The 72,089-nt window shown below is 42.6% G+C and overlaps 1 protein-coding gene across 1 annotated transcript; it reads left to right on the plus strand.

Moving 5' to 3' along the window:
- Positions 1–10,445: 10,445 nt before the first annotated feature.
- Positions 10,446–52,077, plus strand: LOC147708591 (uncharacterized). Its single transcript, XM_086927268.1, has 4 exons — positions 10,446–10,647; positions 28,487–28,585; positions 28,858–28,959; positions 50,866–52,077. The coding sequence occupies exons 2-4, from the start codon at positions 28,570–28,572 to the stop codon at positions 51,459–51,461; spliced, it is 714 nt and encodes a 237-aa protein (XP_086783394.1). The 5' UTR covers positions 10,446–10,647; positions 28,487–28,569; the 3' UTR covers positions 51,462–52,077.
- The last annotated feature ends 20,012 nt before the right edge of the window (positions 52,078–72,089 follow it).

The raw sequence follows: 72,089 nt of genomic DNA on the forward strand, positions 1-72,089 counted from the left end.
AGATAGGTCACATGCAGGTAGAGGTCTGGAAGGAGTAGCGCTGTTGTTGGTAGGGATAAGGTGGGTGGTAGAGGAGGGTGTGGTATGAGTGGTCAGTAGGGGATTAGACACTTGCTCTTTAATGAGTGGGAAGATGTTGTCTAAGAGGCTTAGATTACGATCTGTAGATTGCATGAGGATGGTTCCATTATTATAGATGGTGACCGTTGCAGTCGCTTGGAAGACTTGGGAGGGGGCGATGTTGATAACTAGACCATGTGGGATTTTTCTGGTGGTGGATCGTGTAAATAGAGTTAGAAAAGCATTTCTACATTGCGCTCTTTATTTGGTATGGAAAATAATATCATTAGTTGTGTGACCATTGTGAATTGAGAGATAGGGGTCCGCAATGGGTGTTTCAGGATGAAGTTTTATAAGATTGTGTTTGAAGCGTTTGGCTGCGTTCTTGGAGAGTTTGGAGGGGTAGTTGATGGTGTAGGTGTGTGTGTGCCTGTGAGCTCCATCATAAGCACTGAATAGATGGTGGAGAAGTGTGTGTGTGGGTTTCTGTTAGCAGTCTGTGTAATAATGTGTAGGGATGGGCTGGGGGAGGTGGAGTCAGGTAAAGGGAGGAGGGTGGAGAGAAGGGATGGTGTAAACTAGATTAGAAGCTGGTGCTAATCTGGGAAAGGGGGTGTAATAGTGGAATAATAGATGGAATATAAGATCTGTTGGTTAAATAAGAGCTAACAGTCCATGCGGGACTCAGAATCAAGTAGGCAATAGGATCAGCAGACAGACAGAATGGGTGGTGGATAGAAAGGTCAATAGGTGAAACGTTGGTAAAAGGCGTTGCGTGGACAATCTGACCTGTTTTAGCAGGGTAGTAGATTCGGCTGACATAAGGTGCGTGTTAAAACCTTGTGGTGGTGCTCTTCTAAGATGACCGCCTCATTCGTGCAGGCTTCCTCATCGGCAGTATAGTCCTATTTCTTTTTCCATAGATCAGGTCTGATGTTTGTAGTCCTCCTTTAGTCTCTAAGCCTTTGTCCTACTTCAGTTGTTGTGCTTGGTGCTTGATCGACCAGGGAAGGTATCGGTCTGAGACCGGATTGATCCGGGGTGGGTGGGTGGGGGGGGGGGGGGGATGGGGTCACTCACCCATGTAGTTGGGCTGTAACAGCCATTTTGTCCGTCTTTTGCCTCAAATCTCGAAGTCAGACATTTTGAAGAACCAAATGTCTCAGGAAAGAGGAGCAAGAGATTTGGATAATTCCATGTCCTCAAAGGGCACAAAGAAATTGTGCACACTGTGTGCAAAACTGTGTCCATAACGCTGTCATCACTGCTTGATTGAAAGGGTGATATTGGGCTGTGGGCTCCATAAGGGATCCATTCTTTCTAAATCATGGTGTTGTGCCGGTTCGTTGCATCTCAGTTTGGAATCCCGCAGCTCGATATCCGATCAGGGCGGGGGGGCGGGGCTAACCGTCTGCAAACACTCACGCACGGTAATGCAAGTACAATTGTCCGCCTGACTCCGCTCCAATGTGTATTCGATGGTCGCTTCCCTCGCAGCTCCTACGGGACTGCTCATATGCGAAAGCGCATGCAGCGCCCTAGGCTGTCCAGACACGAGCAGTAGGCTCGTCAAAGCAGATGTGTGTAGTGCTCGAGGCATGGGCGGCCCCGCGTACTTTGCCACTGCCGGTCTCGCTCACCCTTAAAAGTGCAGCTGCGAGGGGAAGATACAGGTCCTGCCGCATCCGTTCAATTGGCGACCTCTTCAGCCCACATCGGGTGCCAGCGCGGCTCTAACAACGCTCCGCTCTCCTTACCGATCGTCCTACCTGACAGGTGACATTCATCACCGTACTCACTTTGGTGACGGGTCAGGGTTAACATTGGATCATGTGACAGTTTCAGACCGCACTTATTATTTTTTTGACAGGGTATATCAGTACTGTTTCCGCTTTTCGATGACTGACAGTGACTCGCCTAGCAGTTTGACACTTACGAAGCTCTTTGTAAACACGGCAGGTGAGCCGAGTCTTGTTCAGCAGGTTTTTTCTTATCCAGCACTTAGTTCTATCCAGATTGTTACATCTCTGATATTTATTTCAAATTTTCTATTCAGATTCACATAAGTATTGTTGGAATACTAGCATATGAGCCTCAACCTAGAGTGACAAGGTACTTTTCTGTTCCACCTTCGTTTTTGTTGTAATACCAGGCACGTTCTCACTGCTAATCAGCATGTTGTAACTTCCTTCGTACTAATGCACTGAAAGCTCCATTGACTTCACGAGAGGGATAATAAGGTTGTTTACAACAGAAGTAGTGGAACGTGTCACATGTCACGTGGGGGCACTTGGCAGCTATTAATAATGTTTTTAGGACAATAGAGAGTTTCGCTTTAATCCACCCCTTTTCCCAGATGTCCCTTCTAATATGGACGGGACCACTGACTGCAGGGAAGGAATTAAAATTACGTGGGGGAGTCTAAAGTTTGGAAAGCAGCCCTGATCGCCAGTGGAACGATTAATAGTTGCGCAAAAAGCAAGGCACCCTTGGCCTGTGCTGGGTGGCACGTGTGTCTTATCTGTGAAAGTTCCTGCACATTTAAAAGTATCCGAGGTGTGGCAAAGTAACTATTCAGAACCCAAGGCCAAGAAACCCTACTCAGAAAATTTGCAATGTCCCTAATTGGTGAGCAGCAAATAATTTTTTTTTAAGTCTCCCGCTCGTCAAGGGCATAAGAGATTGGGGGAGCCAGTGTCAAGCAGGAGAGTAATGGACTCTACCATACCCTGACTCTGGAATGAGGTATATCTGTTTGAGCAGTACATAAACAATTAGCTCTGCATATACATTATTTTGGGCAACATCAATTTCTATCAATCTCTTCAGTTGATATCTTTGTAGGTATGTGTATTTATATAGGGCAAGCCTAAATGTGGATCAACAGAGCACTCTGCAGTATGGTGGTATTGGAATACGAAACAAGTTTGTGTGCATCAAGTAAAGATTTAAAACAATTACACATTTCAAAATATTTTAAGTCTTTTTCTTCCTTCTCCAAATAGGCAAATTCTCAAATACCTCCTGACCCTCAGGCCCCAAACAATGCGTCAGAAGGGAGGTTTTCCTCTCCGGTGTTAAGTATGAACCACAAACCTTGGCATAGTCACCAAATATATTTACCTCACTTTGCCCATTTATAGGAGGTTCTCCTGGTGAAGTTAGAAAAAATGGTGGGGCTACTGTGGTCTGCATATTAAGTGTTGAAAAGGAAAATAATGATTAAACGCAAAACAAAACTAGAAAAGATTGGAAATATGAGTTGTTTATGTAAAAATGTAGTTACAGAAATGATTTGATTAACTGTTCAAATGTTTCATAGTTCCACGTAAATAATCAATGAGGAAATTGGTGAAAGAATCCTGATTTCTGCAGTAATAGATGAGAAACAGGATCTGTCTGACTGCCAGTAACCTTAGCTGAAGGAAAAACAGTTGCTGATCTAGGGCCTCATTTATGAGGCCGTGTGCCACTTTTACGCCGCCGGTGCATCACTTTTTGTGACGCACCAGCGGCGTAAAAAATGCGCCTTTTTGCGCCATATTTACAAAGTGATGCATCTAGGTAGATGTGTCACTTTGTAAACCCCTGCGCCACATTATACCTGCACCAGGTATAATGTATGCAGGGGGGGGCGTTTTGACGCAAGAAAGGGTCATGGAAGTGACGCAGTGAAATCTATAAGATTTCACCTCGCCACTTCTAGGACTCAAATGTGTCAAAATCTTACGCCTGCCTCACAGCAGGTGTAAGACTGACGCAGGCCCTTTCACATGGGGCTTGCCCATGTGGAAGGACTCATTGTTGGAGTTGCGTCACTTTTGTGACGCACTCCACCAATGCGTCACTTTTGCGCCTACAGATACTTCAGAAATACTGACATATCTGTAACTCCTTGCGACATGATGCGTCATACTGTAAATATGACGCATCATTGGTGTCGCAAGGAAGGCGCAATGAAAAGTGACGCATCGCTGTTTTCACGCAGCGATGCGTCACTTTTCATAAATGAGGCCCCTAGTGTTTTCCTTTACATTGCTGATCACTTGATGACTCACTAGACATTGAGGGTAGCAAAAACAAGCTGCGGTACAATTCATGCATCCAGGCAGTGAACGGGTAGCAAAGGTAGAGCGTTGTTTCAAATATACACTTGAGTTTCCAGATTGCAGGAGCAGGACTTTAAAAACCCCAATACAAAGTGTCAAATGCTTGCGAACATGAGAATGAGTAAACATGAGATTGAGCAGACATGATGGTGGTGCTAGCTGTGTCTCATAAGTACTGTTGTTGTACCGTGATGTGTGACAGTAGCTCTAACTGGATGTAGCGTTGAGGTGGCAAATGCTTAGGCGACTGCATGAGCCGTGTCCCAATGCATGATGTTGGCAGGAACTGTGTCTAGTTTGTTTAGCTGACATAGCACACAGTAAGAGTATAACAGGAGTTGGGTGTTATGTTGAGGTGGCAAATGCATGGCAACCTCTATAGGTTTGAGCCATGTTTTGCACATGTAGCTGGGGTTTGTGTTTAATGAGTGCTCTTTGTATGTCCTAGATGTTCTGCTCCTTAAAATGGTGCAGATGTAGGGTTTATCTGTGGGAGAGATGCACAAGGGGAGGCAGTGCTAGTCCAAGGCTCACAAGAACAAACAACAGTCATCTGTCTAAGCTTTGGACATCAAACAAGTAAGCATCCTGTCACCGTCTGCCCTCCAACCTAAATTTTGGTGCAGTGAAAACAAGGAAACCCATGTGGGGAACCAACCTGCCCAACAGAGGTGCCTGAACCTCCTACCCTCTGGAACTGCAGTTTCTATGTCCGCCATGGCCGCAGTGAGCATCCGGGTGAGCTTTGCGGGTGGACGGCTGATATGAAAATCCATATGTATGACGTATAGGGACTTGGATCAAGTGTCTCTCTATGACCCAGACTGGCCCACACAACTTGCAAAGGGTTTCTCCACCACTAATAAAATGGGGTGACGCGTTTGCTAATATAACTCATTGAACTCGAAAAGTGGCAGCGCACTTACTTTTCCCAGCTACCTTCGTGAGTATCTGTTAATAGCTGCACTCCTGAGACCTCCTTTAGGGTGACCAACCGTCCGTAAATTTCACGGACCGTCCGTAATATGGACCTCACGTCTGTTGTCCGTGAGGATCCTTTTTACGGATGTCTTTTGTCCGTAATTTTGGGTATTGCAGGGAACAGCACTGTTCCCTGTATGAAGCCTCAGCCCCTGATGGGGCCGCCTCGCACTCCTCTTTGGAGCACAAGTAGCCCCCACATGCCCATTGTCATTCTGTATGCGGCTGATTGCCACATACAGAATGACAATTGGCCAGTTTGGAGTGTTACTTACTGCATGAGGTGGCCTCCTCCTGCCATGGGCTGGGGGAGATGGAAGGAATATGCAAACACACCAATGCTGCTACTATTCCAGTTCATGAAAAAAAGCTAGTGAAACAAGTTGAAAAGAAGGGGCTAGAGTTCTTTCAGTCTCATCACTTTAGAAATGTGCAATTTCAATATTATATTCAACGAAGCCATGGTTGCTGCATTTTTATTTTATGCAACTAACAACCATTGACAAAGTCAATAGTTCTGGCTTGTTGTAGGTGTAACGTTACTTGTGTTATATATCTGGATACATTGACAGAAGAGGCAAAATACCAGTCGGGCGGTACGCTGTGCTAAGCAGAGATTTTTTGCTACATCAAACACCCCCATTTGAGAGCCCTCCCCTTTCATCCTGCTTAAGGCCCTGGAAACAACACCATGTCACAGTCACCTCATCGCATGGCACTGTGCATCATGCATGACTCATGCCTTCTACTTTTTCGGATTGCCTATGTGCAGGGGTGTAGTGAATCCCCCCCCACCCCACTCTTTGCTTTATGAACTAACACAAGGGTGAAATTCTTGATGAGCCTCTTCTGTCTGCAACTCTGCAGCCAAAGGCTCAGCTCATAATTAATATAAAACGTTGGGCGAGCGAGTAAGTGAAGGGATGGGTGGATGGCTGGATGGATTAGTGAATGGGTAAATGGATGAATGAAAGGGTGAATAGATGGATAATGAGCGAACGGATGGATTGATGAGTGAAAGGGTGGATGATTGGTGAGTGAATGGGTTGATGGATGAGAGAAAAGGTAAAAGGGTGCATGGATAGGTGAAAAGATGATAGATGAGTGAAAGAGTGGATGATGGGCGAGTGAATGGGTGGATGTGAGAGAAAAAGGTAAATAGATGGATGTTTGGGTGGAAGGGTACAAGGATGGGTAAAAGGGTGGATGGATGAGTGAAAGGATGGATAGATGAGTTAAAGGGTGGATGATGGGTGAGTGAATGGGTGGATGGATGAGTGAAATGATGGATGAGTGATAGGGGCAATGGTTGGATTCATGAGTGGATGAGTAGAAGGATGGATGGATGGATGGAAGGAAGGATGGCTAAGTGAAAGGGTCAATGGAGAGAGAAAGGGAGGATGGATGGATGACTGAAAAGGTGAATTGGTGGAAGGATGAATGACTGGGTGGATGGATGAGTAAGTGAAAGGATGGGTGAAAGGGTAAATGGCTGTATGGATGAGTGGATAAGTGGCTGGATGGATGAGTGGATGATTGGGTGGAAGAGTGAATGGATGAGTATATGGATGTATAGGGTGAAAGGGTGGATGGATGAGTGAAATGATGGACGGAAGGATACATGATGGATAGGTTTGCAAATGGATGAATATGTTTGGATGTAGATGGGATTACTTATATACTATTACGCAACCTCCTTGTGTCTGTGAAACATACCTTTTGTACTGAAGTTTTGTCCTGAATATTGACCTCCTGTCCTGAATTTTTGTCCTGAATTTTGACCCTTTGTCCTGAATTTTTACTCTCACTGTCCTGAATTTGCACCCATGCCAGTTGGTCACCCTAACCTCCTTAATGAGACCCATCAACACCAGAATTTAGTTGACGTTTCTTGCTTGGCATTCTAGGTGTTTAGACTCCTGAATTTGCATTAGAAATGGTTGAATGGATATTTTATTTACAGGTTAAACTTCTATATAAATGCATTTGTGGTAAAGAAGGATGAAGACCATGCCGAGCAGGTAAGGAACACTTTCTTTATGTGACGGAGAAGCATGCAAAACAGACACTTCCCAGCTGGTCGAAGGATCAACTGACCATACAAGGAATGTTCCGGTTTGATGGCCGGGTGGCTGGCGCAAGTTTGTAAGTATCACAGACAGTGCCAGACTCCTCGTTTTCTAGTTTTGACCTTGTCACTGATGCTAGTGTTAGCGGACAGCTGTGACTTCGAAGTGTGTACCTCATCTGCCTGTCAAGCTGTCTTGCCCACCTTCAGTGCCGGGTACATGCTGTTTACTGCATGTAGTTTGCATAGACGATCGGGACTAGTTCACACTGAGCTTGTCCTTTTCACCACAGCAATGACTGCATTGCAGGAGGCGGACACAGTGTTGAACGCGCCAGAGAGAGCCCTGTGATTGCTCTGCTGTGTCTCTCACGGCGGCCTCCAGAAACGGAATCACCAGCCAGAGCCAGTTAACTCACTCTCTGTAGTAAGTTGTGGTTCGGAGGTGAGTGCTCTGTGGCAGCTATATAAATATTCCATTGCCACCAGTTGAACCCGTAATACTCCGGTCCTAATGGAAGCAGCCCCTTTGAAAGTCAGCAGTACAGTATTATATTTATATAGCTCTCCCTACCAAGTGTACCTCCCTGAACCCGCAGCGCCGGTATATAGTAGTGCAGCTGACTTGCTGTGGCTGCTATTAATAAATACAATGAATGCTTTCATCGTTCTGAGCTGCCTGTGCCTCTGCCTTTAGTTTCCTGTGTCGCTGAGCTGTGCGGCCGCTGTCTGGCTCCGTTCTGCTCAGTTTTCAGTTGCATGCCATTAATGTACTTTAGTTCGGTGACTTTGTACGTTTATAGTTGCTCAAATGGATGTAATCTTATGTTTCCCTTGCCTTCATTACGTGACTTTGCTCTCATAATGACACTTAAATTCAGGGGCGGCTGGTGACATTTGAAAGTGGTGGGGCGTAAACTAATTTGCATATTGCACCGCAGCGAGCGAGCGAGCCCGAACCACCTTGCAGCCATCCATACATCATTCATGCATCCACCCATCCATCCACCCACCCATCCTGCATCCATACATCATTCATTCATGCATCCACCCATCCATCCTGCATCCATCATTCATTCATGCATCCACCCACCCATCCATCCATCCATCCACCAATTCTGCATCCATCCTGCATCCATGCATCCACCCATCCATCCACCCATCCATCCTGCATTCATCATTCATGTACCCACCCATCCATCCATCCATCCTGCATCCATCATTCATGCATCCACCCACCCATCCATCTTGCATCCATCATTCATTCATGCACCCATCCATCCATCCACCCATCCATCCTGCATCCATCCTGCACCCATCATGCATTCATGCGTCCACCCATCCATTCACCCATCCATCCACCCATCCATCATCCATCCTGCATCCATCCATCCATCCATCCTGCATCCATCATTCATTCATGCATCCACCCATCCATCCATCCTGCATCCATCATTCATTCATGCACCCATCCATCCACCCATCCATCCTGCATCCATCCTGCACCCATCATGCATTCATGCGTCCATCCATCCACCCATCCATCATCCATCCTGCATCCATTCATCCATCCTGCATCCATCATTCATTCATGCATCCACCCATCCATCCACCCACCCATCCATCCTGCATCCATCATTCATTCATGCATCCACCCATCTATCCTGCATCCATCCTGCATCCATCATTCATCATTCATTCATGCATCCACCCATCCACCCATCATTCATCCTGCATCCATCATTCATTCATGCATCCACCCATCATTCATCCTGCATCCATTCATGCATCCACCCATCCATCATCCATCCTGCATCCATCCATCATTCATGTATTTTTATGACCATATAACTTGCACACAGCTTGTCAGTGCTCAATACCAGTCTCGAACCTTGTACTCCAGCACCAATGATACATGATTAATAATAATTGTTTTTAAAACATGTACTTATTCGACACCAATTTCACACCTTAGTCGGAACATCCCCGGGGGCTTTAACTTAACAATATTACTTCCACTTGTGAAACGGACAAACACAATGTCAAAGGCACTATGGAAATAATGCTGCAAATGCCACCAGCAGATGGGTGATTCGTATGGGATTCTTCGACTTTGCGGCACATGGCTAGGAGGTCAGGTCAAGCAGCTGAGTCTGTGAGCTTCATACTGCCAACCGAATGTTCCTGACATCTATCTGTGGCTCATCCCACAAGCAGCTTCCCTTTACACATGGAGACTAATCACGGACACATCCGCAATCTGTGCCTCGTGTAACGTGCAGTATCCCTGCCCTTTAGAGACGGGTATTAAACTCTTACTGAGTTTTCCCTCAGATAGTGGCATTTACCATTAAAATGTGTGTTGTCCTCAAAAGTAGGCAAAACAAAGCAAATTAGTCGCGGCCGGTGGAACGACTCCAGTCACGGCCGGCATGAATCAGGGGGCTGGGGGGAAGGGGGTAACCACGCGGGGAGGGTGGGTTAATGCAATTAATTAAACTTACCAGGCATGAGGCATCTTCTTCGGTCCCGCGTCGCCCCACGTCTCCTTTGCAACGCTCAACACGAAATACTAACGGCGCCAAATCAGGAGACCGAATGCGACGGGGGGGGGGGGGGCGGCGGACCCTTGTTTCCTCGTATCCTGGCATTTGATAGGGCATGGGGCGACTTTGCGCAAAACGCATCACCGCCCTGGCAGGAACCTATCTACAGACGCATGCACTACACTGGGCATGCGCAGCATCCTAATGGTGTGTGAATGTGAGTGAGGGGCAACGCTCCTCACTCACATGCGCAGTCAGACCATCTTCTGGACGCCTGCTCTCGCCTGCGTGCGCAGGCGAGAGCAGGAGGCATGCGCACTTTAACCCCTGAAGCACAGGCCGGCCCGGAAATGTAAACAGACGAATTGTGAAGGTTGTCAATTCGTCTGCTTACATTGCTGTTGCCCAAACTGCAGTGAGCAGTTTCTTTCGTGCGGCGCTGCCCTGGCGCCCCTATGGACCAGCCGCCCCATGTCACGCACAGCAACTTGAAACCCTGGCAGCTGTGGTAACGCTGCTCAAGCAGGAGTAGTGTTCGCCGCTGGATCTTGAAAGCGCATGCGAGCACTAAACATGCATGCACAAGCATGCGCACTAAACGGCCAGGACAGTAGGGAGCTTAAAAATACACGCAGCCAAGACATGGGCTTTCCACGCATGCGCATAAATTTACGTATGCGTGGAAACGCGGGGGGTGTAAAGACAGATGGAGTGGGTCTATTGATACTACACCGGAGCTCCATTGAGAAGTATTCCTGGGGCGTAAGCCGTGCTTGCGTCCGACCTCCTTTGCTCTGTGTCTGCGAGTCTCCTGGGATCTGCTCGGGCCGTGCACGTATTATTTAATTGTATTCACCAGGAGGAAGCTGCGTGTTACAGGAAAGTTATTTCATTCTCTGTCTAACTGCGCTCAGACACCGAACGCTATGGTGGTCAGTCAATCTTTGAAAAGGGTGTTCAACTGCACGGCAAAACATGTTGTGGTTTTTCTTTAGTGACTTTTTAATCCATTTCAGCTAGATGCAATTTTTTTGGGGTAAAAACTGCAGAATATTCAATAGGTGATGGATTATGTGGCAAATATTGTAAATCTATAATTATGTGGAAAGCACAGCAGCTGCAGAATGACTTAATTGCCCTTTTCCGTAAACAGGACTAAAAGAGAGTCGGAGAAACATAGCTAATGTGAGACTGAGTTTTTTGCTTTGCATACATGGATGCCACTTCATCTTTCCCTCATGTCATGGGATAGTGAGTAGTATCCTGTGGATATGATTCTGGAAAGTCTTACTGTAAATTTGTACATATGACAGTTGGTTTCACTGGGTGGGACTAGTTCATTATGGATGATGCGTAGAAGAAGTCTGAAGGTAATATTGGCACAAATGGGGGGGGCAGTATAGTTATTTTAAGATAAGGTAATGGGGATTTCTTAGTGAGCTCTGGCAACGAGTATTTCAGAGGCGTGCATGCATGGCACTTTAAAGATGCTTATTGTTGATTTAGGGCATATTGTTACTAGGCTGAATGAAACTTTAGCCATGATATGTGCAGTCATATTGAATACTGTGAGAGATAATGTCCATAACTCTTGGAGAAGGATAGTTAAACTCGTTTACAGTTTAGTTCACAGGATTGGACACGTTTAGGGTGCTTAGATGAACTGCAAGGATTTGGTGTGGTCCATGAACAGATCGTTGGCAGGTCTGTTGTGTTTTCTTTGATTGCTTATGTTCTTAGGGGTTGTGTGTGTGTGTATGTGGGTACATGTGGGTGTGTCAATCTACATGAGTGTCTGACTCATGCTGTAGGAGGGGGTGAGACCTTACAAGTGACTAAAGGCCCCAGAAGTGTCATCTGTAGCATCCTCCCCAGCCCAGGAGCATGCAAATGAATATGCCACACACGGAGCTCTGTAACAGATGTCTTTATTCCTCAGAATACAATCACAAACTGCTCTCTCAGTATGTCATAACCTTTCACCACCACATCTCCCAGCACGTTACGTAATTCGTCTGTCGGTCCACCCAGAACCACAAGTGTCCTAGCGTGCAGTCTGACGACACTACATCCCCCGTTAAGTAAAAAGTACAAACAACAGCCACATTACATTTCCTCAATAAGTCATCGAGGCGCTCGTCCTAATCGGCCAGATCGAGTGGTATGAGACTGTTGAGATACGCTCTCATTGTGCACCGATAGCACAGGTTCTGGTGCTTGATCTGTACTGTTAGGTGGGATCGACTCCTTCATGATTGCAGGAGCTGACGAACGTCGAGGTAAGCGCTCAAAGTGTGACAAGTCCGTGTGATGGATTTCGGGGATGATATACCATCACCATGCATCCTTTGCATCTCATAACCCTCAGACGATCGACTGTAAATGGAGTGTCTGTTTTCCGCTTTAGTTTCTTCTCGACCAGGACCCAGTCACCTTCAACAAAGACTGTTTCCGGAGCTCGACAACACAGATTGACATATGTTTCATCTTGCACTTTTGAGAAGTGTCTGTGACACAAACCTTTGCAGCACTCCAGGATCAGTCTACTGTCCTTTGTTGTAGTTTCGTTCCAATGGCTTTCTCAAATAGCACTGTGGCAGAACTCTCATCAGTTGTGGAGTGAGGAGTTGAAGGATAAGCTCAGAGGGTTCGACACAGGACCTGGTTTAATTCGATCCCCTCCATCGATGCTCACTAAATTACCCTTTTGAGTGTACCCATGACTCATTCCACAGCACCTTTGGTTGGGGACACAGAGGTGTGCTCTTTTGATGCTTGAAATGTAGTCTGACTAGCAACTCCTTGAATTCTTTGCTATTGAACGGTGGACCATTGTCAGATTTGAGACTGGTGCGGATACCCCACGCTGCAAAGATGTAATCCAGCCGCTTGATAACCTTGATATGGGTTTTTGATGATAACTCCTCTACTAAAGGCAAGCGTGAATACTCATCAGTTACTGTCATGAGATGATGTCCGTTTCTTAAGGGCTTAAGGAAATCAACTGCAACTCTTCTCCAAACGTGCAGGAAAGTCAGACATTGTCAATGGATGCTGCATCACTGTGAGGGAAAGCAGTTGCAAAGATGGCACTCTTAGTTCCCTCTCCAACCACTCATCTAGGCATGGGAACCACACTTGGTCTCTTAGGGCTCTCTTGTGTGATACAATGCTACACTGTTCTTCATGGGCTAGTTCAATGACTTGTATGATGATTCTGAAGCCTCTCAATACAACACCGTCCTTGGTAACAGACAGTTCATCCTGTTCATTTTTTAATTTTTTGAAATTCGACATCGTCAGCAAAAGGTTGAGCATTCTTCTTCCATGCTTGAGTTGAAATGATGTATTTGAGGATAAGCTTGTTCTTATCGGCATTAACAGCAGCAATAATCTGTTCATTGGATAGGGCTGATGCATGCTGGACCTCATAATAAAGTTAATGTACTCCTCAGCCATTTTGGATGTCGAACTGTGACAATGTAGCGGTACTCATGAAAAGTAATCAGCAGGGTTGCGATCTTTACCCGACTTGTCTACAATTGCATATTCTTACTCTTGCAGTCGCAACCCCCACCTCTCCATGCGAGGGGACATTTTGGCTTTCAGGTTTCCAAAAATAGTGAGCAGCGCTTGGTGGCCTGTAGTGATAGTGAAATGTTTCCCGTATTGAAACACATGAAAATGTTTGCAGGCCCACACTACAGCCAGACTCCTTCTCCAGCTGAGAATAGGCATGTTCTGTGTCACAGGCTTCGACTAGCATATGCCACAATGTTTCTCTGAGCATTCGAATGACCATTATGTTGAGCAAGGATTGCCTCCAGCCTCACCGGGCTCTTATCTACTGTGATCTTAGTATTTAACTTGGGGTCAAAATAAGCCATCTTGGTTGCATTCTCAATCGCGTGTGTTATTCTTCTAAAGGATTGATCACATTCAGCAGACCACTGGAAAGTGACATTTCTATTTGTCAAGTCTCTTAATGGGCCACACACATTAGCAAAGTGGCATATGTACCTTGAGAAATAACTGGTTATGCCTAAGAAGGATCACAGCATGGTGACATCTTGTGGAGGGCAAGTAGCTGAAAGTGCTTGCAATTTATCTGGATCAGGAGTCATTTTCCCATCAGAGAATATATGCCTAAAGAACTTAACATTGGTCTTGTGAAACTCGCACTTTGCTGCATACAGAGTGAGACCTTCATCAGCAAGTAACTGGCATACTTGTGTCAGAGCCTTGCCATGCTCCGTTTGCGTTGCCCAAAATACAAGTATGTCATTACTGTAATTAAAAGCATGCTTGACAGGTTGAATTATTTGACGTGGAACATCCTGACATTTTTCTGCAGCTAACAACACTCCAAAACCCAACCTTTTATATCTCGACAAACCAACATAAGTCAAAAAGTAGTGACGTACCCACAGTTCTCTCCCAACTCAAGTTGATGGTATTTCCTGTTCAGGTCAAGATGGGAGAAGATTTGGGCACCATTCAGTTGCATGATCATATCCTCTATGTGTGGACCAGGATGTCTTTCTTTTCCGATTTCTTTGTTTGCTTGGCGCATATCAACACAAATGCGCACTGCACCTCCACCACTGTCTTTTTTTTGGCACCACCACTATAGACGAGACCCATGACATAGGACCGGTGGAGTGCTCAATGATGTCATGCTTCAACAATGTTTCTAGTTCTTCTCAGTGGCTTCTTACAAGTGAAAAGCGATTCTGCAGTGCCCCTGGGCAACAGCGCAAATGCCCTCATTAATATGAAGTTGCCCTTTTACTATCTTAAGCCTTCCTAGGCCATAAAACAGCAGGAACTGACTCACACTTTCAGAATGAATGTGGAGGTTGTAATTGAGAGGTATGAGCCCTGTGTCAGCAGCCGTAGCAAAGCTGAGTAGGCATGCCCTGGATAGAGTTCCTTGAAGAACGTGGATTGGCTCTTGCACTGATACTGTACTGTGTTGCATTGACACTGTAAATGACCTTTGACTCTGTGAAACTTTAGAAGCAGCCCATATGTATACCTTGTGTTTGACAGGTTAAGGCATGGCACTGGAGACAGGCTATTAGACTTTTAGACTGGCTAGAAGCAGCCCATATGTATACCTTGTGTTTGACTGGTTAAGGCATGGCACAGGAGACAGGCTATTAGACTTTTAGACTGGCTTGATGTTAATTGACGCTCCACTGTCTATGATAAAGGTTATGGTGCAATAGTTGAATTTTATTGTAGTCTTGAGACAGTGTCCAAATTAATTTAGTTGTTTTGTTCGGTGGTTTGCCTTTGTCTTTTGCTCTTCCTTGCAAGCAGCCAAACCTACATGTGTGTGCCTGTCGTTCCTGGGTCAATACCATAATCGCATATCCATCTTCTTCACTGTCCCTTGCTGATGACGTGGAAGAGCCTTTGTAGGATGAACGTGGCGAACATCAGTTTTGTCTGGTTTCTACTTGTCATAACTGATGTTGCTGTTTGGCCTTGTGGGTGTGGCGAGAATGCTTCTGGAACCTGGCACCATTTTGTTTCTCCTCGCTGTGACGCATTTGGTTTCTCTTTCGCTTTGCAAACCATTACATAGTGGGGGGTTTCCCCGCAGCCTTTGCACGTCAGTCCCATGGCTGGACACTTACCTTTATGAGAAATAAAAACCCACATTAAAAACATAACATTTTCTTCTCTGTAGATGTCGACTTGCGTACATTAGCCTTGTGCCTCCTTTTCATAATTTCACTGATTCACCTTGCGCTATTCAAACTTCCATATCAGCAGCCTGTCGTTCTGCATGTTCTTCTGCCCTCATGACCATTACCTCTTTCTCTAAACTGAGTGTCTCTCTCAATATGTGTCTTCTGAAAGACAATCATCAATGACTCTAAGGCGCAAGGCTTCTTCATCATTGAATTCACTGAACTTGCAGTGTTTGATAAGAACGTCATCTCTCTCAACAAACTCATTCATCGTTTCACCAGCTTGTTGTCATGCTTGATTAAAAATGTACCTTTCATAGTCGACATTCGTCATCAGATTCAACTTGGCTTCCTTGTGATATTTTCTTTACCACTTCTTTCACTCCATCACCAGCAAGGTTCATTAAGTACTTATGATTTATTGATTGCCTGTTTCTTCTAGTACGTCCTTTAAATCATCAAACGCCTCGATCCATAAAGTCGATGTAACCCCAATATTGTGCGTCTTGGTGGTGTTCAATTGCTGTGGTGGTTTTAGGAATGCGGCTCCCGTGTATTTTGTGTTTCTTTCTGCTGCCATGGAGAGCATGTGCTGTTCTAACAGTTTTTGCAGTGCACCTTAATTTGCACCTTTTTCAAGCACCGACCATGTGCTTGGGCTGCATGCTTGCTTGGAGGTCGGCAAAGGCACCATCTTCTTTCTTGACGGTGAGTAACTGTTTTGTCTTTCGCACTTAGGCATCGCTTCCTTTAGCTTTTTTAGCTTTTTGCATTGTACCTGTTTGTGGCTGTCCTTAACGTTTCTTTAGGTCTCGGTCTGATGTGAGCAGCGCATGCCCTGTTCTCTTCATATGAGGGCTTCTTGAAATCAATTCGATTCTAGAAGTCGCGTCTCGGCTTCGCCCCTAATTTCTATTGGCGTGTGTCATTTACCGTCATAGCTTATGTTAAACTGAGACTTCTAATTGTAAGTGAGCTATTTAGTCCCTCCTGGTTGCCACCCTGTCCCCTTTTGGCCCCGCCCACCGGGATTGGATCGTTTACTTGCGGAGGGACAAGGCCTCCTTTAATTACTCGGTAAGCACTATATTTTACATTTATTATTTTGTAAGTTACATGCGCGGTCCGCTATCATTTTCGGGACTGCAACCTCTATGTTTTGCATGTGCGGTCCGCTTTCATTTTCGGGACCACGACCACTATATATATTTTTTTTAAGCAATGCCTGCAACGTACATCGGTGCATTACTGACCCCCACTCCCCTTACTAACTCCATATGCCAGAGCGAATCACTTAATTAACCCAGCAGTGCACAGTATCTTTGTGTTTGTTTACGCTACTTGTGTTTAGCAGCTGCTTGAGACCGTAGGCACAAGGAAATCATGTGATGTGCCTCAGATCACATAAACTGTCCCAGTGGGGAGCCGAGAACACGTACTGATTTGCAAGGAATACCAGCATAAAGAATGGATCTCCATGAGACTCTCCACAAATTCCAAGAAAGAAAGGGAAAGGAAGCTGCAGTCAACACCAGCCGAACAAAAGCAGAAAAAGCGAAAGCTCAAGGCGAATACACCAAAATGAACAAGGAAGAAAAGATAAGCTCAAGAGAAGAGACGTGAAGATTCATCAGTGGTCTTCTCATGTAACAATTGCAATAATTGTCACAACATAATCAAGGGCAGCAAAATAACACATCCCATTAAAGGACATGACATTTCTTTACAGCTCACAGCTACATGCGACACCAACAATTGTGTTTATCTTTTAAAATGTCCGTGTGGAAAAACTTATGTTGGGAAAACCGAGCGAAAAATCAAATTACGCTTAAATGAACACAAGTCCAACATCCGTACCATGAATCAAAAATCGACATTAGCAACCCATTTCAACGAAATGAAACATTCTGTTTCTCAACTCAAATACACTATTTTGGAAGTCATCAACAAAGTGGAGGGACGAGATAACAACAAGCACTTACTCCAAAGAGAAAATTACTGGATTTACAGACTTCAATCTATGAAGCCATATGGGTTGAATGAACGCATCGAATTTTCATGCTATCTATAAATAACTTTTGAAGAATTCCCACGTTGGGGCCATCTGTTCTGGGCAATTTCCCTTGTTGTTGTACCAAGTACCTTTGATTATTCCTATCTTTGATAACGTATTTTAATTTTTATTTGTATTCTTATTTGCTTTTACTTGTATCTTTATCGTTTTTTCTTGTTTTGCCCAAATACTGTAATTCATCCCATTGAAACACTGTTTGATTCTTAGTCCTTTGTTTAGTTTTAGTTGTCCTATCACGTGACCGATACACCGGATTTAACCCACACTTCCGCATTAGTTGCCTAACCCACTGCAGAGCGTTTGAACCTGCGCGAACAGACTCGTCTTTACTTTCTCCCTAATGTAAGTTATAGAGCACTCGTTACTAACTATCATTGAAATCGCTAGCATTTATTTTTGTTTTATATCAGCCGCTTTGAGCGCTGGGATTAAGAACTGATTGAAATTTGAGCACTTCCGCATTAAGTTCCTCACGACCTGACTTTAGTCGCGCTTAACGCGTTTAACGTTTCACTCACTAAACAGCTGCACTCCTATCATGCCTTCTTTTTTCAACACAATACCACCGTTCACCTTTCACTTGTCCTAGAACCGGTCGTTTTTCACGTATTCAAACAGCATGTTGTTGAATAATCATGTTTGTTTACATTTGTACACAATTATTGTTAACAACGAGCACATTTTTTTCACGACACGGTTTTTGGATTTTTTTGCACATATTGTCACCGTATATGTGTTGATATGCCTTGTCTAAGACAGTAAGGCATATACATAGGTTTTTTGTATGTCGTTTCTTTAGATGCTCCCAGATGAAGGGCAGCAGCCCGAAATGCATTGGAGCAGGAGGAAATAATTTTGGATACAACGTTGCATATTGAGTATGTGGAGAAACATACCAAATTGAATACAATGGATGAAAACTTTTTTGAGACAACAAAAAACGTATCAATCCCGTTTCTTTAAGACTGTGGAGGCAAGGATCGCCATATTAGTGTGCCCTAAGGGATGCTATCAATTTCCAATTGATAGCACTTCATGTTCTTGACTACTACTCGTTCATCGGGGAGAGGACGATACCTGGGAGCACCTACTCTATTGATTGAACTTTTGCTCGTAAAGAGTTGACCTATAGCTGTGCACTTGTCCACCAACCTAAACATAACAATACACAGACCCCAGAAGCAGTCACTCACAGCTGTGTGACCCAGGACAGTGGCAGAAAGGCTCAGTTGGTTTGTACCAGACAATGCCAACTATCTAAAGGTGGAATTTTCTGAAATGTGACTTAAAATCCTATTTTGCCATTAGAGAGGACTCTAAATTAAAATTACTTTGATGGTAAACAGAAGATCTCTACCTGCTCCCTATCGGACGTTAGCACTTATTGAATGTAATAAGGTAACCCAGTCTCCGTCAATGGGAGAGATGGCTTTAGAAGAGAGACAAACACGGTTATGAGTTTTTCACTGCCAAAACATGTGAAACTTAAATATACATCCTACTTTGTAAATACAATGCACCCTACCCTATGAGCCTTTAGGAACTACCTTAGGGGTGACTGATAACTAATAAAAAGGAAGGTTTATCCCTGGCAAAAGGTTTACTTTGTTGGTAAACATTTGCAAATGGGAAGAAGCCCCCAAAGAACCCCTTCCCGTTTGTGTTGTAGAAACCAATTAGAGCAGGCAGTGGTCAATTGGACCACTGCCGGCTCTTAAAAAATGAAACTTAAAGGCTTAATTTTCTTCTTTTAAACACATCCTCTGAGGAAAATGGGCTGCATTTAAAGAAAAAACAAAAATATTGCTTCATTAAAAACCAATCACAGACATGGTGGTCTGCAGACCCCAGCAGACCACCATCCCTGTGATGACTGCAATTCCTAATGGGTTGTAAATTGTGACTTGCCTTTTTAATATTCATAAGGTAGGTCTATTTGCAACCACTTTAGAAATAGCGATATGAAGTTTGTAAGTGTTCTTACATTATGAATTGCGAATTCCTAATTGTGTTTGGTAAAAATCACAATTAGGAAATCACAATTCCTATTATTTATACATATAGCCCTTTGTCCTTGTTTAAAATACATGTCCTTATGCTTTTATTTCACCAACTCTGATGATTTAACTACTGTACTTTAAAATAATATTCCCATCACTATGACTGTGGTGAATCTTTTGGTGAATGTATAGATATGTGGCCTACAAGACTCCTTGCTGTCAATTTCTTTGCACCTATTCAATACCATTTTCTCAGTCAGAGCTACCAATGCACTGAATTTACTTAAAAACAAAATTAGGGAATACCTTACTTGCATCAGTGATGCTTAATATATGAATTCCGGGAGGTCCACATGAAATACTAGTTCTCTCAGACTCTCTGTCACATCTTTAGCTCTTCTGATGCGGAAGGATAGTTGGTTCGATAAAGAAATCTTAGGTTTCAGGAACATCTGACCTCTGTCAGTTTAAGCTTAATAGATACCCCAAAATTCAAAAGTGTAACTTAGTCATCTGGCTATGACTATGAAGGTGTTTAATAGGTTAGCTGTTAATTCTGTGGCTTGTGGCCTCTGACACTACTACAAGGTCTAACTCCTATCTCAGTGGTTCCCAAACATTTTCAACCTGCGGCTCTCTTGACCCATTGGCCATTGCCCGTGGCTCCAACATTGTTACTTTTTTGGAGGTGGGGGGATGGAAGCCTGGCCTCGGGAGTACTTTCATTTTTCTCCATGAAAATAATTGGGATGAAGCTGATGAAGGTATTATAATCATAGAGGCAAGGTGTTTTGTATAGCTAAGGCAGTGCCACTAATAAATCATTCCTAGTTACACTTCTTTCCCCATGCCTTTTTTAGAGTACCCTCATAAACTTTATATCCCACTTACAGTGCTAGATAGCACCCCTATGCATGTATGCCCCATTGCCAAAGTGTTTCTGTGCTTGAAGAATATTTGCATGCACTTCCATTTATACGCATGTCATACGTGCCAACACACCTGTCTCAGGAAGGTGACTCAAAATTTTTTAAACCACATACAGCTTTATTTTTGTTATCTCCTCCCTAAAATTGCCTCCAAATCAATGCAAGTAAAATAAATTCCTCAGATTTTTTTTAAACGTCCTTCTTCCTTGCTTTAAATGTTGGCATTATGCAGTATATGGTGTTTTACTTCCCTGTGTTCAAGTAGAGAGCAGGCCTGTCTGGAAGTGTGTGTACTGAAAGAAATATGTACTGGAAGTACCTATTATTCAAGTATAAATGTCAATATTGAATAATATTTAGAGTGTTTAATAGACAGACAGGCAACTGTACTTTCCTGATAACTTGCATTGGTGTAAAATGCATTTAGAAAAAAATGAACCTGCTGTTTTTTGCATTTGTCACCCCGAGTGAGACTGGTATGCTCAGACGTGAGTCCCGTGCTCTCCATGCCACTGGAATCAAGCTATCCAGGCTGATGAGGGCTGAAAGCCCGAAACCGGTCCTTGGATGCTTGTTTCCAGTCCAGGGAGGACCTGGCTTGGCAGTTCGGGCTGGAATGTTCCCAGGGGGCACAGGGTCAAGACTGATTTGCATATGGCTGGGTTCAAACTGGAATGGCATGGTGAGCAAAAAAACGATGGATTTAGGCCCAGATATCTGTACTGGGGTGAATGTATGACATTGTTCTGCATTCTGTCCATCACCTGTTGTTTTTTGCATTTGTCACCGAGTGAGACGGGTATGCTCAGACGTGAGTCCAGTGCTCTCCATGCCACTGGAATCAAGCTATCCAGGCTGATGAGCGCTGAAAGTCCGAAACCGGTATTTGGATGCTTGTTTCCAGTCCAGGGAGGACCTGGCTTGGCAGTTCGGGGTGGACTGTTCCCATGGGGCACAGGGTCAAGACTGATTTGCATATGGCTGGGTTCAAACTGGAATGGCATGGTGAGCAAAAAAACGATGGATTTAGGCCCAGATCTCTGTACTGGGGTGAATGTATGACATTGTTCTGCATTCTGTCCATCACCTGTTGTTTTTTTTAACAAAATAAATCAGGCATCTTCTGCCTACTTTGGGAGTGTTGGAGTGTGGGGATCCAGTGAAATATGGAGGTCATCTCCCTCGACATGCCATCAATTAAACAATACATTCGCAGCTTTAGGCATGTCACTGACAAATCATTAACATCAAATGTTTAAGTCTAATTAGTTTACCTGAAGCCAACAACCACTTCAACATTAAATGCATTAAAGTGCTTGGTGCGCGGCTCCCCTGGCTAGGTTTGACAGCTCCCCAGGGAGCCTCGGCGCACAGTTTGGGAACCACTGTCCTATCTCTTCAAAGTCCTACTCCCAAATGCCTCACTCGATGTTATGCTCCGGCTCAGAATTCTATTGATGATATTACAGGTACTTTGAGCCCTGGATCATCCCAGAATTGTATGTACAAAAGCACTCACAGAAAAATCTACCATACAGACAATTACACAAAGAACCATAAAACAGGCAACACCTATTTGATAAACAGCCCTTTACAATAAAGGCTGTTTAGACTAAATAACAAGCCAGTACTGTACCAATGTTACTCCTGCTATAACATGTACTCCTGTGCAAGCACTGGAATCATCTTTCTCACAAATTATCTGGCACAGCGTCTTCCAAATAGAATGGTCAAAGCTGCAGACCTCATTGTGAGCGTGGCACGCCTATGAATCAACTATGGCTGATTCTGAAATGAGCCACAGTGTAGCTGGAGGGTTTGTCCTTCTTTCTTTCTGATTCCCTCCCTGTCTTTTGGGGTTTCTATGCAGACTTTGACTTTCAAGCTGTTTCATATAGCTGTTTAATTGATTGGTAATCAAAGTATGGTCACTGAGATCTCCGAGGTATCACAGGAAACCTGCTAGTAAACTTGCACAATTGATCACTGGGAAATCCACAGTCATAAACAAGCCCATTTGTCTTATTTTTTTCTTTCACTTGGTTATCTACTATTGCTCAAAAGCAACCTTGGTAATTATCCTTAAACTGTCTTCACTTGTACATTGTGGCACTGGCTTCAATGGTAACTGGTTCCAAGATTTCGATAAGACTTTTTGTTCTTTAATTGCTGGAGTCAAATCCGGTTGTCCCTGGAAATTTGTTTAGTGAAGGGTAATACGTTAATATTTTTCTATTAATAGAAACATTTGTCGTTGTTCGGACTTTGTTGTTCAGGTAAGCCGTAATTTAAACTTCGTTGTTAAGGATGTTTCCCGTTTCTATTTTCAGTGATTTCTGCAGTTTTTTTTAACTTTGCCTTAGTTCTGCGGTACTTATACCAAGTTACCTTTACACATTGTATCTCTTCAGTTTTCAGATTTCATCAGAACATCAAATTATAAGCCATCTTCCATCCTCATTGGGGTAGAGTATGTATTGACATCAGTGTGGATTGAACTTTGGAGGAAGACCATCAGTGACTTTGTAATTGCGTTAGGTCTTTTGGACCTGTCTTTTGGACCTATCACTACATTTAGATATCTTCAACAATGACAATTTGTTCGCCCCTCTTCAGTAACTTTAAGATGCTGGGACCATTCTGCCCTAGTTATATACATTCCCGGCCAAACAGCTTAGGCTGTTTCTCTCTCTTTATACGTATGCATTCTGCTATATTTCTTCTGCCCTTCCCTAGTGGTCCGCTCTGCCTCCTAGCCATTTTAACGTATGTGTTGAGACTCTGTGACTTCATGGTTTTTAAATGTGCTTCACTTTCAATTGTTCACCAGTAATTCCCGATACTCCTGAATTTGCAAGGGATTCTGTGCAGGCATATGCAAAGTGACACTGAAAGAGGGGATCAAAAGCCATTGGCTTAAGTTGAAATCTGATAAGATGGAAATCATTGCGTAAGAGACTGGTCTTACTACAAAGCCCCACAATGTGTTTGGATGCTATGAACACCTGCTTTGAGTAATGAATGAGGTGAGATATAAGCGGCCTCGCCCAAGTTTGATGGAAGAAGTTGTCCTACATATTATCTGTGGTGTGCACTTTTATAGACTTCTAAATTACGGCAATCCACTGTTAAGTTTGCTTGACCTTCTCCTGTACTTCTGAAGTTCAACTCATTCAAAACACTGCAACTTTTTCATCTTTTAGCATTTGGAAATTTGAACTTGTCTTTAAGTTGCTTTAAAAGCTGGACATATATAGGGATCCACCTACCCAGTTTTGTTTACCAGCCTCTCCTGTATTTTTAAGTGCAGGCTGGTAAAAAAGGTGGAAACCCTATATATGTTGCACATTGCTTGCATAGATTGCTTCCAAGTGGTCGGTTTGAATCACAGATCCTCTAAAAGAAGTTACCACAATTATAAAACACAAGCTGATGCTTTGCTAGCCTTCTTGGACTATAAGTGCAGCATATAGCTGTCTGCTGTGCATTACTTCATTCTTCGGACAAAGGATTGCACCTCCATGGGTAGCTGTCACCATGAAAAGGGTAGCTGTCACCATGAAAAGGGTAGCTGTCACCATGAAAACGAGACACATACCGCTCTAACACATGCTGGGAAAAATAGTAGACTCCCTGCAGTATTACCCACAGTGTTTTCTGGGGAAGAAGAGGTGACCCCAATGCCTTTTCCCGTTACAAGGCCAGTAAATAGCGACACTGAAAGTGGTATCAACAAGGGTGCAAATACGGTAGGATACCACGAAAACAACCCCAGTACATCACTGTTAACTGTGGATTCTCCACCTCAAACTGAGAACTCTTTTGTTCAGTACGGGGTTCCTGATCTTATTTTTGAACATTTGGAGTCGGCTGCAACAGGCACCGCGGGTTTGATGGACACAAACGCAGTGATGCCCACCCCAACATCCGCTCCAATTCTCAGAGAGTCTGTTACCTGCCCTGTATCCGATGATTGTGTAAGCCTAATTTCATGGAACATAGCTGGCTTGGCCAATAAGTTAGGAGACTCAGTATGGTTATCTTTCATCAAAAAATTTAGTATTGTGTGTCTTCAAGAGACTTGGTTGGAGGATAAAAACGTTCATATCGATGGTTTTCTAAGTTTCATTACCCCAGCGGTCGCTTCGATTAGGGGCAGAGCCAAGGGCGGCTTGGCCACCTTTATTAACCTGGGTTTGCTCTGTAAAATAAGTAATTGTCACAACGATAATCTGAATATTCAGATGATTGACCTAAAAAATGGCAGGAATGTGTTGACCCTGGTTAACTTTTATAATGCTAATAGCAGTAACGATGTATGTAACATTGCTTCCTTAACAGAATTATTGAGCAAAAATGTTTACACTGTATCACGGCATCTGTTGATAGTAGGTGATTTTAATGTCCAACCATGTGGTAATCCAGCCAGTACCCCAATGGGCTCCTTAGGGTGTAATAATGTTGAAGGTTTTCACTTCTCTCACACTAGGGGTGGCAAGAACTTAAATGACTTAGTGAATGAATATAATCTGACTGCAGCTATGTCGTTGGTTCCCGACACAAACATTTTTGACACCCCAACCTTTAAAGGACATGGGCAGGGATCCATCATTGATCATATACTTGTATCCTCAGATCTTGTACAATGGGTCTCGCACTTTACTATCCATACCAGTGTATACAGTGATCATAATCCCCTTGTCATTAATATAGGCGGGCCTTTACTTATAAAGCGACAGTCGCGCCCTGATCATGGCACGCTAAGTTGCGTAAATGGCAGACGCCGCATTAAATGGACAATGATAAACCAAGACACTTTATACCCCAAAATAACCAGTGCATGTAAAGAGGAACTGTCTGCATGTTTATCCTCTGACTCAACCCCCTCGAATATTCTGACTAGGTTTGAGGGGCTGGTCACTAAAATTGGCCCCATGCTCACAGCGCCAACAAAGGGGCAAAGTGGGAAAAATTCCAAATGGTTTGATCATAATTGTTCAAAGGCAAGTAGGGATCTGAAATATGCTTTAAAAATTAAACCTAGAGATTCTGACTTGATAAAAAACCTTCGCTTGGCTTATAGGAAAGCAATAGCTGTTAGAAAAAAGGAAATTAAGGTAAACGTTATTGAATCCCTTTTAGACCCTTCAGTGCTGGGGAACAGCAGCAAGTTTTGGCAAATAATTAACAAACCTTTGTTTGTTAATCTAAATGACACAGCTCTTGGCACAAACATCCCAGAGGGGGAGTGGGTGATTCACTTCAGCACAATTTTTAAGAGCAATGAGCATTGGGAAGATCATGATTTTTTAACACCAACTGTGATCCCATTATGTTTTACAGTAAATGAGATTGTTAGGGGAATACAGGGTCTAACTAGCAACAAGGCCCCGGGCCCGGACGGACTGCCGCCGGACCTGTTCAAATCTACCATCCCCTTTTGGGCTCCAGTTCTCACGGCTGTAATAAATGCAGCGGTGATAACGGGGTGCCCAAAATCATGGGGTCTATCGACTATAGTCCCCGTTTTTAAAAAGGGCGATCGCAGCAGCCCGTTATGTTACAGGCCAATTTCTTTAATAAATTCAGTAGCTAAAGTGGTAGGGGGTGTAATTCTTAACAGGTTATCCACATGGGCTAAAGATAATAACATCCTCTCACGTATACAATATGGGTTCAGACCAGGCCATTCGACCATCACACAGTGCTTGAACCTATACCTGATTCTAAGCAAATATACCCTGGCGAGACAAGGCACTGTCTACATGGCATTTATGGACTTGTCGTCCGCATTTGACTGTGTAGACAGAAGCTTATTATGGGCCACCTTGCTGAGAATGGGTGTAGAGAGGAATCTTGTCAACTTTCTTGCCGATCTGCACTCAGATACAAGAGCAAACGTCCGTTACACTCAAGATCTTAAAGTAACGGACGAATTTAAAATAAACCGGGGTGTTCGACAAGGCTGTATTTTGGCCCCAATTCCTCTTTAACCTGTACATTAATGAATTGGAGGAATTTCTCTTAAACGTAGAAGCAGATTACCCCCTTGTTGAGCGCAAAGGGGTACCTGTATTACTCTACGCTGACGACGCTGTTCTCATATCGAGAACAGCAATCGGTCTCCAGAAATTACTAAATTCCTTTTATAAATTTATGGAGTCACGTGGTCTAAGTATAAATAATTCCAAATCCTATGTTATGAAAACAGGAAAGGGCACCCGGAAAACTGACTCCTTTAGTATAAATGGGGAGAAAATCCCATCAACTAACTCCTTCTCATACCTTGGGGTCCTGCTAGATCATAAACTGTCATGGGGCCCAGCAGTCTCTAAAAAGAAGGGAGCAACAACAAGGGTTAATGCGGCCATTCTTGGCTTCGCAAAAAAAATCGGCAATTGCCCTATGGCCGCATTGCTTAAACTGTACCAGGCAAAAAGTGTTGCTGTTGCCTGCTATGGGAGCGAGCTCTGGGGCTATCGCAAGATTAAAGACCTAGAGGTTACAGAAAATAACTTCCTAAAAAAGACTCTGAGGCTGCCAAGGGGTACTGGGAACTACTCTGTACATGAGGAGTTGGGGATCCCCTATTTAGGCGATAGAATAGCAGTAAGTCCTGTTTTGTGCTGGCTGAATTGTTGGCTTAACACTGACATTCCACTAACACATGCCCTATTGAAAGAAGGCTTGCAGCTAGACGGGAGGTTCAAAGTACCATGGGTGAAGTATATAAAGGATTGCTTAACGGCAATTGGTCGGCCGGACCTGTTTCACGCTCCAAACTCAATTATAAAATCTGATGTTATCTCTGTCAAGAACGCTATACTATTGTTAAGATGTACTGACAGAGAAGAGGTTGAGATACAGAAGGCCAGTGTAAGGAAACACTATTAAAAACATGTCCACAAATGGAACCTTACCTGACATGGCCCATGACTAGCTATGAACGGTTTCTGCTAATAAGGTTCCGTTTTGATCTATACCATCTCCTACTGGCAGTACCAAGTGGGGCTCAACGGGGTGAAGTGTTGCCAGCTTGTGGCTGCGACGGAAAGTCTCCTCAAGATCTGGCACACTTTCTTTTTATCTGCCCCTATTATTCCATCCCACGGAAATTATATCTTAAACCGTGCCTTAAAAAATTGAGTTTTGCACAAATTAAGCCAGCACTTTACTATTTACAACTACTGAACAGTGAATGTACATTATTTGTCTGTAACTTTTTTTAAAAAGCCATCTGTTTTAGGAAAAGTATGGATGGCTAATTACGCTGCAATGTTTTAGGTACTTTTTTAAGAATACAGTTATTTATACTTTTAACTAAATTCTGCCCATGCTCACAGTGTCTGATGTACCACCATTTCCTTCGTACTGTATACCATGTCATTATTTGCCATATGAAATGAATTGTTTGTAATGTTTTTAAATGCGTACTTAAAAATTGTACTTTTATGATTGTAAAATCTACAATCGAATAAAGATGTTTTTGACAATTTGACACCTCCGTTTTGTTCTGGCACAATTCTCTAGAGTTCTGATTCTCCTTTTTGCACCAGACCACAAATTATCTTCATTTTCCATGCCTGGGGGTATAGCCAAAGGCATTTTTTTCTTCTAAAAATTAGTTCTTTGGATTATTTAACTTTCAGGCCATCTGCATGAGTAAGTCTTAGGGATGAAGAGTACACATGGAAATCTGCCAAATCGAGATGAGTCTGAGCAAGACTTGCTCCAGAGCATACCAGAGCTGAGGCAGGGAACATGATAGTGCGGAAGTTGTTGCCCAGAAGGACTATGGGACAGAAATCAGAATTCCCTGCCCCAAAAGCCCCCTACCTTCCTGACTATCCTATGAAAACAGATTGCCTGTGCACAGAAGGAATACTGTATACTTGACAATGGTAAAAGAAAACCTTCTAACAATAATATGGTTGGTTCGACAAAGTGTTTATCACACACACCTTCAAGATAGCCCATCTATTTTTTTATATATTGTGCATTTTATGTCGCTCAACAGGAATCCCATTTCTTTGTTTACGGAAAGAAGAGCAGCCTACTACGTGTTTAATTAATCGACTTGTTTCAGAAGAAGAGCAAAGAATGGATTCCAGCCCAGGTAGCTTTCAAAAGCTCTACATTTCACAAAACTGTGCTTTGGCCCCTTATTATGATCTGTATTTTCATCAAAAGTCTAATTATTTTCTTGTTCTTGCTTGATCCCTTTAATGAACTTGTAATGTGTGAATGGTTCTCCCTGGCTATGGTACTGCCTTTAATTTATTTATTGTTTTCACAAAATGGATAGTGTTTCGATAGACTGCATTTCTTAAAGATCATTATACATTTGAAGTGTTTGTCTTATATTGTCATATATGTTTTTAAACACAGATCAGGCAGTTTATCCATCAATTCACATTAAAAAGGAGAAAGAGTCTTTTGCTGGTGAACATCATGACAACGTGACGGAAGAAAATCTTAGTAGTCTAGTGGGTGAGTAAATGAACTTGGGCCACTATTTGAAGATGAATGTGTGATTTTGTGTTCCACTTGAACTCCCAATTGCAACTGAGCGATCTCTCAGGCTTTCAGAAGGCATATAATAACATGACAGCCCAGTGGCGGCAGTGTTTACCTTGAAATTATCTATATAGTAAATTTTACAGGCTGTCTCTCCTTGCTATTATTACTCCCAGGCACAATGTAATCATTCATAAACTCATTCATACACACTTCAGCTCCTGTACTTTCTACTATAGGCACATCTGTCATACTCTCCCCAAAAAGACACTGCACTCCCTTACTGTTCCCTCTCTAGCTGTCCAAGATCCTCACCCCATGGCACGACGGCCATGTAGTTGGAAGTGCACTGTGAACTCAACAACACTCCTTGACCCCACAACAATATACATCTGAGAACCATTCAAACAAAGTTATGTTGAAAGTACCCAACCATCACTCTCTTAATTTCACTTCATGGCTATTTACATTGCTCGGGTTGCTTTCTAGAAAGCAATTAGCATAGATTGGGATTAGGGGTGGGTGGAATTTGCATAATCGCGTTACGCATATCTCCGCGAAACGGTAAAAAATCTCTGCGAACACGCGGAAATTCCACGAACATGCGGAATTGCTTGTTCCCGATGCTTTTTTCCTGTTCGCAATTGCTGTTTGCGCGCTCGGGGGGAAATATCTCGCGAACGCGCATTTTGAGTACGCAAACAAGCAACAAAATGTGCGAAGTCGCGGTACGCAGAATTTGGGCAATTTTGCGTTCTCCGCGGAACGCAAAATTACTCAAATTCCGCGAGCGGAACGGAATTTACCACCCAGGCCTAATTGGGATATGGACAACTAAACACCTAGCTCATAAAAAAAACAACTGGTCTTTGGCAAAACCATCTATACATTTATAATAGCACACAGACCTTGAGGAGATTCAAACTCATTTTTCTCTCACATTAACCAATAGGAATTGTAAATTATGTTCAACAAAGTATCAAGCAAAACTGAAACTATGGAGGGGAGCATTTTCTATGTCCACTATATTAGCTTTATAAAATGGCCATCAATTATGTCACTGTTATGAAATTATTTTGTTTCCCTGTGCAGTTGTATGCAATGTACTGTTAAGGTATTTTTTTTTTGAGTTTGGGGGGAAAACATGGCGGCCACTGGTTAAGCGGTTACGTTGCTCCGGTATGAGCTCCTGGTGAAGATCGCCACATCATCTAAAATATCTCAGAAATTTTCATTCTGGCACTCATAATAGTTGGGGAGCTGAACCCTGACTTCGCGGGTCGAATCTTTGTTGCACCAGAGATTTTCGTGGCGGGGAATGCAGACCCGCTGCACCGAGATTGAATCACCGGCAGTCCGCTTTCTGCTTGAGTGCGGAACGGCAGCTGAGGGCGGGGTGGACGCGGGCTGCTGTCGGCTGCAAGTGCTGCGAGTGCTTCGCGGCCCTGAATTCTGCTCTGCCTCTTCTTGCTACCGTTCCGGTGAGTGCGGAGCTGCATCGCCGAAGAATACAACGAGTCTCCTGCAGCTGGGGCTTTGGCAGTTTTCACAGAGTGAGATAAGTGAACTGTGTTTAATTTTTGCAGAGGAAGCCCTTAAAGAAACGGTAAGCCTTTTGCTTTGGTAATCAGAGGCCCCCTAATCACTACTTGGATTTCCCTGAGAGGGTTTTGCAGCCATATCCACAGGAGTCTACGGGTGAGATAAAACATTCTCAACTACCTCAACCACCGTTACTCTGTTTACAGTCAGCCGCGCTGGAGCGGAGGAGAGGGAGGCTACTGAGAAGTCTGGGGCAGCCATATCACGCAGTCTCCTCTGACAAAATCTTGCGTAGTGCCCTAGAACTTGTAACTAAACTACCCGGTATACAGTTAACACACATACCAGCATCTACATCATCAGCGCGGTGGCGGATATAGCGGTGGGGGGAGGTAAGGGGATTCTAGTTCCTTCGGATCCTCTTACTACAACTTTGTCAGGTCAAGAGGGGTCAATAAAGGCAGTAGTTGCCTCAGAGTCTACTGCAAAAACACAGCCCCCCCTCAGTAAAACTAAAGCTACCGGCAAAAGAGAGCGGAAGAAGAAAGGTGCACTGCTAGAAGATAAGGTTGAGATATTAGCCTCACCTAGAGGGGTGGTTGACCTCACCGTAGCAGGTGAAGATAAAAAATCCTCCTCTTACTTAAGCACAGAGGTCAAAGGAAGAGGCACCAAATACGGCTCAAAGTCCAAAACTAAGACAAAAACTAAAACGCAGAACACCATATCTGAGAAAAAAGCCAAGATTACCCCCTCCTTACGCTCCTACTTTAAAGTTATACCCCAAATACTACATCTGCCAGGGGATCACACTATGTCAGCCGGTTCTGAAGTGGAAACTTCTCCTCTAATGGATAAGATTTCTCCCGTTCAGGATTCAGAGGCAATAGATCAAGGAACAGAAGAAGGGGCTATAGAACCTGAAGCCAGAGAATTAAGTCTAGGAGAAGGAGATGGGGATAACTAGAAAGGGTCAGGATCACAATCTTCCCTCGCTCGGGAGGAGTCAGTACCAGTACCAGTTCCCGTATTACAAGATTCAGAAGATTTGTTTGTCACTGAAGCTGCCCCTAGCGGATGGAATGAAGAAGCCGGAGCAGTTGGGGGAGATCTTTTTGATCAAATTGAATATTCCATAGACTCCCTCACGGATCAATCCAAGATTTCGGCCAATGATGAAATAACACCAGCAGCTATACTAGGTATGTTTTCAGCTCTTACGTTGGAACTAAGGAAGCGCTTTGCGGAGTCTTCAGCAAATCAAGCTGCTCATCAGGCTGAAATAAGAAGCTACTGTGAATCCCTTGAAAATAAAATCGAGGGACTCGCTATAAGAACGGGAGTCCTGGAGGAGACTACAGGAACACTCTCTATCTATTTGGACCAGGCGAAAGTAGATATTCAGAAGCTTTCTAGAGAGGAGCAAGTACTCAGTGAAAGGATGGAGACTTTGGAAAACAATGCGAGGAGGGGGAATCTCCGAATTTTGAATGTGCCTGAAGGTTCAGAGGGCTCAGACTTAAAACAATTTATAACGGGCTTGCTAAAAGAGTCCCTGAGTTTAGACCTCTCCCTAGAAGAAATAGCATTGGACATCCAAAGAGTTCACAGGGATCCCTTTAGACGTAACCCCCAGAGATCTAAACCCCGTAAAATCCTAGTACATTTCCATACATACGTTCTGAAAGACAAATACTTAATCTTGCACTAAAACAAAAATCGCTGGTTGCAAAGGGGTTTACATTTTTAATAAGGTCAGACCTCTCAAGAATTACCTTGGAGAAGCAATGGGAGTTTGGGAGGCGCCTGGAAGCGTTTAGAGCAGCGGGTGCCTCAGCTCAATTAACATTCCCTGCTGGTATGAAAATAATGTATAACAATAAGATGACTAATATCAGAACAGTGCAAGCAGCGGATGAACTCCTGATGCAGATGGGAAGCAATAAGAAGCCTTAATTATAAGATTCAGTAGGAAGAGTTAATGTTCATGGCCACCTCTTGACTTCTCTGAGTTCTTATGCTATAGTGTAAAATTAAATTCTCCCCTAGAGACATTAAGCAATATAATCAACTGATTGTCACTATTAGATTACTTTCTATATTTTTGCATTTAAATAGGTGGGGTTTCTCTCCAGGAGTTCACGGAGGGGCGCTATCAACCGGACATTGCACCGGTTAGATATCGCAAGGGTTTTCCAGGGAACGGGAGGGGGGAGGGCGGGTGGCACGTAGCTAGGGTAGGTGGTGGGGGGTGGAAAAAAAATTAAAATGTCCTCAAAAAGCCAAGATATGATAGTCTTGATAGAAAGAAAGTGGTATCGCAATCTTATCAAAAGAGTTTTCAGACAACTATGGGTCGGTCTAGTTTGATCTGCTTATTTGTCTTTCTTGTCGGATATCTATGTCAAAGATGATTAACATAAAATATTTCTCCTGGAACATTAATGGCCTGCGCACCAAACCAAGGGCAAACAAAATCATGCAATATTTACGAGATCTGGATGCGCAGGTCATTGTTCTCCAGGAGACTCATTTAACACATTCAGAGACGATGGATTTAATTAAAAGAAATAAGTGGATAGACTTTGCGGTCTCAACTACTCAGGCCAGAAATACTAGAGGGGTTTCTATAATTTTCAAGAAAGGAGCTAAAGCTAGGCTGCTATCTCAACAGGTCGACCCAGGTGAAAGATGGGCCATAGCCTCAGTGGTAATAGCGGGCTCTCGAACCACAGTTTTGGACTACTATGGGCCGAATCAGGATGATCCTACCACATTGGAGACTATGTTTTCACATTTGCTCTCCTTTCCTGAGCCAACTATCATAGCTGGTGATTTTAATATTGTCCTAAACCCAGTTTGGGATAAATCCCCCAATAGTCGATCTTTAGCTTTGTCAAAATCTAGGTTAGTGTTACAATCTGCAATGAAAACATATGGGTATCTTGACATATGGAGGGAGAGGTCTGGGGACCAGCAAGGAGTGTCTTTCCGGAATTATAAATATAAACACCATTCAAGGATTGACTTTATCTTGATCAGCCGAAGGCTGGCTGAACACGTAAGATCCATCGAATATTTGCCTCTGCATCTCTCAGATCACTCTGCAGTACTAATGGACCTAACCTATGTAACGGAGAGATCGCCTTCTAGATGGTCCTTTGATCGTTCACTTCTCTCTTCACCTGATGACATATTATATCTCAATAGAGAAACACACAACTTTTTTTTGATCAATAACGACTCAGCAACTACAAGGATCGTCTGGGACTCGTTCAAAGCATTTTTAAGGGGACTCATAACAGCGAAAGTGTCATACAAAAGGAAGCAATACAAAGAACAAATTCTGTCCATAGAGGAAAAGATAATAAATCTCCAATGTGTTATCGATAGTAATACTGGGGCAGATGAGTCCATTATAAATAATTATAGATAAGAAATGGCGACCTTGAAGGCCAATCTGGGTTCAGTATTGAATCTTAGATTGCAGCAGAGATGGGAAGCAAGCAAATTAGCCCATTTTGAGTACAGTGAAGGTGCAGGTAAAATGCTTGCGTGGAAGACTAAATCAGATCAGGTCCGGAACAATATTGCAAATATCAAGGTGGGCAACGATTCCTTTACATCGGATATTGAAATTAGAAGGGCCTTTAAGGTTTTTTTTGAGTCTATTTATAAGGAGGACATTGTAACCCGATCTGAGGAGGTCGAGGATTGGCTAAGTCATATGAATCTCCCCAGTCTTACATATGCTCAGTCTCAAGCATTGGAGGATATCATTACTGAAGGAGAAGTTAGGGCCGCTATAAAAAAAAGCAAGAAGGGAAAGGCAGCGGGGCCCGATGGGCTACCTGCAGAAACTTATAGAATTTTAGAAGATGAGATAGCCCCATTTCTTACTAAGATGTTCAATCAGATCCTTCTTCAAGGCCAAACTCCCCCGTCATCATGGGACAACGCATCAATTACACTCATACTGAAACCTGGGAAGCCTAAGGACGCCTGCGAATCATACAGGCCCATATCAATCTTAAATGTGGACTATAAGATCTTCACCACAATTCTAGCCTCTAGGTTAGCCTCGGTAGCCCGGCAGTCCTCAACGTAGATCAAAAAGGATTTGTAAAGGGCCGACAACTATATGAACTGACATACGACTTAATAGGGGCAATAGATATCGCGGTGTCACAGAATTTGCCCTTGACTGCTCTCACTCTGGACGCGACCAAGGCCTTCGACAGGGTTAATTGGGTGTACCTGTCGGGGGCCCTGGCTAAATTTGGAGTGGGGAAGAGATTCTGTCGTGTAGTTAGTCTATTGTATGCCAGTCCATCGGCAAGCCTATTAATTAACGGGGAGTTGTCAGACCCCTTTAATATAACTAGAGGGACTTGGCAGGGTTGCCCGCTTCCCCCCCTTCTGTTTGACTTTTATATTGAACCTCTCTCACAACAACTGAGGAGAGAGAATGCCATCGTTCCTTTTTGTCACAGAGGGTGGGAAAAGAAGGTGGCGTTATACGCTGATGACCTGCTCGTTCTTACATCAGACGTAACAACCGCACTCCCGGTTATATTTGAAACTGCTAAGGGGTTTGGGAAAATATCAGGCTACCAGATCAATACATTAAAAACAGAGATGTTGGTCTGGAATGACAATCCAAGTTCCTTGGAAATACAGGAGGGTCAATCATTGCCATATCTGGGCCTAAATATCATAAAAGATATTAATAGGCTTGCCACAGTAAATACTATAGCAATCATTAAAGAATGTAGGAAAGTGATGCATGCATGGTCTCACCTTCAATTATCCTTGATTGGGAGGGTTAATCTCGTAAAAATGGCCATTCTGCCTAAACTTTCTTTTCTTTTTAACACTATTCCCCTTTATTTTGATCAGACTCACATAACTAAAATACAGTCAGATATCACTTCTTTTATCTGGAACAAAAAACTACCAAGAATAGCTTGGAAGAAGCTTAGACAGTGATGGGAGAAGGGAGGATTAGCCGCACCAGACTTAAATTATATTTGTGGGCTTTTCAGCTATCACACATGCGAATGCTTCTAAAAAAACCTACTGACTATGGGATAGGATGAATGTTTTCGGCCATGTTGAAAGGGGAAGGCCTCAGCCAGTCGGGATTCTTATTTAAATTTGGCAACCCGAAATTCTTCAAAAAGATCAAATTGAAGGTCCTGCTTGGTTTGGCGAAAACCTGGTCTGAGGTAATAAAATCAATTAAACAGGGGTATTACTGCGATAAAACACCGCTTTGGGGGTTACCGGATAGTCCAGCCTGGTTGGAAGATACCCTAGCCACTCCCTTGAGAGAGGCAGGCCTTAAAGAATGGGGGGATCTCTTCTATGAGGGGGACCTGCTTTCATGGGAGTATTTCCAGAATAAAATAGGTCCAACCCTTTCGAGGTTTAAATACATACAAATGAGAAGCTGGACACTGGCATATAATGATCCACCAATAAAACGAAACAGGTTTCCCCTTGGTGGGCATAGTCAACTAATAACTAATTTGGTATGTATCCCTTCAACCAAACGTGAGATTTCACAATGGTACAAACTCCTACTAGATGAATCTGATGGGGAATTTAAGTTACCAACCCAACTTTGGGGTGACTTAATATTGACTCAAGACGTACAAGAACTCTGGTCTACCTCATTTGAGCTTTTAAAAAGTATGGTGAAACCTTCATGGCTTCGCAGAAACCATCTTTTTACCCTTCATAGGGCCTATTACTCTCCTCAAAGATTATCCAAATTTGCCTCAGGAAATTCAGTGGCATGTGCAAGGTGCGGGCTGATTGCAGCTTCAGATATCCATATGTTTTTTGAGTGTCCCCGAATTGCATCATATTGGGAGGCCATAGGTAAGACTCTTACGGCATCGTTGGGTACCCCAATTATCATAGATTTACCATTAGCGATCTTTGGAGTCCTGAGGACAACTCAAAATATAGCCAAAAGGCTGGTCTTTTACACGGTCCTTCTGGCAAGGAGAGAAATCTGCAGGAGGTGGAAGGATTCTATCCCTCCTTCCCATGGGGATTGGTTGACATCTACTTTACAGACCGCACGTATGGATCTAGCCAGACCAGGAAACCAAATCAAAAGGGCCTTTTGGCATTTGTTTGTATGGGCACAATGAAGATCCAGGGGGTTTTTTTTCCCCCGGGTCCAATGATTACACTACTATGGTGCCAAACCCAATGTTGTCCAGTCATAGTCCGGCCCAGGCCCAGCAGTAGGCCTCCCCATTGGTAGCCTAAAAGGATATTAAGCTGAGACAGTTGCGGGATTTATGGCCTTCCCCCTCGAAATGAAATGATCCCTCCCAGTTATAATACTGTGTCAACTGTACCAATGCTTATTCTAAATGGCTTTCTTAAACCATGGTGGATATGAGGACAAAAAAAAAAAAAAGGTAAGGTCTTTTTGTATTCTTCACCTTTCACATTCATCATTTTTATGAGTAATCATTCGCCCACTAATTACCTAATGTACCAATGTGTTTCTTTGTACAATTTTTATTCTTAAATAAAAAATGAAATTAAGAATAAACACAAGTAGCAATGCCAAATGTTGTTTAAAAACTTTCCCTGAAAATACTTTCTCATTCCCTCTGCTGCGTGTGGTTCGGAAAATGTGCTTTTAAGCATGTGATAGGATAGTAACAGTAGTGATTTTCTTCTCCACCCAAACACATCACATTTTTAAATCTTGGTGTCCTATACATGTAAAAAATATTGGGGCATTTAAACCCATATATGATATAGTACCAATTTAGACTGCCAGCGGAACCAGAAATGATTTGCCATACCAATGTTTATTCCCTTAATGAGCTGATTGAGGATTTTGAATAAAGTAAAAAAAAACTGCAAAAATTCAGGCAGGGTTGCGCCAGTATGAGTGTATTCTATAAGAAGAAGCCTTGGGCATAGGGTTGTGGTTACTGTTGGGATGTGCATGTCGCCTGCATCATAAATGCTCTGTGTTCCACTGCCTTTAGTGCCCAACTGCATGTGTAACTGATATCCAGTCTTTTATTTTGGCTCAGGTGTCATGCTAATTTAGCACATGTGCAGAGGCCTAGCCCTAACCCTGACAATGTTAGGTCCATGACCTCCCTTGTACCCTGGAGACATGTACCAAAAGTGCACTCATTTTGGCAACATACGACTATACTTTCCTTTGAAGAGTGCACCACAAATGCCCTCATATTAGGCAAAGGGCTACTGTTCTTGCCCTGGGTACGTCACTTAAAGTGGTGATGGTGTCTTTGTAGTGTGACCAGTCTAGTGACTCGTCTCATGTAAAGTTCACTGTTATGTGAAACCTAGACCCTTGTGCTGTGTGTGTATTTTGAGAGTGTGTATAAGCATAGAGCGTGTGTCGCACATGTATCAAAGTAGGATTTCGTTTGTTGCATGAGTCCGATTACTGGTGTCAGTTGGATTCTATTTGGATGTCCCTGGTTTATCATGGCACAAATCCTAGGGTGAGAAAAGATTCCCCAGACAGAAATTCCTTCAGAGCCTTGTTAACAAAGGACAGCTGATTAGTACTTCCTGAGCACCGTCATTTGGTGCATTCTGGAGGCTGAGGGGTGGAACTGCAGTTTCTTTTGTTCAACATGAGGACATTTCTAGGCAGGGCCTGCCCTTTTGTCTGGCTCTGATTATTACTTTTGGAACGTGATGGTAGCCAGATGCAGAGAACTCACACTTCATTGTGCCCATGTTAGAGCCACCCTCATTCCCTCCTGCTATAAGAGACATCACTTTGCATGAAGGCAGTGTCTGGAGAGCAGCATGAAATCACATTTGAAAGCAAACCAAGTGTTAAGGCTTAGACAGCAGATCCACTTTCCCAACTTGGAAAGTCTGTATAAAAGTGGGATCTAACTACCCCACTTTGTTCCAGGTTCTTCTTGAACTTGGAAAGCAGTGCGCCCCAGAGTACTTAAAGGGCTGCTTTGTGTTTAGCTCTTGTGACTGCATTAAAACCCGACCCCTAGCTGTGAGGGAGCATCACCTGTAGTCCTCACTGTCTGCTGGAGGAGCAGCAAATCTGCCTAGAACCTAAAAGCCTGTTTGCATACTGTGAGAGGGAAGGAGTGAGCCATACCTGTCAAGCCAGCATCAGTGCGATCCCTGTACTAGGGAGGCAGCAACTGCTTAAGGTGTGAAGCTGCCATAGAAGTCTCTTGCAAGGAGATCTCCAGTATCTCTACATTCTGAGACAAGCTGCTGCCGCTGCCCCTTAAAATCCACAGCCCGTCTTTGACTGGGCTACTGCACGTTTCCATCCCACATCCACCAGGACTCCCACTGCTAAAAGCAGGTAACCATAGTGCTTAAGAACTGTGTGAGAATGAGAGACCCGAGAACCCGGGATAAAGCCTGCCACAAAAACTAAAACTTTTCAGTTGTAATATTGAGCTGAAGGAAAAGAGAGCTGAACGTTTGGTTCATATACACCTTGGGGGTGTATATGCACCAACGCTTCAGCACTAGCACTGGCCTGAACAATACTATTCTATGTCTGTTAGTAGATTTTTTTGAGTTCTGAGCTCAAACTGTGTTGGGCCTGGGATTGCTTCTCTTGGCTGTCCTGGGAGTATGGAAAGGGTTATACTTGGCCCAGTTTCTACGGTCCATAGTTGAAGAACCCCAGGACTACCAAACATCTTCAACCACCACATTAAAGGTCCAGAAGCCCCAGCTTGCCCTGTGAGCCCCCCAAACAGGGTCTGGCAGTTACCCTCTGGAGAAATTACCCAAACAATTGGATTTATTGAAGGAAACAAATAGTTCACCGATAGACCTATATAGTATTAGCTACAACTATGACTTGTTAGTGGGGCTGTCAGCTAATACAGGTACATAAATAAGGATATTTTGTTTGTCACACCTTGCATTTAAGAATCATCTAAGAGAGATATACCTAATTTTTGCTGCTAGCCATATTTCAGTATAGATCATAATTTAACACTTCCTTAGCAAACAATCCCTCGATAATAGAGACAACAACAAAAAAACAACAATCCTTGTTAGGACTCGCGCCCTGCGTTGCAGTGCGCAGCACTGCTCGCGCAGGCGAGAGCCCTTCTGTCCGGGGTTTGAAAATAGACCCTGGAATCGCACACGCCCATGTGTGTGCTTTGCCTTTTGGGTTCCGCTATTGGGCTTTGTTTGTGTGTTTTTTTTAAACAGAGCACACAATAGGCCAAAGGCGGGTGCATTACTCCGCCCATGGCCTATTGGTGTCTGTAACACGCACCAAAGCCCATATGTTTTCAATTATCGTGCCCAGACACGGGCGCGATAATTGAAAACACATGCTCGCTGTGGCGCACGCGCACCACTCCCGGGTGTGTTTTGTTTTTGTTTTTTCAGTGCCGCTTGTTCATTTTGCAGCCAGCATCTGTTTGTCTAATCAGAAGAGCGATCCGCAAAAGTCACCCAGGTTCTGACGTGCATTTTATTGAATTTTTCCTCTGTCAAAGGAGTTTAAATACCTAATAAACAGGCCGCTGTGATTTCAAATATAATCCCATTACACTGATGAGATTACCGATACGTGAGAGTTCTCAAATCATGCTTAGGGTTCTCATGGCGAACACCCAGTCGAGACTTTGCGTTTAAGCAGAGGTGTGTTGCAAGAATACAACATGACAGGTCATACTTGAGGAGTTGGACTTTTTCGCACACCCCACCCGCCCCCTCCGCCCACACTCCGTTGTCCGTGTTTTTTTACACCCCCAGACGGCAATCCGCTGTCCGTGAATTTTCGCACACCCCTCCCCCACCCGCACTCAGTGTATTTTCACACCCCTCTTCACCGCCCGCTGTTCATCCATTGAGAGCGATGGTGTTAGCAGGAGTTAGGGAGTGTCTCTACTTTTTTTCGGTTTTTCTTTCTGCTTTGTTTTGGTTTCCATGATGCTGCTAGGAGAGCCTTGAGTCTCTGAATTTAACCCGTCAAAGGCACGAGTTGTGAGGAAACAATGTCAGGACTCGGCGACAGCAACAGCAGCACATTCCCCTTTTTACAGCAGCGGAAACGCTAATGCAGGTGTTCAAGGCAACAAAGGGACCAGGGAGGAGCCAAGGCTTGGGGGAGACAGGCTCAGGCGCTCACAACGAGCCTGCGGCCTACTAATGTGATCTGCTGGGGCGAGGCAGCAGCACCAGGGTGTGAACATGTGTAGTTTCAGGTAACACATGCTCCACTCCAGCAAGGAGCCCAGGGGGAACACATGCCGAGCTCTGTGTGGGGAGGAGGGCACATGGGAACAGTGTATTATAAAGGAGTGCATGCCACAGTGTTGATATGTTATCAGCATTTATGTAGCCCCGTCAGCAAATAGCAAGGCATAGAAGCTCTTCCTTGAACAAAGTGGGCTTATTGTACAGTTCTGGAGTTTCTATTGGCTACTTTTGTGGGAGAACTCTGAATGTTAGGCAATTGTTGAACAAAATAGTGTGGATGGTGTAGTTGTTCACATTTTGAGAAGGAGGTAGGTAGCATTACCAGGGCTTTAAGTGGGATGAAATAACTGGGGGGGGGGTCTCCCGTAGGTGCGTGGCCAATGTAATCAATGGCGTGGCTTAAAACACAAGCTAAAAATCGGTACTTAGGATATTGTACTGCCCCACTTGTATTTTGCTGCTTCTGTCCATTCATCCAGATAGATAGCACAACAAGGAACATTACACCTACCACAAGCCAGGGCTACTGGCTTTGTCAATGGCTGTAAATTGCATAAGATAAATAAGCAGCAACAATGACTTCATTATATATAATATTTAAAATGCTTCCGTTCTTGGGAGCAACGTTGTGGCCTAAGGCTAGAGCTGCCGATCCTTCGAGCTAAAAAAGCAGGTTTGAGCCTCACTTGGGTCAACATCCTGTGTTTCAAAACATAAATTTGGCCTTGTGTAATGTAATTAGTGCTCATGTTTGCCTATATATAAACTGAATGAGTCTCTTTGAAGTTCTGCAGCCTTAAATTCCTGGCGAGACTGCTCACCTTTCATTCTTCCAAGCTGGATACATTGCATATTATATTATGTAAATGACAAAAAACTATGTTGTTGATATATGAAAGATCTTTACACATTCAAAAAAAACATTCCTGCACATTAGGTGAATGCTTTAACATGTCATGTCCCAGTGTTCCATACACGTCGAGACCAACTGGATTTTTTGACTAACAACAAGTGTAACAAGCACTGGCAAAGCTAATGGGTTTCACATTTGTAACCTCTGTGTTCTAGTTGTTTCCCTGTTTCAGTGTGTCTCTCCTCTCCCAGTGTTCTGTGTTTCCCTGTCGAGTATATCCCAGCCCCTGTTCCATTGTCTCCCTGACCCAGTCTTTGTGTTTCTGTTTCAGTGAATCTCTTTCCCAGAGTCTGTTTCCTTATTTTACTGATTACTACTGCCAGTGACTTATTTTCCTGTTCCAGTTATTGTATCTGTGGCCGATTATTTGTGTGCAGGGATACATTAAAACAAACTAAAGGGGTTAAGGGGGAGGGTAATAGGTGAGGCTGCCCCCCACTCACACAGTAGTCAATCAATAGAGGCCTCACCTATGTGAAAACGCATCCATATGTAGGACCAAGAGACAGGGTCTGATCTCTTATTATCAATATGAATCCCCAGAGTGTGTCAAATAACACTAATCCTCAGGTCAAAATGCATAATAATTCAGTATAAAATCACACAGGTCCACAAACAACACAACCAAAAGGTGTGGAAAATAGAGAGAGTACCTCACGGTAGCACCACCCGAGGGGGTTCCCGGCTAGCAATTACCGGTATACCCACTTCTCATCATTGGCCACTCTCTCTATGTGAAAAGACAGAAGTGCACAAAAGCAAGTAATCGTGCATACGTGAGAATAGTGGTGAAAAAAGAACAGTGACAAACATGTAAACACTGATGCAAAATGTTGTGTACATAAACAAACAAACCCCTAACCAGACAGAAAAAAGTGTAGCAGGGTTTTGCCTGCTTTTCGTTTTTATTCTGTTGCAGCAAACCCTGCCAGTTAAAAATGGTTACTTGTATACCATAATGATTATATCCTCAAGCCGACATGTTTCATCGCTCCGAATTTCAGCGATTTCATCAGGGCATATGAGGGGTTATCTATTCTCAGTCTTTTCAATGAAACCAGGACCTGTGTGCGATAAAAACCGAAAGCGCTAAGAAGGCAGTTCATGCCCCTCCAAATGAGGGCGTAACCAGTGCACCACATATCAGCATACAAATGAAGCGTATTTACCTTTGGGGTGCTTAGTCTGCACGTACCGGCAACCCCTCTGCGGGACACCGTGTCAATTAGTCACGTGTCCAAAAAAGGGCTGGAAATTGTCGCAGCCACCTACATATGTAAATAAATGAATAAAACATGAGGTGGGGAGTGACTAGATAGAGGCGTTATCAATGAAAGCTATGGTACACATCCGCTCTGTAGCACTTCGGATCCACTGCGCCAACTGGTGAATCAAGTAGCCGCAGTTTGACAAACTGCCATCAAGTTCACTCTACACAAGTGTAAAATGCTCAAATCTACATCTCGTAGCATATACGTCCAAAGAACCTGCTGTTGCCTGTAGCCCCAAGTTAAAATAGAGACCCACTTGCTGCTATCAGTCATGTGGATGAAAGGGTCAAATGGACCGAGGTAAGACCTTAACCATTGTCGTTAGTGGGACAAATATCCGAAATCCATTCACACAACATTCATTCAATTGTGCAACGGTGGAAGAAATCCCACGTTCACACGGACATTCATTCCAATTGATACTCTTACTGTTGCCGAGTAAAGGTAACCAGAGGAGATCAGATTACATTTTTTGAGAAAGAGTGAGAGAAGAAACAGTAGCAATTCAATGTTCATCACAAATAAAGTTCCACCAAGTCAATAAGGACATTTTGGAATTATCTTTCCAGGAGGATAAAATAACTTTGAATGCTAATGCTATAAAAAGGTCAAATAGTAAGGAGATAGAGGAGGAGTCATCAACATTAGGTGAGGAAGAACTTAGAATTTATTTTTGCAATGATAAAGTAAAATCACAGTTGAAACTTTTCATACAAATGTTTCCAACAGATGTCCAAAATATCAATACATTTGGACACTCATAAAGTTGATGACACAAAGTGCCAGTAGCATTAGAACAGGATCAACATAATGGAGTGAGGAAATACAAACAGGTGTAATAACAGCTCTATCGTAAATAAAATACAAAGATTGGGTTATACGAGCAGCAGCAGAAACTTTAAATAACTTAGACCAAAATGTATCCCAATTCGGAATAGGAAGAGAAACGGCCAAGTCTGTTTCCCCCGCAACTTCAATAGGAGATTTAGGTCTTTCAGTAACAGGTAACGACAATAGTTTGCACACAATAGCTGCTTTAGGTCTTTGTGTTTGAAATAAACTATATAACGGAGTAGGTGGAGTAAGAGAGGGTGTATCAACGGGAAGGTCAAAAGAGGCAAGCTGTAATTACAAAGCATCTGAAATTACAGTATATTCATTAAAACGTGAACTAGGTCATTGAAACCGTGACTGCAATTCAACAAATGGAATAACAGAGTGTTGGTGGATTCATTGGTGTACAAAGATAATACCCTTCTCCTTCCAATATTTGTAATAGAACGATTTACCTTTATATTTAGAAATGTGTTATACCAAATCGTAGAGGATAAAAAACATTGAAAAGGATTTAGACCAGTGGCAAGAGTATTGTATAATACATTCTGGGAATATTTTAAAATAGGGTTATTAGATGCAAAAGTACAATTTGACATATACACTACAGTCTGAAAAGAAAAATCCTTTAGCAAGGAACGCTCAAAAGTAATCCATCTAGGGATAAGAGTATCAGCAAAATCATAAGCTAAAGCAAATGCTTGTTTAATTAAGAAGGCCGAATGATAAGCTTTAAAATTAGGAAAACGTACACCTCCTTCAGGTTTAGGACATATAAGTTTTGCTAGAGCAATACGTGGGTGTTTCTTATTCCATAAAAATTGTGAACAAATAGAATTAATTTTAGAAAAATATGATATGGGATTGCGAATAGGTAACATAGATACTGTATATAATACGTGCAGTACAATCATCATTTTGATGGTGTCTAACCTACCCCACCTGGAAAGAAATAGGGGAGACCAAGTAAGGAGGAGTGATTGGATTTTAGTGATTAATACATTAAACGTATACTTAATTGTGTTGGGCAAGGAAGTAGAAAACCAAATACCAAGGTATTTGATTTTAGTGGGGCACCAAGCAAAATTAGATTCAGAAAACATATATTGGTAACATAGAGAATTTAGGGGTAAAACTTCAGTCCTAGAGAGGTTTAATTTATATCCAGAAATATTGGAATACAACCGAACCTCATCCATAAATGAAGGCAGGGAAGTAAGGGGATTAGAGATATAGACTAATATATCATCAGCATAAGCCGATATTTTTGTTTCAATAGAATTATATGAGAAGCCAGAAATATGAATATTGACTCGTATGCGTTCAAGAAAGGGTTCAAGGCATAAAACAAAGAGCAAGGGAGAAAGGGGCCAATCTTGGCACGTACCTCTAGATAAGAATTGTTTTTTAGAAAAACGGTTATTTACAAAAATACTGGCTCGTGGGCAGGAGTATAATAGTTTGACATAGGAAATGAATGTAGGTCCAAAGCCAAACTATTGAAGAGTTTTGAACATAAATTGCCAATTAATACGGTCAAAAGCCTTTTCGGTATCCAAAGAGAACGCTGCAAGCGGGAGTTTTAATTTCTTGCTGTAGGAGATGATATTTGCAAACATTCTAGCATTGTCCGATGCTAACCTGCCCTTCACGAATCCAACTTGATCAGTCTTTATTAACAATGGAATAATATGCTCGAGACGAGATACCAGAATCTTAGCAAATATTTGACAATCATAGTTATTCAATGATATAGGTCTGTAATTCTTACAGAGTGAATGGTCCTTGGCAGGTTTAGGGATGAGGATTATTAAAGCATCCATAAAAGAACCAGATGCTTTAGCATCATCAAAAAAAGTATTAAAAAGTTGTAGAAGTTTGGGGACAAAAATGGAGGCAAAAGTAGAGTGAAATTCAATAGAGAGACCATCAGGTCCAGGTGCTTTTGATTTTTTCAGAGATTTAATGACATTAGTAATCTCCTGGGAAGTAACTTTGCCTTCCATTAAGCGGGATTCACTAGGCAAAGACTGGGGAGATGGGAGGACCCTGAAAAAAGTATCCATATTTTGATTAGAGGGATGCATGTCATCAGTATAAAGTGATTGATAATAGTCATGAAAAATATCAGCAATATCGTCATCTGATGTCACTAAGGTTTTAGTAGAGTCATTCAAGATGGGTCCAATATTTTTACATTCAGATTTGATTTTCAAATAATTTTACCCGCCTTGTTCTGGCCTCCATGATACTTAGATTTGACTTTAAGAAGAATATTACATGCTTCAACTGTTGCAAGTTTATTTAGTTCGGATTTGGCTTTAATCAACTCATGAAGAGTTTTGGGGGATTTGGACGTAAAATAAGTATGTTCCAAAAATTTAAGTTGTTGTAATTGATCTGCATATTTTTTCCAATTAGTTTTCTTTTTCCTTGAGACATAGGAAATAGTAAAGGCATGAAAAGAAGCCTCAAATGCATCCCAATTATTGGGAAAGGAAGTGTCTAATGGGTTATTGAACGTGAAATATATTCATTAATAAAAGTAGTGGCTTCTTTAATGAAAATAGTGTCAGATAATAAAAAGTTATTAAGTTTCCAACGGCTAAATTCTGGAGAATTAATGGATAAGTCTAGAACAGCATGGACTGGTGCATGATCCGAAATGAAAATAGACCCAATTTCCGATGATTGAACAGATGGAAGTAGGGATTTGCTAACCAAAATATAATCAATCCTGGAACGAGTTTGACGAACATTGGAAAAAAAAGTATACTCAAGAGAATCAGGGTTACAAGTTTTCCATACATCATATAATGATCGCGAGGTAATGGCCGACTGGAATGCTTTGTGGGATTTATCAGGATTAAATTTACATTTAGATTGTCTGTCATAGAAGGGGTCAATCCATTGATTAAAATCACCGGCAATAATAATGTTAGGGCAATCGATGGAGGAGAGTAAAATTTTGATGTCATTCCAAAAAATAGGATCTGATTTTACTGGGCCATAAATATTCAGCAAAACCAGAGTTTTGTTTTGAATAACAACCTTGGCCATTACCCAACGTCCATCATCATCATTTTGTGTAGAAAAAATGTGTACAGATAACGACTTAAGAAATAATATAGCAACACCCCCTTTTTTGCTAGAAGCAGGAGAATAAACAACTTGACCCACCCATTGCCTTTTTAATTTGAGCGATTCCGCATCAGTACAATGTGTCTCTTGAAGAAAGGATACCTGAAAATTAAGTTTGGATAAGTGAGAGAGTACCTTTTGTCACTTGACGGGATGTTCAAGACCACGTACGTTCCAAGTTACACATGAAGGAGGGATGGGAGGGTAATACATTAAAAGTTAATAGACATCAGGGATATATCCAAAAAGGAAATGACACCACATTTGAGAAACATAAGGGAACTATAGTGCATAAAAACAAACAAAACTGAAAAGCACATGCACCATATTTAACAACTGCAAGAAGAAGAAATAAAAACAGATGAACATAAATGAGAAAAAGAATAAAAAGAGAAAATAGAGAAGATAGATCAATGACAAAAGTCTAGATCTATGAAGAAAGAAGAACAATAAAGGCATGAGGCGTAGCTGCAGCGACAGAAGATGGAGTGTTATATAAGAAAAAATACAGGTAGAATTAATTGCAAACAGCCAAAATGAAAATGATAATCAAAAATAACCACAGGAACATTTAAGGACAGGGTGAAGAACCTCCCGCAGAATTGGTAGAGATGCTGTGGAGAAAGGACCTTAATTTGACAGGATCATCAAACGAACGTCTGGAACCATTATGAGTAATTCTACACAGACAAGGATGAAGGGTACCATATCGGATATTCAATTGTCTCATCTGTGGGCGTAGAGCCAAAAACTCTTATCTTCTAGCATTAGTGGCATTAGATAAGTCTTGAGATATGAAGATGTTGTGACCAGACCATTTGAGATTACGCTTTGCTTTGGCTGCGGAGAGGACTCGCATTAAGTCCGTAAATTCCAAGAACAGCATAATTATTCCTCTAGGTTTGGAAGCATGAGGTTGCATTCGACCAAGTCTATGCGTGCGTTGGATATGTAATGCAGGTGCTGGTTGAAGGTCCAAGAGTTCTGGTAGGAATTTCTTTAAAAAAAGAAGCATATCCAGGCCCTCAAGATTTTCCAGAAGAACATAAAGACGTAGGTTATTGTGTCTTTTTCAATTTTCAAGGTCCTCTATATGAAGCTTTAAACGTTGGATTTCTTGCTCCAGAGTTGGAATGTTAGTAGATCCATCATGGATATCACTAATCCGTTACTCCATATCCAACACCTTGGCTTCCATACTAATCCATCTATCCTCAATTTGTTGAAGTTTCTCGTTAGTCGTGGTCGTAAAAGACTTAAGACCCCTCACTTCATCCAAAATGATATCAAGAACAGGGTTGGTTTTGAGAGGATAGAATAGGTGAAGGAGGGTCATTTTTGTCTCTCTTGGGTTTCGTACTGTTGATGAGGCTCTTGCCGAAGTCGGAGATTCATTAGCCATCTTTATATGATGCGGTGAGCGAGAATTTATTTTTAACAGCATTCTCAATCTGCCCATACGCCTAAAGAAAACACTTCATACATGAATAAGTCTCCAGAGAAAAATATAGTAACAAAATTAAGTCACCCTCCTGTCGGCACTCAAATATTCACTATTTAGGAATATAGCAGAAGCAATAAGGCAAGTAGTAATTCACAAGCCAGTTCTACATGACATGAGGCTAAGGGGTGTGGCCAAATATAGAGAAGAGAAACATTGACCCAAACTCGGACAGGAATAACTTATGCTTCATAAATGCTTCAACTACTGAGGTAATTTCCTGTCAGTCCATGGTCTGGAGAATAAGTTATGCAGAAAAAGGAAACTTGAAGTAAGCATTAATGACTATGAGGAAGAAAAATATAATTATGACTGAAAACGCTGAAAAACAACATTTATTTATTTATTTATTTATGGGATTTTTAATGCGCAGCTACTACCCTAAGGTGTCTAGGCGCAGTGATATACTCTAAAATACAGTAGTCAGGACATGAACTTATTGATTGAAGAACCAAGTCTTCAAAGCCTTACGGAAGCCAATGAGGGTAGGTGCAGATTTAATGTCTGAGGGGAGTGAATTCCACAGTATGGGAGTTGCTACCAAAAATCGTCTGTCACCCCAAGTAGCCGTTCTTGTACGGGGTACAGACAGTAGACAGCTTGCTGCTGATCTTAAATTCCTTTTAGGGGTGTACACCTGAAATGCCTCTTTTAATATACATACAGCTTTGAATTTGATCCTGCTCTCCACTCTTAGCCAATGGAGATGGCGTATGGCTGCCGAAGTGGAGTGGCGCCTGGGAATGTTGAGCAGGATCCGTGCTGCCATATTTTGGACAGATTGAAGCTTATTCAGGATGTATTTATGCGTGTTGAAAAAGAGAGCATTTCCATAGTCAAGCTTGGAAAACATTATAATTATAATTATAAACATTATAATGCTGCAACCATTGAAGTAATTTCCTTTCATTCCATGGTCTGGAGAATGAGTTAAGCAGAGAGAGGAAACTTGAGGTAAGCATTAATGTCAGTGAGGAAGAGAAAAGTTATTTTGACTGAAAACATTGAAGAGAAAAAAAAAAGAAAACACAATGTTTCAACCACTGATGTAATTTCCCTTCATTCTATGTTCAGGAGAATGAGTTGTGCAGAGTTTATAATAATATTATTGACTGAGAACGCTGAAACTAACAGTCAAAATGCCACCAATAACCGCATTTGCAAAGTTGAGCAGGCTAGCACAAAGGAAGAATGAGTCACATGTTGCCACGCGTTGATTAGTCAAACGCCGGTTACCTTTGTAAAAGATGAGGCAGACGGCCGATATAAAATGGTGGCAGCCGCCCACAGAACAGTGAGGGAGAGATGACCTCCTTGAAGCTGGGTCACCGCATCAGGTTCGGAGAGACAGAATACATCAAACAGCTCTCTGACCATTCATCCGTCGGAATCCGTAAATTGAAATTCCTGCGGAGACCGTAAAGCAGGCTGTAAGCTTCACAAAAGCTCTGCGGTCACACGGAGCTTACAGGGAAGGCGCCATCTTCCCACGGCGCGAGACCACGCCCCTGTGTCTAACCATCTTAAAATGGTAAAGTAAAACATAGGGGACACCATGTCCTGGTGCATTTGCACATATATATACTGAAAAATAAACCCCTATGTGTCTGTCACCGCGCTGGTGCCAGACACTTTCCTAAAGTTTGCAGGTTCCACATTCTATGTATTTGCTTTTAAATGTGTATTTTTATTCAATAATAGGTAGAGCCTATCACCTGCTACACATTGCACCTTGCATGTTAAGATTCTTTTTTTGTATTTTCTTTCATCCATTCACACCCTTTACGTTAATATAGCCATATCTTTACTGTATATTTGCTATAAAAGCTCAGAGTATGATATAGTGTGCACTTTTTTCCTTTAAATAATCACTCTACTGCAACAAAAACAAAATTGACATTTACAATGCCAATAGCTCCAACTCCAGCAAATGCGAGACCTATTGCGATGCAAATGCTTGTTTATATTTCACATAGTAAGATCCTTAAGGGCTTTGATCTGATTAATTCACTCTGCGGAAATGTAATGGAAGTTTAAGATTGCCATGAGGTATTGCAAAGAAACAGTATATTTAGCATCTTGCAATTGTATCTGTATTAGGATGGCATTTCAGACTGTTGTCAGCAGGAGCATAACATATACACGGCGAGTCATATTGTTTATATTTAGTTACCCAGAATGTCAGTTATTTAAAAATGAGTTGTACTTTAAAATGCTATTACTGTATCCATATCTTCCTGACATGCTCCTTAGCACTCTTTTGTAAATATGTTATTTTAGTAAAGTACACATCTGAAAAGGTTAATGCAAATCCATAATTTTGTAATAAGTACATTAGTACTATACATGTTAATGTTCCTGTTTGTTTTTAAACCATCTACATAGTTTTTCTGTTCTGATTGAATATTTTCCATACGCTACAGACTGATTTCTGTTTTTCTAAACAGGTGATGAAACCATGAACAGTCAATGTAAAGATAATAGTTCAATGGTATTTACAGAACAAACTCAACCTTCCATATGTTCTTCTGGAACAACAAACAAAGAGTTGCTGAGGTGTAATAAGCTGCCATTTTCTAGGAGACAGTTATGGCCCCGACGTAACCGGGAATTGGTAGAAAAAAAGACTTCTGAGCGTGAAAGTTTTTTTCAGAATCCAGCGCCTTTCAGTTTACATCATGGACCCACCAAACTAGGAAAGTCTTATAAATGTAATGAATATGATATCAATCAAAGGAATTTGGTTACTAATGCAAGCCTTGAAAACACATCCCACAAACAGAGACAAAACTTGTCTGTTCAATATGACAAAAACACTAGCCTAAATGAAAGCTTCATTCATTTCAGAAGAGCACATACCGCGGTGAGTCCACGAGAGAGACCCTTTGAGTGTGCTCACTGTGAGAAAAGCTTCAGTCTAAAAAGTGATTGTAATCGGCATCAACGAATACATACAGGGGAAAAGCCGTACACTTGCGTTGATTGTCAGAAACGGTTCAGTCGCAAGGATCATTTCAATAAACACAGAAGAACACATATTTGAGAGGAAGAGAAAAGGCCCAAAGACCCACATCCAAATATCAGGACACACATGGATCCACTGAGTTAGAAACTTTGAAATGAACTTCTGCAGCTGAAAAAAAACGTCTGTTCTGTTTCTAATTTAGAAGGACATCTTAACACCCTTAAACTGGGATGAAGTTAGTGGATTAAAGCACAAGATCATAAACCAACCTCGAGAAAGTAACGGCCAGTGACTTTACAAAAAAACAGACTAAAAAAATAGTAATTTCAAGCATTGGGTAGGGACTTAGGGCCCTCAGAGTATCATTTCTTCCCAAGCTGCTATAATATGAGGCACAGTATTCGGATATTGCAGTTGTTGCATAGTCGGACATTGCAGATTCTACAGGAACAAAGTTGACAGAATGTCAGTCATCCCTAAAATAGACATATTAAAAAACACAATGGATTCAGAAAATCATGAAATAAGGTACAGAACTATACTAACTGAGAGAACCATATTTGGAAGAACACAAATGCAGAGGGTTAAGGGTGAAAGGCAAGAAAGTGCATGAAAATCCTTGAGGTCTATTGTAAGCACTTTTGTTGACGGGAACAGGCAACTGTTGTACAACAACTAATACATTCTAGATTTTCCTCAGGATTTCTGACAATGGTGTAGCTACTAATTTCAGATACATAATCAACCGCCATGTAGAAATAAGCTGTTTCAAAAGACAAAGGAACCCAATAAGCAATTGGTCAGGGACCTTGGGTGTGCATTTATTTTCTAAAGACAGGGGCCCCTCGACAAATTAGAATACTTTAGTTAATAAATATAGACTAAGTAGGAGCTATATTCTTTGTTCAGCCGTTCGGAATTTAATATTCAATAGATATATAAAATAAAGTACACAAAAAATTCAAGTGGGACACAGCCAGCGACTCAGGTAACGTGTGAACACAATTGCACAATAAACTTTACAATATATTACATACATATGGTGTACTGATTGTCGATGCCTGTGTACATTCTGCAATTGAGCTGCCGGGACCTCGCCAAACGGATTGAAACCGAGATACCCCTCGGTATTCCTCATTGAAGACAGCTGCTACCTCCCTTGATTCACTGCGACCCGACTGACCCGATCCCCAATGAAGAATTCCAGTTACTCCAGGGATCCTGGCGCCCACTGCTCATTTTGTTACCCCCGGCACTACTGACCCAGAGGCACTTAAAGCAACCACGCACTGCCAATCGCATCGAGCTCTCACCTGGTTTGTGCAATATAGCATCAATTGCAGAATGCACACAAGCATGACTCAATTAATGTCCTGAGCTAACTGTACACAGGCATGAATAATTCAATGTCCTGAAGATGTTCCCCCTATTTTTCCAAGGGATCGAAACGCCGTTGAGTATCGGTACACCATATGCATGTAATATATCGTAAAGCTTATTGTGCAATGGTGTTCCCACGTTACCTGAGTCTGCTATATTGAAGGTTATGCAGACAAGTTCCTCTTGCCTGAACTCTTCCCTAACTGTTGTCCGTCTTTTTGTGTTAGTAGGATGCTGGCTGTGTCCCACTTGAATTTTTTGTGTACTTTATGTTATATATCTATTGAATATTAAATTCTGTTCGGCTGGACAAAGAATATAGAGCCTATTTAGTCTATATTTATTACCTAAAGTATTTTAATCTGTCTAGGGACCCCTGTCTTTAGAAAATAAATGTAGAAATGAGCAGCCAATACATTTCAAATGTAGAGTGAGATGTCATTGTATACATTCCCTGTTTTATTAACTTTTCTGTTTTGGTAGCATTTAGACCCATTACCACACATTTCACCCCTATACTATGAAAAAGAAATTTCTCAGCTTATGTATACTGATTAGCTGCATAATAAATTGAAGTGGAAATTGAGGAAAACTACTGTCCAGAGGGAAAATTAGACAAAAACTGTTTTACAGAGTAGAAAGATTATCTAAGGCTCAGTTCATTCTTCTAAATGTATTGAATGCAAACATTGAGATTTCCACTTACCCTATGTTTCGGAACAACACAACACCATGCCCAAAACCTTTTTTCACAGATTAAGTAAATTTTCCCACATCCCAGGCATGCGCATGCTATGAACGCCATAGTATTGAGTTTAGCCTGCTATTCACATTCACCCGCTACATCACAAAGCGAACTGGTCACAGCTGTGGAAATGCTGCTTAGCCACTGCATCCCTACCTTGTCACTCTCCTTCACTCCCATGCCTATGTCCTGCTAGTGTGGCAAGGGGGACATAGAGGCCTGGTTTCTCTTCTTGGTCCTTGGAAGGTCTGACATTCATTTCCTACAATTAATCCAAACTTTTGCAGCCAAGGTTGTAGCTCAGGCTGTGATTTAATAGAGTGTTCAGAGTTTCTTAAACCCTCAGTTTCCCCATGAGCTCCAGAATCTGGAGAAAATGTTTTTGTGTGCAACACAGAACTCTTGATCTACAAATATTCTGATCTCATGGTAAGACTAACCTCCCTCATATAGAATGATTCTGCCTCTAACAATACATCCTCTATGAGAATTTGGTATGTTGATCTGTTTTCCACCCAGCCTTCACCCCTCCTTCCCCTGTACAGCAAAGAGGTGAACTGATTTTGCAGCAGGATGGTTGGTCCTACACCCCAGTCATCTGACAATGCAGCTGCATGTGTGGAGATTGAGCAGTCCAACTAACAACCTTCTGTTTGCCAATGGAAGTGGCCTACATTATTGTGGCAGCCAGGAAACCTGCTACAAAATCTGTGCATGCCAATGGCCAAACTTTGTTGCCTTGTGCAAGCTGTAAGATTTTAATCCCTTCCAATATTGCCTCTCAAATGTTCTGATTCTTGCTCTTTCCCCTGCCCAGTAAAGCTTAACAGTCACCACTGTTAAAATATATTAGTCTGTCTTGACCACCTACAAATGCGTGATCACCTTCTCGGTTTAAGTCACCCTAAGTGCCATTTTTTCTTAAGCATTAACTGTATGTTTTGTCCCACACCATTTGTTATTCCACAGTTGGTGTTAACCTTTCTCATGGGTTTGCCATTCCAATGAATGAACAGTTGCCCAATACTTTTTCTCACATTAAAACTGTATTTCTTGTGCTGATGACTTTGCCCCACAATTTACTCCCCTTTCCGTCAAGCCACCTTTAACTGCTTTCTACCCAGATAAACGGGTTCGTTTCACATATCATTCCTTCTTACTGAAAGTCGTGCCTGCCCTCTACATTGTCCAGTCCTCACTTGTATGTCCTTCTTTCTTCCTTCTCATCCCTCAAAGGAAGAGGAGAGACTGATGAACTGAAACCCCAGGCATACAGTATCGTACTGCAACGACTGCACAAGACAAGACAGAGTGGATGATCAGCTCTTTGTGGGGGTTCATTGGAGCTACACCTGACCTACAAAACGTCTTTGTGCCCACCCCACAATAGCCAAAGCTGCTTCCACTGCTTTCACAGAGTGCATCTCCGTGGATGAAATTTGCAAGGCAGCGACTTGGTCTTTTCTGGAGAAAATTCTGTATCACAGCTCAGGCATGCAGTGATATATATTTTGCAAGGGCTGTGTTGCATGACTTCCTTGGTTAATTAAGTAAATTTCTTATGGGGTGACCCAGTATCCCTCAGAACCTGGGCAATACAGCAATATTATCAACAATGGTCCTGTCGGGTGTGAACAAGATTACTTCAAATACTGTACGTATCTCAAAAAGTATTAATGACCAAATAGTGTTACTTATTACAATGTCTAGATTCAATCATTGCGTGCAAACCAAACAAGAGGAAGAGTCAGAACATGTTTTTAATCAGTGAATTAATCTTCATTCATGTTTTATCTAGACATTGTAATAAGTAACACTATTTGGTCATTAATACTTTTTGAGATACGTACAGTATTTGAAGTAATCTTGTTCACACCCGACAGGACCATTGTTGATAATATTGTTCCTTGGTTAATTAGCACTACTCCATTCCACTTCCTGGAGGTTACTGTTTTGGCACTCATTCATAAGGGGATGATTCACAAGTAAGAAGTATCCATTAGAAGTAAATGTTATTTACCTTCTGTAAAGATATTTCCAGCGGGTATTTTTCCTCCACATTCCTTAATATCTTCCTTCCTCTGATGAATTAGTGGTTTAAATAAATACATATCCTTCCCTGCTGGAGATTTATCACATCAGATAGCTGTAGCCTTCAGACTGTTGATGGGTATAAGCTCTGCCATTTCTCTCCTGCTCACCTCCCTTTCCTCCCACACAGGAATGACTCCTGGGTGAGCACCCTGGTATGCTGATGCAGAAAGTCAACCTTTTGTTGTCCATGGGTGCCATCGAGAGGGTACTGGACTGAGAGAAGAGGGAATTATTCTATTCATTTTACTTTCTCATGCTATTTTGGTCATCCACCTGCTTAATTCTTTTCTCAGGAAGGGCAGGTTCACAATGTTTGCTCTGGCTCAGTGCCTGTCAGCAGTGGGTCCAAGAGACTGGATTGACTTGAAGGACGTGTATAATCCATATATCTGTCCTGCAGTCCCACATGTGTTCCCTGCAGTTCAAGGTAGACCAGGACCACTTGATTTTCTGTGTTCCTCTTCGTCTTTACCGCTGTCCCTTGGGTGCTCACAAAAGTGTTGTCAGTGGTCCCAACCCACCTCCTGAGGTTTAAAGTATGCGTTGTTCCATACCTTGCCCACTGATTGCTTAAGGCGGGCTCATCCCAATCAGTCATAAATCACCTTTGGATGATGGATGTTGGACGAACTTCCGACATTGTTGTGGTTTACAGTCAATGAGCCAAAGGCCCACCTGATCCCCATGTAGAGAACCAGAGAACCCCATTCATTGGGGGTAACTCTTGGAAAACTTGGTATTCAAAGCATGTCCTCTACTGCAGCAAGTCTGGCATATCTAAGATATAATCCTGATGTTTTGGGATCAGTCCTGAGTGTTCATGAGGAAGGTGTTGAGGCTTCTTTGCCTTCTGCCTTTTTTATCCTTCTTATTCTGAACAGTAGTTGGCACTTGCCGGCCCTGTAGTGGACTCTTAGATCTTGGTGAGCCCAACTTCGCAGCTGCCTCTCCAACTCTATTCAGATCCTAAAGGAAATGGCGTAGGACCCAGTGTGGTAGCTGGTAGATGCCAACCTGACCTGCGACAGGCCACTCTCTTGTCTCCACACCAGATTTCACAGTGGTGACAGACTCATCACGCTTTGGTTGGGGAGGCCATCATGGTGGTGGTGGCGATCAGACGCCTCTGATCTCTGCCGAAGAGCCAGCTCCATATTAGTCTTCTGGAGCTTTCATTGATCCATCTGTCCTTAGACCCCTTCCGGGCATCCATCAAAGGGAGGTGGGTGCAAGTCCTCAGGGACAACACAACTGCCTTGTGGTAATGACAGAAGCAGGGTAGAGTTGGGTCCTGGGTCCTGGGTTCTGTGCAGGAGGAGCAATGCCTTGGGACATGGGTACTTTTACATCAACTATCTCACAAATGGGTAGCTCTTTGTGGGTTTCTCCAGGGTAAAGAAAGGGAAGGCAGTGCAAAAGATGACCCTTTCAAGGTGAATAGTCCTCTGTATTGAGAAATGCTACACAGTGGCCAAGAAGCAATATATGGCATTACAGCACATGCCCCTACCATACAGCCTTTACCACGCCAATGCCTTTACCATGGTTGCCTTTTCCACGCATGGTAAGTATATGTAAGCTTAGTAAAATACTTATATATGTGATCAAGGCAGGAAATGCCAAAACACTTTACAGCGTGCAAGAACTAAACTGAGACAGCATTATTAACGCTACCCCCGTGTCGGTCTCGTATTGGGATTGGAAGTGGTGTTCATTTGTATATACATAATATATATATATATCTTTTTTTTTATTGATTCCTATATTTTTAATTTATTCCTAACCTTCCTTTACCACTACCCACAGCTAAACCCTAAAATTACCCATCCCTTCCTCTACCCAGCCCTAAACCCTCAAATTAACTTTACCTCCCTTTACTACTACCCAACCCTGCATTTACCCTTATGTCTCCTTACCTCTGCCCACCCCTAAAACCAACGATTTTTTAATTTTTTTCTTACCTCCCTTTACTACTACCCGCACCTAACCCTTTTTAAAAAAAAACATAATAATGCTGTTGTTTTAAAAAAAAGTATGTGCAAGGTAAAGGCAAAGGCACAAATACCTGTGTGATACTTACCTGCGTGGTAAAGGCTGGGTGGTGAAGGCACTACATGGTATATACTTTGTTGTAAAGGTTCTTATCTGCCAAGAAGCAACCCCCTGTGGGCCCATTCCATCACAGCCAAAGCTGCTACAACGCCTTTGGTGTGAGGGGCATATGTTCTAGACATCTGCTAGGTTGCCACCTGGGCATCAGTTTGTACAATCACAAAACACTACTGCCTTGACAGCCAGGTCTAGCAAGAAGGTCATTTCACCTGCTCAGTTCTTTGGGAATTTATGGTCTGAGTCTGCTCTCCAGACCCTTCACCTTTGGGAAGTACTGCTATTGTAATCCTTTCTAAAGAGGAGCAATCCACGGGTGGTAGTATCCATCAGAAGAACTAGTTACTTACCTTTGGTAGCAATGTTTCTGGTGGCTACTCTAGAAAACCACAAATTCCTTACTCCCCGCCCACCAAACCATACTGTGAAGTGGCTTTTTAGCACATAAAGTGGTCCCAAGTTAGAAATCAGTACATTATCTCAGGCAATTTATTCTACTCTCTGCGGGTGTGTAAGGAGAAAGACACAAGGAACTGATGTAGGTGTGCTAGGGTGGTGTTTGTTGCTGCACACCATCACTTCTGGGCCAGTATGGAGTCACTGCGGAGCCATATGGTGCCTGCTACCTGCACATAGGATGATTGCTGGAAGAATTCTCTACTTCCCGTCTGGTGCCTGTGGAGATTCCAAGGGTGAGGAATCTGCAGTTAAATATGGTATCCGCCAGAAAGAGTACTAACAAAGGTAACTGAGTTGTTTGATTTTGTTTTTTGTTCTTAAGGGAATAAACCCTCTTTATCCTTTTACCATTCTACTCTTTCTGCGTCCTCCACCCGCACATTATGGCCTTGTTTCTTCCATTTCTTTTTTTTCCCCCCCAATACACTTGCAATTCCGCCCTCCCCTCTCCCTACTCCTGTCTTCTAGTGTTTTTTTGTTTCTTCTCCCTCTGTTTTCGTTTTTCCTACCCCCTCACCAGCTTGCTAGACTTCACTTTTCTGTTCCTTCTTGCCTTCATCCTTACTAATTTCTCATTTGGCTGCTATCTCCAGCTTTCGTCCTTATTTTTCCTACCAGTGTGAGCGGAAGTAGATATGCTTTTAAGTCTTTTAAAATAAAAGCACACTTTACAAACAATTCCTTGTAGCTTTGGAATTATCTGAACAGATTTCTTTCTTTCCCCTGCCAAATACTATTTCTAATCCCAGACAAACCGAACGGTATTTTTTCCATGAAATATTCCTACATATTCCTCTCTCTAGTTTCACTTTTTGTCAATTCTGATTTTGGTCACATTTGACCTATCAGAAGTGTATTTGTCACACTTGAAAATCATTCCAATAACTTAGTCTCTACAGAGTGCTCTACAGAAAAAATGACAGACAACCTTGCTTATATTTCTCCATCTATGTGAGATAAAATAGGAAAGGCGTAATTTCAGGAAATGTAGATCACATGTGGGCCAAAAGGGATATGGAAGGCTGAAAATAATTTTAAAATAATCGCAGAGATTTTATAAAAGTACACCCAAAGGTTTAAAGGGTTACTAAGCCTTAGGCAGAATGTGGCATGGTTTATATTGGCTACCCTCATTTTTCTTGTATTTTACAGAAGGTGAGTCATTTCTGACAGGTGTATTTTGTAGTGAAGAATGAAAGGGTAAGTGAGGTTCTGCTCCTTGATGGAAACCAAAATATCTTAATTGAAAAGATTAAAAAGTACTCTCTCATAGTAAGTTTTAGTTGATACTCTTAATTAAATCAGTTATTTGATATAAAATAGTATCTGCTTTCAGTAAGCTGGAATACAATATCATTACATTTTCAGAATTAGTCTAGTAAAATTAGGTTGGCAAAACATTAGGCATGTTTGTGAGATTTGTACTAAACCACAATAAATGTAATATGTTGCTCTGTATGTGATTGTGTTATCAATTGTATATGTAAATTTGTTTGTGGATGTCCATGAACAGAAAAAGCTGAGATAATTGACTAGATTATGTTTTATGAATCTTAGCATAGGTGTGAAAAAAAGTAATATAATTGTATTTTTTACTTTATTTAACTTTAAAGGAATATTTGTACTTTTTAGTATGATTAATATTTTGTATGTTTATACAGTGATTTATACAGTTAGTTAGAACCTACACATTTAACAATAATCGGGATGTAAATCAGATTAAATTATAGCATTGTAAAAGTAAGAGAAATAATCCCGGTATCTCTGGAAATCTGAATGTATATGTTAAAGCATGCATAAAAAAATATCAGGGAAACACATGTTCTTACAATGGAATTTTGTAAACAATCGCATATCTAAACTTCCAGTTGAATGTGTGCATTACTGTGGAATTCTGCACAGAAAATACACAATATCGAAAACTGATTCATTGACTGTGACTTTGAAAATTGTAACATTTGTTATTCCTTAATATGATTTGGAAAACAGAAAATGCAGAACTACAAGAAGAAGCTCTACCCACTGAGTTTTACATCCTCTCCAAGGTGATGCAGAATATTATTAAATTATGTGAGATGCGATCACATACAAATTGTAATTGCAATGTTGAACCAGAACTAATTTTGACAGCAAATGGCCTACCATTCAAAATGTAAAAAGCTCAAAGACGTTCGCAGCTATAAACATGTAATCATATTAAAAAAGCATTGGCGAAGCCAATAGATCTCGTTTTGAATGAAGGTAGCTGACCTTTTAGCTTTGCCTATGCTTATTGCCAATGCTGAAAAGCTTTGGAAAAAAGACAAACTAGCATTAACATTGCTAAAATTGTCTTTTGTAGTACGGGCGATTGGCTTTGCCAGTGCTTTATGTGGTGGAAATGAGCACAGATAAAATAATTTGAAAATGTATGCTACCGAAAATAAGCACTGGCAAATTCCAAAAGATCTGGGTTCTTTTAAATGAATGAGCTTTAATGTTTGCTACTTCCATTTTTCACCTATAAAGATCTACATAAGACAAATACATGCGTAAAATAGAGAAAGACATTCTAGAAATGTGAGTAATAGTGACAGATCTGAGAGACGTGCTCAATGGGAAAAGTTGTTTCAGAAAAATCAGCATTAGTGGCAGGAATGGAATAGTTATTTAAAGTGATGACAAACGAACAAAGAGGAGTGGAATGCTGAAAGGTTGAGCAGAAACGCAAACAAGTAAGAGGAAATGCAGAACTGTGTCCAGAAGTGAAAAGATTCACAGAAATGTCCGTAAGTGACAAACATACTAAGTACGTTTTAAAAATTGGCATAAAATCCCATAAATACGCAGGTCCTCTTTTAGCATTACCCAGTAAGTAGTAAGGAAAAGTCAACTTTAAACTTTAGAATGACTTATTTCATATGGTTCAGCTCAACATTTCTTAGCATTTCAAATGAGTTGCATATCCACAGTTATACTTATTTTAAAAGATGCTAATTTGCCAACAATTGTTTGGCTACTTTATACATTTTGCTTCCTCATGGCACAAAAACGTCTCAATGAAGTTAGTTTTTTCTATATAACAACATGCCATTGGATCCGTGATGCAAGTGTCATAAATGCTCATATTTGGAGTCGACTGACAATTTGAAACCTGCTGCAGATTTTAAATTGCAGTCATGTCTACTAAACCATTGCACTGGTGCTACTAAGGCATTTGCCCCTCAAAGTGCACTTCATAATAGCAAACATTGTTGACTAACTTGTGATACAGCGCTCCTAATGAAAAACTGTCTCACCAAAGCTACTCATCTCAACAATACTCACCATTAATCATGAATCTCTACCAAGGCCCATAAACTTACGAGACAATTTTTGAGCGACTGAATCATGTGACCTAATTAATCAAACCTATTCATAAACTATTTACAAATTTATATACAACTGCAGTTTATCATTTCTCACCATGGTTTTAAAACATATGTCATTTAATTAAGTCACATAAGGCGAATGGATCAACTAATGATAACTAGACCATGAATAAACAAGACCAGCTTATCATTTCAAAATCTTCCCGTCCAATTGTCAAACCACTAAGTAGAAAACACTAATGATATTGAGAAGTTGTTGTGCCTTAAGGAGGCGGAAGTTACAATTTCTGCAGTTCCCAAACGTGTTGGTAAGCTAGAAAAGTGGCAAAAACAAGCATAGGCAAATCCAGTACGTCGGGGTTTAATGTGTTTAGTAAGGGAAATACAGGAATGCAGGTATTTGTTCCTGTGTTAGCAACGAGATTCAAACAGAGGTAGAGGCAGCGAGTTGAAAATGGTCTGTCATGCTCTTCAGTGCATGTACCCAATTGGAGGAGAAAAGAAACTATCCAAACAGCCAATGGCATTAGGTGGGAGTAAAAGGCTTGTCTGAGCTGATGTAAGATGATACTGACACATACTCAAGCCAATGGTTGAAAGAGGATGGTTAATAAAAGTAAATGGGTAAAAGGGGTGGACGGAAAGCCCGCTCTAAGTATATGGTGAACAATATTGGTTGGTTTAGACAAATGTACTACAGGCATGCAACTCCAATTAGGCTGAAAAGGCTGTAATTTGTCATTTAAAAATCTGCCAAAGACTTACATTTAAAAAGAATAGTTCTTTAACTTGGGAGCGTTTCAATTAGGTACACTAAAATTAATTTCTGCATTGCCTGACATTTATCAGGATTCAGTTTCCAAACGTAAACTTTGAAACATTCATGCCTGTGACGACATTGCTATTAGCAGGGCCACTGGAGTTATGCAGTTCAAGCATTTTATGAATAATATTGGATTTGCCAAATATTCTTTTGTCTCCTGCATAATCTGTAAATTTTGACCAAAACAAATTTGTTTCTAGCTCGAACGGATCTAAATTTACTAACAATATGGTAATACCTGTTCTTGCTGTCTGGAAGACCCTTCGCAAAGGTTGAAAGGTCATATTTCAGTTTCTTAATGCTATATTTAAATGTTAAATTAGTATTAATAATGTGAACTCCTTCAGAGACAGTGTTCCAATGTGTAAAAATTGAGGTAATACTGCCACAAATGTGCAGCGTTATGCCACATAATTTGCTTTTTCTTGACGCATAATTTAGCCAACACTGCTGCATAATTTGGTCCTCCTCTGTCGTATAATTCCAGTGGCCCTGGCTAGTAGTGAACAAAGAGGCAAGTCAGTTGTCATGCGAACCCCGCTTAGATTTTTAGAACATTTGAAGCAACATTAAAATGCATTAAAACATATAAAAGTGACCTTTTTTTAAAGGGCACATGCTAAGTTGAGTTTTTTTTAAGGTACTCTTAAAAGAGACAATCAAAGACATGGAGGCACAGTGAAATAAGTTAATTATCTAGAGTAAAACAGATTTTGCCTAGCAGGTAAACTGTTTGAAACCAGATTTCTTGGTTTTGCGGTGCATAATTTAGCCACTAAATGAAGAAGAAGTGGCTTCATGACTGATATAAGGGCGTGGGTGGCAGAATCCACAAGAAGTCTTGGCCCGAAGTTCCAAGAGGACTTTTTCAACAGCCAGAGCTTGGCACCTGGTTCTGGCCATAAGTGACTCTTCCACCGCTAGAAAAGTAACTTTTGGCATTGTTCAAAAGGCTTACATTTTGTTGCAGGGTCAGCTTCGATAACCACAGTTCATATTATAACCTGAATCCCCACTTGACAACTGCCAAGGATAAGGTGAATTACGTAGAGTGTCTAGGGATATATCATCCTGCATTCACACAGCTCACACTACACTCACACAGGTTCACGAGTTACCCTCTGCTCACACGGGCTCATCGTTTACCCTCCCCATCCACTCACAAGAGCACGCTGGTCATTGAGTACTCACACGGGCACACCACTCACCCTGCACTTACACAGTCATTCATTTCACCATGCATTCACACTGCTCACTCTGCACCTACACCACTCACTGTCACTCAGCACTTCCAGACCACACCTGTAACACAGCACAGATTAAACTACCAAACACTTGTGAACATGCACATGCCTAAAAATGCAGTTGCAAAATATCTGTCCTTCGTGCAGCACTAGATGCTTATTCAGTTCCATCCGTAACTACAAGTGCAATGCAAGAGGGGAGAGTGTACTTAGACTGTGTGGTTGTACGGGAAAGGAGATTGAGCTGGGCCTGTGGGGGCGGGGATCAGTCCCAGGCTGTGGGGATCAGCCAAGAGGGAGTGGTGAAAGCAGGTGAAGGCATCAGGACGGGGAGCAGCACAACAGGCTTAGGATGACGCACTGCATCTGTGGCTGTGATCTGGTGTGGGAGTTGACTGGTACTGCTGGCTAAGGGTGTGGTGCAGGTGGGGGAAGAAATTACAACCCAAGAAGTACTTTTTGACCCTGCAGTGACCCTCATTGGCCTCCATAACACCACACTGAAGAAAGGGGGGAGGGTTACCTGTGGCCAGACATGCAGTTTTGCTGCTTCTGAAGCCATGATATAGACTAACATCTGGGCACTGTTGGCCTGCATAGCAATAGCACTCTATAGTGGCTGGTATTTGAGGGAGAGCTTGCTGAGGCTACAGCTGTTGTGTGAGATGGGAGCAGTCCCTCAAGGAGCCAGTGAAGTTGAGGAGAATAAAGTGAGGTTGTAGGTTGGTGTAGGTGGAGGGACGAGGCTGTTGCTATGCAGGACCGCAGGCTAAGGCTGCAGTGGGCTGCACAAGTGCAAGGAAGTTTGGGCAAACAAACTTTTGTTTTGAATGTCACTAATGCAAATGAGGAAGAAAAACCAAACGGACTCTGATGCTTTGTGTCCCCACGCTAGACATAGCAACTGTTTTAGATGGGCGAAATCCCTTGTTGCTCTGTTCACCAATGCTTCTATCAATCAATCGATATACTTTATTTGATTTTAAAAACAAAGTCATAAAAGTCAGACACAGTATAGTACATTAAATAAATGATAAAAGCAACGCGAATCACAGTTTAACTTGCTTGAAAGCACCAAAAAGATACCAAGTTTTAAAAAAAAACATACTGTGGGGGTAGTTAAAAACTGTAAAAACAATAGCGCAGGTCTCACTTGATAGAAATTCATGGACATCAAAAGGAGCTGTATGAATTTATAGCACAAATAGCTATACCTAGGGCAAATCATAACTACGTGCAAAGTATTGCTGATAGAGACATTGTAACATTAACAAAGAGGAAGCATTGAATCCTTATAACAACCATGATTAGAGGACAAACGCTGTGGGAATGAATTAAGCCTAAAAAAGGTGAATTGTTTTCGATGGTACCTTGACATGTCTACGCAAGATGAGGCTCAACACCACTCACAGTTTTCATCACGATCGCATGGCGTACTGAATGCTTGCTCAGGACTAGTGCCTCGTGTTCTGCTAGCATCTTACCTCTAAACTCTGGTTTAACCCATATATTATCAGTTTTGACAATGCAACTTGGCTCAGTATAAAGCTTAAGTCTCCCTAAAGTTTTCATGATGGTGAAAACATAATGCAACCAAGGAATTTGTAATGAGTTGTCCAGTGCTAGGCAATCTTGCACAATCAGTCTGTTAAGTCCCAACTCACCCTTCGTCCAAACAGAGACCCATTGTAGCAAAGGGCAAAGACAAATAAAATTTATAACATATCCCATGCCCAACTTTTTGTGGACTACCTCAGAAGATGTACGTTGTGGAACCCTTAGGAGCTCTCAAGGAACTTATTTTTGGCTATTTGAATTGGAGTAGCAGACCCCTAGCCCCATATCCCACAACCATAACTGACCAACGGGATACATTTTGCTTAAAAAATATCCCAAACTGTCTTTATTTGGGTGTGCCCTAACCGGCGGGAGAAATGTCCTATACTGTTCATAGCCCTATTAAAAGCCATTACACTGTGATTTATCAATGGGCTCCGATTAAGGCTAGAGTCCAATGGGACACCCAAATATTGAAAAATTCCAACCTGCCTAATGTGGTGACACTCCACCATGAATTTCATAGTTTTAGTCTTAGACGGACTGAGTCTCATCACATGTGATTTGGGGGAATTGGTGGACAGGTCAAAGCTATTAAAAAAATCTATAAAAAGATCTGAAAGTCACTGTAATCCCCTGGCGGTGAGTGCAATTAAAACAGTGTCATCTGCATAAAGCAGAGCGGGGATTGGTCGGCCTCCAGTCCAGGAACATCCACTTCTACCTGTTGTTGGCTCACAGAGTAATATTCTTTGTCAATACTATTGCATCATTGTGGAGGGGTGTTCTTCTTACACACTGCCACATTATTACGTTTTAATGGTGTAGCCATGTTGGGTGAAGGAACACCACTCATGAGTAAATAGAAGTGCAAAAAAACTACAGCACTCTTTCTCAGCAGCACCACACAAGTTCTGCCCAATCAAATGCTGTAATCAAGATAAACATGTGGTTGGAGCTAAAGTCTCTCTGACGGTTGTGTTTCTTAAAGCTTTCTCAGAAGTATTGAAACGCATTCAATATGGTGCTTAAAAATTCATCTCATAGCACTATACATTACCTTTAGTACATTAACGCTTCAAGAATTACACAAGGAGTTATGCCATGTATTGTAGAGTATTGGTGATTATCCAAAAGTTGTGGTTTTCAAAACCGTATCAGTTTTATTCTTAAAATCTTTGTTTTCTTTCTTTTTCTTCAGTTTCATTAGTGCCTCTTACACCATTCTTTCCTGAACCCATTTTTCCCTTGACTCCCATTGAAAACTTAGTATTAAGTGAATGACAGTGATTATATAGACCTAGGTGACATAGAGTGTATGTTTTTTTTGGTTTTTTTCATACATACATATAGACACTTCAATCATGTATTACATTTCAATTTCCTAGTCATCTTGTCTAATGAAAGTCCGCTATCATAAACCATACAGTCATTCCCTACCTCCCTCTTAGAGTCCCCGGTGTACCCTCCAAGCTTTCCGGATTTTCTCTCCTTTCTTGGGGCACCCTCTACTTTTATAGATCACTGTCTTGGCTTGCCAGCACCAGTCAAGATCATTTTCCCATTCCTCCAGCATGGGGGTGGCTGTTGCCCCCACTTCCTAGCAATATTGCGCTTGGCTACTATTGCTGCCAATCCCAACCAAGTCTGCACATGTCTAGGCCAGTCTTCGCTCACCTCTGTATTCAGGGGAAACCACTTTGGGTCCAATGTAACCTCTATCCCCACCACCTGCGACATTGCCTTAGCAATCTTTATCCGAAATTCGCGAATGCTTGGGCACTCCCACAGGAGATGATAAAAGGATCCCTCCAACCCACACCCTCTGTGGCAACTCGTATCTTCACACCTGCCCATTTTATGACGCACTGATCTGGGGTAATACATTCCATGCAAAATCTTTAATTGCAGGAGTCTAAATCTGGCCTAGGTCACTACTTCCCTCTGGCCTTGGAGCACTTCCACCCATTGCTCATCTTCTAAGGTAATAACGTCTTGTTCCCATGTTTGTCTGAGGGTGGCCGTAGGGTCCAGAGCGTTGTTGATTATTTTTTTATAGAATATGGAAATTGTCTTGTCCCGTATCTGCTTCTGTGAGTACTCGATCTTCTAGCGGGCCGGCCTCCCCTATTGTCTCTCCTTCCCTAATATGTTCCCTAAGCGCATGGCCTAGACAGAGTGTATAGTTGGCCACTCCGAATACATATCCTTTTTGGCAGAGCGCATGATTCAGATCCAGTTCATCAGGTATGGGGCAAGCAGCGGATACTGGGCCTCAGTCGTGGGGACAGGGATGGTTTACCTCGGATGTCCTAGAGTCTGTACTACTTTTGCTTCGCATACTGGGCCATGTATAGCCCCTTCAGAAATTGACTCTCAGTGGTAGCACTTTAGAGCTTTCACACACTTCTCAGGGAGGTGGTGCAGGGGTATGGAAACTCCGATCACCCAGCAGAGCAATAGCTGTTTGTCCAACACAGTGCTTTATTTGGATAAGAAACATACTTAATGGACACCCTTAAAATTGTATATTGAAGCAGGTACAATAATATGCACTGCACTTAGGCTACTGCACCTTGCTATAAAGTTTTTACTGTCTTCCTCTTCTCTCTTTCACATGAGTCCCACCCCTTGTGAGTCTAAGCAGATCCCCTTAGGTTAGTTTTGTGAGACATTAATCAAGGCTCAGGTGCAGGTAGCCCAGTTTAATTATGGTTGTGCTCAGTTCAGTACAGATTTCTTGATACAGCCGCACCACAATGCAGGTCTCTATTTGTTTCAGCATCTCGTGTCTCTGATCTCGCCCACTTCCCGGATGAGACGCTGCAGGATGGGGCAACCAGAGCTGGAGCCGTTAGTCCTTCTGTGAATGCAGGTAATGGAAGTCAGTGAGGGCTCATGTCAGGCATCAGATTTGCTTCTGGGTTACTGTGCGGCAGATGAGCCACCACTTACACGTGTCACAACAGCATGCTAGCAGCCCTTGTATGCACTTTGTAAATAGTGAAGTGATGACTGTCATTTGTACAAGTCTTGGCTACGACTGTGACATCCTTTATGGACATCGTTTTTACTTCTGTGGCAATGTCTACCACATGAACAGCTCTGGGCTTTGGTGGCTACATTCACCATGGGCAAAGCTCTTGATTTAAGCAGTGAGGACAACCGGGATTGTTCCAATTGCAAGGTTGACTGCCCGTGTTTCCCTCGTGGAGGCGCACTTCTGTAGAGACTGCATCCACTCTCTTTGAACTCTCAAATTGCTTCCTGCAATCTTCTTTCTAATGGTAAACCGGAACTCCACACTAGAGTCTGACAGTTTCAGGCACTACCTGGACAGTCACATCTCCTGTGGCTTGTCAGGCCCTTTCACTCTCTCAGCAGGCGGGCTTGCTTCCAGGCGCTTTAGGTCAGGGGTATAGCTCTTCCAGCAAGTAACAACTCTAGCTGATGTACCCTCTCCTCTGGGAAACTGTCTGTAACACAGACACCAGTTCTGGTTGTTGTACAGCAGTCCTCAAGTATGCTGCAGAATACGCCCTTCCTTGGTGAAAGGACTTGGAACTGAAACAACAAAGATGTAAGTAGCTCTTATGCAGGTAAAGTGGATCAGGAATGTGGATTATTAGCCGGCAATCTCAAAATAGGTTTGCGGCTGTTTTTGTGTCAAGTGTCCTCTCTAGGCTATTCTCCAGACAAAGCCTTTGTGTAGAGTGATGCCCTTCACATCAGGGTATTCTCGAGCCTAGAGTGCTCACAAGAATGACCCAAAGATGCGTGAAGTTTCTGCAACTGGCTTTTCACCAGCCACACTGAACAGTGATCAGGATGAAGACAAAAGGCTGGCTTGACCTAAAAGATGTCTCTCACCCTGAACAACAAAGATGAGTCACACCCGAACACCTACCAAATGACAGTACCACAGGAAAACTAATCAGCAGCTCAACTCAGCAGGAGCTGTGCAAGTGAATTTTAAAGGAGCCATATCGCCTCCCTCCATTTTCAGGAATGACAGCAATACTTTTCTACTGTCTGTGAAAAAAATCTCGTCTACATCTTGTGCAGGATAGAAAATAGTTTCTAGCTCAAACAAAAATTTACTAAACACATGACAATGCATTTTCCTGTGTTCTGGAAGGCCCTTTGCAAAGGTTGAATGGTCGTATTTCAGTTGCTTAATGCTTTATTTAGATGTTAAATTTGTATTAATAAGGTGAAATCTTTCAGAGTCAGTGTTACCATGCGTACAAATTACAAAATAATGTGGTAGTACTATCACAAAATGTGCCGCATAATTTGACTTTTCTTGACTCATAATTTAGTCTACACTGCTGCATAATTTGGTCATCCACTGCCACAAAATTCCAGTGGCCCTGACTAGTAGTGAACCAAGAGGTAAGTTAGTTGTCAGGTGAATCCCACTTAGATTTTTTCCAAATTGGGACCTGCAGGCCTCCATTACTCTGGATCACTCATGCACATACTGCACGTACTACACAAGCCACAACACACACAATCCACTTGGATGTTAGTACTAGGTTCTAGGGTACACATTGAGGCAGAACTTTACACAAATCGGACCGGCTACACAGATAGAGGTTCTGAAGGCTGTGGATTCACAAACACGGTATGAAGGCTCCACCGCTGTACAGGCTAAACCCATGATGGGACGGTAGCCCGCTGTCCGCAAAATGAGAGCACAATTGGTGAACCCCTCCAGGTCACATAACAGTTGCAGGAAAGAAGTTGGCCATTGCACCTGTTATGTAAGCGTAAGCCTAGAGCCAAAATAAAAAACTGGGATATAAGTAAGTCACAGTTAACCACTCAGAACATGGCAACATGACTGCACACCCCGCAGGGAACATCCTCAGTCCAGCAGCATGTTAAGGTAAAAATGATGTTTTTCCTGATTTAACATGACTTATCTTATGGTCTTTTCACTACATATATATTTACTTGACTCCTATAAATATGCTATTTTGTGGATACTAAACAAGTTCATATTTGCGCCTAAATATATGATCATTGATGTAAATATACATTATTTCCGATCATTGTCCATTTCTACACAGTGCACACATGCAAGACTAGCTGCTTCTCACACTCTAAATGGTGAGTACCTAGGATGTTTTGTTTTTTTCTCTTCACAAGAACGACAAGTTGGTAGCAAGGAAAGCTGACTGGAGGCAGTAAAGTCAAAACTCCTTGTGACCTGGTGGCTGCCTTGCTCACGGGAGACCTGCCCTATGTGCTGTAAAGCTTAAATACAGGCGGTAGAGCTTGAAATAGCCAAAAACCCTTAACATGGGCAGAAGATTTGAATAGAGAGAGCTGGTGATGGTCCTTCGGACCTGATGAGAGGTCTTAAGGTCACAAACAACAGCTCCGCTAGAAGATTTCAGAGAAAAAAGGGCACGCAAGTCATAATACATGAAGTGGTAGTACCTTAGAACATCGTCTACTGTCACAGAGTCACAGTACACGCCACAGCGACATCTCGGCTGGACTATGCAAATTGCCTTTACCTTGGATTATGAGAGGGGCGTGGCTAGCAGGCCATGATGGCGGACGGAGTCTGCTAGAGCTCCGGTGCCGCCGGGAAGAAGAAATCCTGATAGAAGCTCCTGGGGGGCAGAATACCGCCTCAGAAGAGGGCGCTAACTCCGTAAAGCCCCCCGACGACTCAGCGAAACTTTGGAGGTCCTGGGAGCCAGTGCTGCCGAAAGACCGGTAAAGAGGAGCCCGAGGCCTATTTCCACACCGCGAGCCGGGACCTAGAGTGGCGGGCACGCCCGGACTGCTAGACGCCGCCCACCAATACTGCCGGGAGTCGCCGTGGAGGAGCTGCCCGGGACGTGTCCCCTCCCAGTGCTGAAGGCGCCGACAGGTACGGCGGGATCACCCGGGCACGGGCAGAGGGGCCGAGAGGATCTGCAGACGACCTTTGGTGCCTTGCAACGCGGACTGTGGGACCGGTGCGGCCGGGCGGGACTTGTCTGAAGGCGGCCGAGCAGCCGCGCTGGCTCCGCGGCCTCGGGTGACGACCTGGTGCAGCATCAGAGGGGTGAGGTACGGAGATGCGGCGGAGGGGCTGCGTTTGCTTCTTCCTCCTTCCCTCCCTCTCCCCCCCCCCTGGAGTGAGGGTCGCCGCGGGCATCTAGGACTGATGACACAGGCCCGTGAGAAGGACCCTGAAGCACGGGAGGCGGCCATTGATGCCTGATGCCACAGGCCTAAATTACCACCGCGTTGCAGTGCAGGAATGAGAAAGAGGAGATCGAACATGGACTGTGGATGAGCACTCATGGTCACTCGAGGTGAAAGGCACTGGATACTAACGGCGGCCCACGAGGAGAGGATCTAGGCAGACTTTACACGGTGAGACGCCTACTCACCGGTGGCGGCTGAGCACACTACACTGAGGCAATGGCCCGAGAGGGACAGACGCTGGGGTTAGAAGACGCCCCGCATCGGGCCCGCTCTCGGACATGGCTCATACCCGGAGTGAAGGCACCATGGTCCGGAAAGGGGCAAAAACACTAGATGGCCAAGACAGAACATCGGCGGGACACACCCTAGAGTCTGGCCCGGAAGGTTCCACACAAACGATGGTAAATTCAGCCCTACCTGGAGACCAACAAATGGACAAACTAGATCTTACCGCGAATCTCTCGCTACTAAAAGCTAACCATGACAAATTGGCGGACAGAGTCAAGGATCAAGGGGTAATACTAACGAACCTCACCCCGGTGGTGGCGGAAAATACCACCTCCATCCAACAAATACAACAGCAAGTGAAGACCCTAATGGAACGTGTAGAGGATGCAGAAGGCCGCAATCAACGCAACAACATCCGCGTCATAGGGCTTCCGGAACGGAGTGAGGGACCCCACGCAACGGAATTCATGGAACAATGGTTCCGGAACAACGTGACCTCAGAAG

Source organism: Lissotriton vulgaris, chromosome 6 (genome assembly GCF_964263255.1).
Source record: "Lissotriton vulgaris chromosome 6, aLisVul1.2, whole genome shotgun sequence".
Lineage (NCBI taxonomy): Eukaryota > Metazoa > Chordata > Amphibia > Caudata > Salamandridae > Lissotriton > Lissotriton vulgaris.

Coding starts and splice junctions, on each gene's coding strand:
- LOC147708591 (XM_086927268.1), top strand. Junction 28,960..50,865: donor AAATCTTAGTAGTCTAGTGG/GTGAGTAAATGA, acceptor TTTTCTAAACAG/GTGATGAAACCATGAACAGT.